Genomic DNA, 71,092 nt, shown 5'->3' with positions numbered 1-71,092 from the left:
AATGCGTTTACACTACCGTACTGATTAAAACAAATGACATTTTAGCGTAAACGTTGTGGAGCAAAGTTGCCTGTAGCGCTGATTAATGTATTCCTCCTGAGTGTCTCGCTTCTTTTGTTTAGTTGATCACTTCTTTCTTTTAGATCACAGCAGGCCTCAGTGCAGACTATTGCTTCCTATTTCTGTTGTTGACATACAGCAGGCTTTCTTTTTATTTACTGTTTCAATGTCACCCCCCTTTTGTCTCGATAGAGGGAATCCCTGACAGTGTACCTTTTGGCCAAAATGCACCCTTTCCACGTTTTCCAGAGGGGCAGCACAGTATTGATGAAAAAGCAACACTCACATGAGTGCACTGCCGCCCCCATGAATCAAAGTGTGGAGCAGCGAAAGGTTAAAAGCTCCTGGGGCCTGCAGACACATTTTTCAGGGGGGCGGGTAATAGGATCAGGGCTTCCATAACTCCCCAGAACAGCCAATCCTCCCTCGTTTCTGCCTGTTTAGCCTTCAAAGAGAAAGTTTGTGTGTCTGTGACGGCTGGTCAGGGGGTTAAGAGGAAAGTGCATTTTTTCGGTCACAAACTCAATTTCCTTGGTGAGCTGAAGAGGCCATGCTTTAAAACCCAGAGCATAAAGCCTGTTTAATTTGTCCCACATACAGTATCCTCCTGAACCTCTCACTCTGGGATGCACAGACATGAGCTGAGGAACCAGCAGCAACAGAATGTCTATCCAGTCGTATTTTCTCACAAGTCCTGACCCTTTGTAACTATAATAATAACACACACTGTACTATGTCATGTGCCCTTGTCATCCTGTCTTTATGTTATCTTAATGTGGAAAATTTGTCAGTAAAGGAAATGAGGCCAAACGAATTAACCCTGATTCCCATTATTAGCAACTACAAAATGCTTATTAACATGACAGCATGTAACAGTTCCCAGTGTTTTATGTTACATAAACTGACCAAGGGAGAAGAGGAAAACAAGAATAGAATAAAAACACAAACAATTCAGAGGCTCACAAACTTTAACAGACTTACAGCTTGTTCAAATTAACATTTAAAGTGTAAAATCTATTCATTTCAATTGAATCACCACATTTCTTTGCTCAGACGTGTTAAGTAATCTCTACAGTCAAGTTGGACATTGATATGCTATTCACCATAAAGCTGACCCTGTTGATTTTTGAGAGAACAGAGAGTTGAAAAGTTCAAAATAATGAATGCTATCACATTAGCTTTGCTGCTTAACTTTCCACCAATGTCATTGTTTTATTGCCTTTGGTCACAATCACACCAAGATGAGATGCTACAGGATGGGCCTTGGTGATGCACATCGGTCAAAACTGAATGAAGCAACTGTGGAGCAGGGATGCATGCACAAAAGCACACAAAAATATGGATTCAAGCGGACTTACTTGCCATTGCGAAACAATATAAATACTGCAGAGGTGAGAAGAATAACATTACAGGAAGTTATTCTAGTGGGTCTTCATCAAGCTTCTTTATTCATTTACCTTTGGTCTAGTTACCAGCAACAAAAGAGGAAAGAAGAAGTGAAAAAGCCACCCTCTTGCTTGATTTAATTGGCTGTCTGGGCCAAGTGTTTCATTGACAAATGGTGACACTTTGTGTCGTTCAATGAAAAGTTGAGCATTTTTTTGTGAATGTATAATAACCTAAAAAATGGTGTATGGTGCAAAGAGGAAGGCACACCATGGAAACACAGGAAAAGATAATATTAGCTTGTAATGTGTTTCGATCGTGACGTGATTTAGGATAAAGCATTCTGTTGGTAGAATACGCACCCTGAAGGTGTCAGAACCTTACAAAAACATTAATGTTTTCTAATTAGTTAAGAGACAATAGTTTTTATCTTGCAAATGATTCAGCTAGCTGGCTAACTGGCATGCATCTTGGGCCACGGCTGCTTGTTAGTGCTAGCATTAACATAACAACCCCCTTTTTGGTTGAAGAAGTCATGTTGTGACTGTGCCCTCTTGGCAGGCACTTTGGTTGTAAAAATGATAAGTAATAATGGTGTAGTGAGAAGGCAATGGAGCGACAAGTTAACCAGACTGCCCCTGATGAAGGAAGCCTCTGCATGTTTATCACTCTGACAAATAGCTCTGTATTTCTGACAAGAGAAAGTGTTTAAGTAAACACAGACCACAGCAGATCCCAGGAGATCTGAGCAGTGTAGAAATGTATTACTCAAATGTTCAAGCAACTCTTTAGTGTTTCCCATCGCCAACACTATCAGCTGTAGCAACTGTTTGCTTTCTTTTACAGAGTGAGATTAATAGATCGAAACCAGTCATTGTGTTAAATATGGAACTGGAATCAGGGTGTGTGAAGCCTGGCTTGGCATAAATAATGGAAGCAGGGGGAAACAATTAATTAACACAATATATGTTGTTGGTTTAACCTCTATGATCAGAATTGTAAAAATGCCATATGGTCATTTGGACAGTAGGAGCCATTCGGACTGTAGGAGTTTTAGTTTAATTTACCTATGTGACCCCAATTATGTTGATACACATTGATATTAATCTTACTATAGATTATATATAACTTAAAATGAGGTAAATGGTATAATTTGAGTTACATTTTCACAAGGCCTCTGCTTACATCTTAGCATGTATTTCATCCATCATAGAAAATATGCCCACTAAACGAAGCTTTGACATTGTGGTAATCTGGGCTAAAAGTAACACTACCAACCATGGCCTTTGTATCGCGTACAAGCCTTTACAATGTGATCAATTATCACCGTACCTCCGAAGCTACATGCCTGAGTGCCTGAACTGCTCGTCTCCTGACTGGGGTGAATACATTTTAGCCGTCATCACTTGAGCGTGGCCACTGTCCCTGATAATTAAAAGAGCTCCATTGTCATGCTGCAGAACTGCTGTTCCGATGCATGCCGAGCTGAGATCAGATGACGATGACAGACCTAGTGTGGAGGGGAGTCGGGGAGTAAGTGACGAGGGGGCAGGGTCCCTGAGGGTGACCTCGGCCGGGCTTCGCTCACCAGCTGCTGCCTGAAACGGGACACCCGAGACCCTCTGCTGCCATCCACCTGGATCACTTACCTGACAGACATGCTGCATACACACACCGATACAGATGCAAATGCCAACGGTATCCCTTTCTTACCCTTACTGTACAGCGTAGTCATGCACACATTGCTCTCTGTCAGGGAATTCAAATTGCTGTGGAAACTTAATGCAGCCTCATGTGGGTGCCAACGTTATGGAGTTTTAGACTTGGGGGCTTAAGCTGTCTTTTTGTTTAGGGTTTCACAATCTTTTAGTGTAGTTTCTCCCACTACTCGATGCACTTTTTCTCACAGTTAACTCTGACTGTTGGCCTGGAGAAGGCTTGCTACATAACACCTGGCGTTGGCAGGCATTTCTTTAGGCCTGCCAATGGTGAGCCTCACCAGTAAATTCATAAGGCATGGAGGTTCATGCTAGCCATCTGCCTGGCAATGCTGATGAGCTGAAGTTTAAATAGGCAGAACCTTTTCTAATCTTAGCTTGTAGCCAAATAGAGAAGGTTGCAACTTGAAAAAGAGAAAACGATACGATTAATACACAAAGTTTGCAGCTAGATAGAACTATAGTGGTCATTAACTGGCTTATGTGATGTATGATTCAGGGAACTCAAGAAATCATTAAAACTATGACTCTTGTTTTCCTCTGTGTGGTTTCTTTGGTAATCCAAGAGACGCACCAGCACCTTTTAAGGCAGCAGCAGCAAAGGTACTGGTAGAGGGCAGACCTTCAAGGCCATTTCCATTAGTGAAAAATAAGGCAGATTTCTTTACCAGGATTGAGATCTACTGTAAAATGAAATGGGTACTTCTTTGGGCCATGACACACCCGTCCACCAAATTTCATGTTAATTAGGCTTTCATTTTTCTTAGTTGTTCTAACAAACAGTCAAAGAAACAAACCAAACTTTGGCTGTTGTAACAATGGAGTTGGCTGCGGCAACTACTTGCCCTCTTTGAGAACTCATACAACATCAAAGTCCCCATTACCTTGAGTACGTAGGAATGCAGAACCAAACTAAACGTACTACTTCTGTGACCAGAATCCTTCCTTTCAATCTCTTTTTGCAATTTCGTATGATTTAGATCCAAATGTGTCACTGTCAGTCTGTAACTCAATGTTTATTCGCAGTCGGGATACATTTGCAAAAGCCATTTTCTATCCCCTTAGGGTTTTCTTTGTTAAATAAAGGTTAAATACCATGTAGCAGCAAGACCACAAAACACGTTGAGAAAAGAACACCATGTTAAGGAAAGTCCACAAAGTTTATGACTGTTTTTGAAAGGCCAGGCTACATTGTGGGCAGCGATACATCACACTGAAACTTCCCTTACAGCAGTCAGAGTGTGGTGAAACACTCGACAGCACGTGTAAATGATCCTCCGTACAAGCTCGCTGATTACCGTTGTGTCCCCAGAAAGAAATCCATCACCTGATTACACCTGAAACTCTATGGCAACACACACCTTTGGAAAGAAAATAACAAACTGCCATACCTGTCATATTTATGAGTGCTAGGGCCTCCGTTTGTAGCAGCCAGAGCCCATGCATACTTCACACAATGACCCTCAAGGCACTCTCATTTGTCAGAGCAAGACTAACCTTAACTTAAGTGAGGGAGTGGAGAAACCCCCCAAGTTAGTTGATGTGATGCTAGATAAACATACACAGGGTTATATGTCATATGGTGCTTAGATTTAACAACCCAACTCCCAAAACAGGTTAGAAATCAACCGACTAAATCGAATTCAGTTGACCAAAGGGACATATTCTTCTCTTGCTACCAACATCTTGGATTTCCTATCTCCATTTTTTCATCAATCCCATGTGCCATGACCCAGTCCCACTAAAATATACAGTCTGAAAGGTAAAAATGAATCTGTCTGTAACACCTCATAAAGACTCTCCTCCAGGCGAGTTCATCACAAAGGCTCCCTCCAGTAACACTTAGCCTCCACAGCCCTGGGTGATAAATAATTACTTGTCGGAGGCTTGACTTTTTCTGCTGTGGTGTTTGCATGCTGTCCCTCCGCTCACTGTGGCACTCTGACAGCATCAATTATTAACAAGCTGCTTTTTGCCTCAGTGTGTCTCTATCGGTGTTTGGACTTTTGTGTTGTTTCTGTACAAACAATCCCACTGGGAAAAAAAAAAAATAGTTTAAGTTTGAATGCGGGTTGACAGATAATGAAACGCATATTCCTGTGTGTTCATTGTTGGAAGTGTTTGAGTTTATGTGTCTGAGTTTCAGCGGGGGGTTTCTGAATGAGAGCAGAAAGTGTGAAGAGGTTAGTGAGTTTTTCTGCAATAATGCAATAATGCAGCCTGTGTGTGTGTGTGTGTGTGTGTGTGTGTGTGTGTGTGTGTGTGTGTGTGTGTGTGTGTGTGTGTGTGTGTGTGTGTGTGTGTGTGTGTGTGTGTGTGTGTGTGTGTGTGTGGGAAGGGGGGGACCTCTGAGCATGATGGGCCACTGTCTGTAATGAGTGGGAGGTAAACAGGGGTGGGTTCTCATTTATTCATAAGGCAAACAGAGACTGTGCAGTGAATGGGAATAAGTGTGTGATGATTTATTCAGAGCTATTTGTATTTGTTTCCAGCCACACAGGCTAATTTACCTCTAAAACAACTAGCACTCTTTACCCAACGCTGTGCCCATCATGTCTCTGGTTATGTCGCTCGTTTGTACTATCGGAAAATAACTTTTTTAATGCTAATGTACACTGTGTGGAATACTCATTAGACAAGTTAAATACAAGACAATACAAACTATGCAATATAATTCACGAAACAGTACAAGTTCCTATTTGGCTAATAATTAAATCATTTACGAAGTATTGCTATCAGCGTGAAATCTTCCTACACTGCACTGGGAAATAGAACAGTGCAGCCAGCTAAGCTAAGCCAAGCTTTAAATTAAGCTAAGCTAAGCTAAGCATTTTCCTCTAGGCTCTGGCTTCAAATTAAAAAGTTATAATATGTAGAATTTTAGCATTTAAACATTCAAATGCTTATAGAAAAACGCCTATGTTGTATATATTTTTTCCTTTTTAAAATTGTGGTTGCATCCTGTCCAAAAAGTCGGGATGGGACTTCTTTGAATAATTTTTCTACCGGTAAAAAAATTCATCTTTGCTGAATGCATTGACAAACTTCCTTTTCTTTGGTACTTCAGGATACCACAAAACTCAGTATTTTGTTATCGTTTAAAACAAGATGCAGAAAATTCCATATTTTACATTTAACACAAACATATGTCAGTAGTAAGATAACAAATCAGCTAATACTGCCACAGTATTCCGTTTTATTTCGAAGTAATCCATGATATAAATGGATCGAACCAGAAAAAGGGCTGTGTACATGTGCAAACACATACACACAACCAAATAACCCCTATACCAGTATCTGTGCCTGATTGTGAGACTAAAAGGTTCCAGTGCTGAGTGGCAGCGTTGACAGAGCCTTCCACTAACAGGGCAAACTTCTCCTCCCTTGGGAACGCTTGGGTTTAACTCCTCAGACGATCTGGCCGTCTTGTTTAGAGTTCTGTCACCCTGCTTTTCATCCGGGAGAAGGAAAATTTGAGCTTAACATGAACACACCTTTACTCATGTGTCGGGATCAATTATCACCCTTTGAAAAGCAGCAGCTCGTTTGAATGAAGGAAAGTTCTCTTAAGGAGAGATGCGTGAAAACGTCCAAGTCAAAACACACATGTCTGGAAGGAGTCCTGCTCCCAGACAATCTTAATTGCTAATTTTGTGTGTCATCTGCTAAACTCAGGACACAGAAGTGACAGTTCAAAGAGCCAGCTCTCGCTTTATTACTAGCATGCAATCCACTGGTGAAATGCCTTTTCATCACGAACAAACAATTGGTCATTTTCATGGGAATGTCTTTAAACATAAACCAACAATTTCTCTGCAGCGTAGCTAAACATTTGTTGCTGTGTCTACATTGGTTGCAGCCCACAATCTCTGATCTGTCACAATGAAGAAAATGATCCAAAATGAAATATAGAAACTAAACCTTGGCTGCAGAAGAAGTCTTTCTTTCCCTATTGCCACCAGTTTAAGGCATCAAAGTGTTGAGGGGTGCTATACTGGATGATTAATGTAAATGAGTTTATTGGCCTGGAGGCTGAGTATGACAGAGGTTTCTTGTTGACATCTGGCTAGAGCTCACCAGATAACACTTCTGCTTTGACGTTTTAAGATCTTTCCCAGTCAATGAAAGATAAAAGAAACTTAACAAATCAAGTTTGTTTTACCCCCCCCCCGCCACCCTTTTTTTTTGATTAAAGCTGTGTGTGGAGCGTGCCTGCCGGAGATATTTGCTCAGACTTGGCCAAGGATTAAGGGCTTCTTCTGTTGGATCCAGAGAAAACAGAGGTCTGATCCCCTCCATGTCCCTCCGCGGGGCACGAATGGGTGGCGACCGAGTTCGTGTGTGCTGTCAACTCCATATGTACTGCATGTGACACAGTTTACAGCCCTGTCTGCCATTCAAGGGCGTCACTGTGTGTTGAAAATTGGTGGGGACATAGGAGGTCAGTAGATTTATGAGCGGTCTATTACATTTTTAAGCAATGGCCCCAATCCTCCTCCATAGATACCAACATTATTTACAAAAAGACAAAGTATTAAAAAGATATTAAAGAAATTAATAAAGAAATATTTTATGAGATTCAATTATTTCTAGTTGTTCAGATTGCAAATTTACCAAAACTTAGAAAAAAACATTAACCATTTCATTTTTTAAAGTTATTAATATGTGCAACATTTTTGGTCATTTTTGTAAATAAGTAAGCTAAGGGGGATATTGTTTTAATTGACGATAATGCACATTAATGAATTCTATATTTACATTGTATTTTTTTAAATACAAATGATACATTTATATACATTTAATACAAAAGCAATAGGGACAAAATCCGACATTTCAAAGAGTTATCGGGAGATGTTCCCAGAATCCCCAGCATAAATGACACCTATGCATGTATCTATATAAGTAATGCAAGATGCCACGATACTGTGGGTGCGCACGAATGTTGCCTCCTTCTTCAAAGCAACCCTTCTGATCCCCTCACTTTATCCTTTTGCATGGCCTGTATGATGCTCCTGGCACTTCACATGCAAGCACACACACACACACACACACACACACACACACACACCCTAGCGCTTGTTTTTATAAAGCACTGGCGGCTTGTTATTGAACAGCCCACCCATCTTTTGCCACGCTCCTGTAATGTCTGTGTGTGCAAAAACAGGCTCAGAGTTGCGTGTAAGGAGAAAGGGGGTCTGGATGAGTGGAGGTTTTGGTGGCTTAGTTGGAATTTAAACAGAGGGGTGGGAGGTGCGAGCTAATTGTGCACAGGTGACTCCACACAGGTGCTCCTGCGTTCTATACATGTGTGTTTGTGATGTAGATTGATGCCATATTGATGGAATGAGTAAAAGAAGGGGGAATATAAGAAGAAAGAAAAAAGCTGGATCAAAGGGATTTGCGAGGCTACCAGAAATGCCTGTCTTTCTGCAGCAGCTTGCCCCACCCTCTTAAAAAAAAAACACCACATGCGGTCAGCTGTTTTTCAATAGACAGACTTTGGGTTCTCTCCGGGTCCCTGCCACTGATATTGAACTGAATGCTGTGTGACAGTGGTGGTCTGTGTGCCGTTTCGCAGCAGATGTTGCCGTTTCATTTTCTCTTTCATACTTAGCTACCCTTCAGAGACTTGAGCAGGATGATGAAAACTGTCTCTGTTTATTACTGTGAGGAACCGTCGCCATAGAGGCCCTGCTGACCCACTCAGAAAAGGAATAACAAGCAAATTGGATGAGTCAACAAATGGACATCAGCCTTCCTTTGACTAGGCTCCCAAGACTGTTAAAGTCACAACATCAGCATGAATACGCTTCAGAGATTTGATGACTTTCAACAGGTACCCTCCCCTCATTGTGGTTCATCTACTAAGGGCCTGTCAGTGCAGTTTTTGAAAACAGTCAGAAGACTGCGGGAGGGAAGAAGCCGAGAGATTCTTTCGGAAAATAAAAACATATTGGTGCCGAGTAGGAGAGAAGGAAAGATGGGATATGGGAGAAAAGGGAAATTGTGTTAATATAGACATATACTGTATATGGAAAATAACACAAAGAGACACTGACAGTTTGTGGCTTCAGACATAAGCTGTGATTGATATCCTGTACGTACACTATTACATTAGGAAAACAGTTATTCTGTACGTTGATAGGCGTGTTTGCTATCTAAAGCTAACGGTTTATACCACAACCACCTCTTCAGATGTCATCACCCAATTGGATGGGTTAGAAGGGGCCTACTGTACCTACCAGAAGATTCAGGTGACATCATCATGCTTTCACATGGTTGACCACAGATACAATTTAATGGTGACACACACCTCTAGTGGCAATAGTAATTATGAAACAGAGCAAAGGAGGAAGTCAGATTCTGAAGTATGAAAACCGACAATCGGTTTTGGTGTCTCAAATACGTAAATATGACACCCTCACATCGGACAAGGGAAACTTCCAAAGAAACCCCCAATGTTGGAAAAATGGAGGGGTCCCTCTCCCAGGACAGACAGACGTGCAATAGATTTAGTGTTTAAATTAAAGACAACATACAGTATCTAGTCCAAATGCTTGACAATGCATGTGTTTATAAAAAAGAAGATGATGAATCTAGGTGGATGTCAGGTAGTAAGGTGAGCATCAGGCAGGACCACAGCAACAGGCCCAACTACAACTTGTGATCAAGGACTCAGGATCCACTAATCAGGGTCCACGACTCTGGATCCCAGCGTAGACAGACACCAGAAAGACATTTCAGGGAAGCTGGTTTATTTGGAACATGAGAGTATACCGGTACAGAGCGAGTGAAGAAAGAAGTAAGTTGTCCCCCGACAGTCTAAGCCTATAGCAGCAAAACAAGGGGCTGAATCTAATCAGCTCTAACTATAAGCTTTGTCAACAAGGATGGTGTTAAGCTAAAGTTACCTTACCTTATGAAGTCAATTTCAAACAAAACTATGATCTTTACCTTCATCCAACCATGTAGTTATGTTGCCTTAACTTCTAACAGGTAACCTGATGATTGCACAAAGTACCTTTGCCTTTTCTATCAACATTCTGAAAAATTCCCATTTTGTTTGAATTAAAACTTTATTCAAAGCATCAATGTACGAAAAAATGTGTCCAGGAAATGTTTTCATTTGTCACGATGTGTCCAGTCGATCGTAGAAAGAGTGATTCTGTGTTTTGGATCAGAACATACAAGCTCAATAACCCAGCACAAGTATTTATGTATTGCATTCATTCTCCTCTTATTTAAATGCACATATTAGACATATTGAGACTACCACTTGACATTGTACCCCACCCCCCCAAAAAAGCTGCCAGGATACCTGAAATAAGGCTTCCAGAAAGCAATAATCTTTTTAAAATTCAAATAAAAAAGAAAATAAGGATAAATAAGAAAGGCCAGTGGACATTTTTTACATATAACATTTTTTATTCAAGAGTGCCTTAAAAATCTTAACAACTTTAAGAAAACAACAGTCAGCACAGCACAATTAGATTGGTAATATCACCCCCCCCCCCAAGATCTATATTAGGTTATTTTCTGATGCTCACACCAAAACACACAGTCATGTTGTGTCTTCAGAGGCACATCTGCTTTCAGAAAGTGGCTCACAATACAAGTAGACAGAAATTAGGAACACAACTCGGTCATTGTTCTCATGCTGCCTGCTTTTTAAACGACTTCCACACACACTTCGCCTGAAGGCAAGGAAGGCCAGTGACATCAAGTGTATTCAATTCACAAGGAGGCATGTTGAGGAAATTTGAGTCCCAGTGTTGGAAGGAGCTCTTTTCCCTCCACCAGATTCACTGCTGCTTGAATAACAGCGAGTGCTATCTTTGCCTGTAACTTCATTAAGTGAAGGTGGGGAGAGGATGCTTGAAATAACACGCTCGCAGCTCTGGCACTGGAAGTTAAGTGGAGACAAGCATTCCCACACTGTATGGTAAATAAATATTCAACAGGATGACCTGAAATTTAAATGAGGATAACATGTTTTTAGTATAAAACAAGGAAAACTCTTAAAAGGCATGGGTAGCATAATAATAATGGCGCAAATAATCACTGAGGAGTTATTTATAACATGTACATACTGCTTGTGTACTTCTTGAATAAATACATTTCAAAAATACATATATTTTTATCTTTTCATATTCTTATTTTGCTAGAAAAATGTTACATTTTTGAAAAGCAGCTATGTATGTTTAAAATATGGCATTAAAACACGGCATTTATCAAAAGCCCCTGGACACTCTGTGATTTCACACATCTTCTTAAAGAAGCACTGCATACAATATTTCCGAGTCACAGCCAAGGACTTCACACTGGCAAAACAACGTCAGATAGTGCAGGGAGATATGACGCAAATCCTTCAACAACTCAATATGTTCATACAAGACAAATATCTCCATGATTGTGGATTAGAGGCAGCTTTGTAGATGAAAAATGTAACAGTGAAATATTGCATATCTGGGGAGCCACGGAGGGAAATTGGGCTTATTTCTCTCCTGTAACAGCCACATATTGCTTAGAGTTAAAGCTGAGGACGGAGTATAGGAACACTTTTAGGGTAAAAATATTCCGAGAATAAAGTCATAATATTTGTAGATTTTTTTTAATAATACTTTGAGGATAAGATAAGATGGCAATTTTTTTTAATGAGTGTTAAGAATAATCCAATTCCAACTGGTTATTATATTCTCAAATATATTATATGTATTTATTACATACACGTATATATTATAAGAGCTATGTTGTAAAATAAAAAAGGTTATGTTTTGAGAATATAACATCCTGAAGGTGATAATTAGATGTGGATATTTTAGCTTTGCTCTCCATAAATACTGTAAAAATATATGTGCTTGCAAAAACATCATTTGTATAACAGAGGGTTGAGTTATTCCCTAAAAAACAAACATTTATAATGATATACTTTGTGAATTGTTAGCCATGTTTATGACTTCTTCTTGAAATATTACAAATGCATTCTCTTATACAACCCACATTGAGTGCTCCTGAATACTCCAACCTTCAGAGAAAAAACACATTCAGTCATCCCAGCCAAAAAAGCGCCCTGTCATCTGGTAGAACTTCATGTTGAAGGGCCTGTAGAAGTCCCGTAGCCTCTGCACCACCTCAGGGTCAATGTTGGGGTGGGTCCGCCCTTTGGTTTTGCCTAGGCAGTGGGGTTTGCTGCTGCCCTCGGCCTTTTTGAGGCACGGGAAACCCTTGGTCTGGTTGAAGTAAAAGTGTTTGTCAGTGATGATCCTCTTGAGCCCCAGGAAGTCCTGCACGCGGCCCAGCTCTCCGGCCGGGTCGCTGATCAGGCGCTCGCCGCTCACAAACAGGATCTGCTCCATGGGGAAGTACTGCAGCCAGTTGTCCAGGTGCTTGGCGTAGATGCCGATCTGGATGGCGCTCCACGAGGTATCGATGAGCCCCGTAGTCATGTTTTTGAAGGTGAGGCTCTCGAAAGAGGGAATGTCCGGCTTCTTGGACAGAGTCTGTGTGTAGTCCGAGATAGCCCGGGTTACAGGGTCCCTCACCACCACGATCAGCTTGGTGTCCCGGGACATGGCGGATATCCTGGCCGGCGCCTCTCTGGTCACAAAGTAGCTGGGGGTTTTCTCCATGGTGATCTGGCCCTCTAAAGTCTTGGGCATCAGCTCCCTGGGAAAAGGAAAATGGAAACAGGAAGTGAGATATTTATTTGACTTGACTGAATCACACTGAGCGACTGTCACAGTTGTACCACCGCTCTTTACTACTATAAACATTGCAAATGGAAGAACTCGGGCAGAGTCATCAAAAACCTAGAATCCAATCAATCCAGAATAACAGTGGAAACAGTCCAGCTGCAGGAGTTTATTTATTTGATCTCGATCAGGTGTCTTTTTCTCCGTGCTCAATTAGCTGCCAAGAGGTGTGACCGCAGGTTGATTTGCAGTTTTTGGTGCAGCACCGTGTACAGGACGTAAAATACATTCTCCTGGTGATAGTGTGCAGATGCTACCTCCAGTGTTCCTTAATGTAGCCTGAGGGGTTATGAAATCAAGAAGGGGATTCCCCCCGGTGCATTTGAAAGGGGGTATTGTTGATGCTCATATGGCGCGAAAAGAAAAATGTCGATCCCTATGCCTGTACTAGGTTAGTGCTGCTTATTAAATATTGATATTTGAGCTGAAAGGCCCCTCCAGCATAACTGATCACCTTCTTGTCTTTCACTGTTCGCAACAAATGGTGGAAAACATCAGAAACACGTGTTTTAATATTAAAGTTCCCCCTCGGTGGATTGTAAGAAATGTCCCAATGGTTTATTTGAAATGTAATTCAGGGATTTGCTCTGTTGTTGGTGTTATACCCAGGACAAAGGGTAAACACATTCAAATAAAAATATAAGTATACTAAAGCTCAATGAAAATAAGTCCCACATCAAATATTTACACCAATAAAATTCAACCAACATAACCCGAGATTCATTTTTTTTGGGCAGAATTTCCTAATGTGAGCTTGAGTCCTTTTCACCCCAAACTCCCCAAAAAGATGAGAAGGAAGCTAATCTATTTGTCTACGCCATCCTTCTTCTCTTTCTCCCTTTTCTCCACTTTCCTTCTGCCCAGCTGCCTTCAGGACAGCAACCTTAAGCAAAGCGGGTAAAAGCAGTCCATGAATGATTAACACGCCCTCCCTCTGCCATTTAGAGCCTCTGCAGAATACAGCTTTAAAATTCACGAAAGTACAGAATGCAGTTGTTAATTATTTATCTGCTCGGCTGGTGCTCCTATAAGCGAGGACTGGTGCTGGCAGAGTGACCCGGGCAACTCCCAGGGTGCACGCAGTTTGCCACCCGTGACAGCACCACTGAGACCTTAAAGGAAGAAGGTCATCCGACATAACTGAAGAGTCCTCAACACTTAAGTCGGTTGTTTACAGGAACATACCGTTGCAAGTACCATGTGTGATCAAAGTGCAGCGTCTTTGTACTGCAGTGTCTTTTTCTGTTGTGATGAGCTACTGTTTTTCCATCTTGCAGAAAGAGGCTGGTAACAATCATGCTCCGTTTAACATACACAACAAAATGAGACAGAGGGCACAGAGATCTTTGCTAAGGACAAGCTCTACACAAACAAAGCGCATTTTCAAAAGATGTCAGCTGTCATGAAGGATATGGTTGGTGTTGTCAAAGACTTTTCTCCAACAAGTTCTTTAAAAATAAGGGACAAAATGCATAGTTCAAAATGCCCTGATCTTACATTGCAACGTTTGGTAAGGATCAGTAAAAAGTGATAAATATCAGGGAATGACTTCTGTTATTGGTAAAAGAAGTCATACTCTGTCCCGTATATATAATACAATTAACCTTATGCTTCCTTAGGATATAATATTAACAATGACATTAAACAGACTCACACCTTTTCCTCTAAGACGCCAAGATAAATCCTACATCTGCTAAAGCTCTTTGTCACTTGAGCGTAAATGTGATTTTAGGCAATTGCCTGAAACTACAGTATAGTGTTGTTCAGCTGCCGAGGACATTATCTTTACCTCTTCAGCCAACACAAGGAACGGATGTATGATACAAAAACTAAAATCAGTATATTTTTTGGACACATATGGAACAAAATTAAATTGGTGATTCCAAGTTACTGCTGACCATGAAGCTAAAACTATTTGTGAGGAATATTCCCGAAACTGCTGACGAGTCTAGTTTACTGAGGTGACAGCACAAGTGTGTGTTTGACAGTTTTCCTTGCGGTTGTTCCAGGCTTTAAAACAGCTGCTCAGCGTATGAGGTGAAACAGATCTAAAAGCCATAAGTCAATACCTTCAAGCCAATGTCAAAACTCATCCGTGTTGAGTGGATCTTCTCTGTTAGGGACAGATCACGGGGTCAGCACAAGAGGGACATGCAGGAAGCGGTCGATAGGAAGAAGAGCGGCAGCAGGGGTGCACTGATGTCTCGAACATTGACCATCACCTGACCTCCAGAGTCCTCACAGTATCTACAAGCTCAGTTGTCTTAAGAGCAACGTGGACAAGGCTTCTTTCCTCTCACATCAGCTCTGCCTCGTTGCACAAACAAACAGAGTGAGGCTGTTATAATGGTGCTATAAGACAAACCCCACCTGGGACTACAATGGTTGGTAAGCTGACTTTAACAAATTAGGACGCTTGTAGAGCTTCATCCTGACAATATTGACAACATGCTGACTGGGAGATGCTACACTTCTGAAAAATCCCTTATAGTACCGGAAACTCTACGTGCAAAAGAGAATATTATTGTTTTATAAAAAAGAAATGAACCCGTACTAAAGAAAGCATCCATATTTGATAGCGTGCATCTAGCTTGTTCTGTGGTCGGCACTCACAGCGTTGGTGTGTCAGAGCGAGGGCACTCTGAAGGGATTTTCAGGGTCAGTGAGGTATGTGGTATGGTGTGCAACATGAAGACAGCCATGTTTGTTGGGCCAAGGATGGTCATGCGTCGTAAAGCACTCAATATTTTCTGCTTTGCTTGTTGGTTGGTGATTTGTTTGTCAGAACTGGAAAACTAGTGGCTCGCGTTTTGTTGAAGGGTGTAGTAAGGGCCAAGGATGAACTTATTAGATTTTGGAGCAGATCCAAATCGAAGGCAGATTGTTTTTCACTCGTGGAACCAGCCATAGCAAAGTTCAAGCTCTCTGGGAAACCGTTTACTTGGAATTGTGGTTTTAAGCTCAGTCAAGTGCAGTTTTATGAAACACTATTAAGCCTTTTTTTTTAGGTAAATGAAATATAAACATTCATAATATATGAATATATGATATATTTATCCACCATTTATTGTTTAGATGAGCATACCACCAATTTAGCTTCTATAACTTTGTTTAACTCACGATAAAAAGCCCCAACAATTTCATCCAACCATAAGTTCTGAGAGCCAAAAGTGACATAATTGAATTGTTCATTTTTGGTCCAACCGAAAGACGAAAAACCCCAAAGATATAACATTTACAACAACATTAAACAAAAAACAGAAGCCAATTAGAAGTCATCTTGGTTACAAAGCTTTACCTTGTCCCATTGTATTGACTAGGAGTTTCAGTTTCGTTGTCGGAGCTCTCTTTTGATCTGGTTTTAGGATTTTTGACTTTTAAAGCAAATCCTCAAATTTGATTGGAAACATTTAATGTTTTTGCATTTTTTCCAGACGAATCATATTGCACATGGACATTTATAGGGAAAATGTACAACAATGTTTTTAGGAGTAAAGAATCCTTAACACAATTTGCACTTTTACAGTCAGTGAAGTGTACTGTGGTATTTCTTTCCATTCTGCAGCAGAAGCATGCAGTGCTTTCTAATGAAACTTTATTGGCAGGGAAGGTGATGTAACAGATGACAAACCATCCAAGAGCTGGATATTTACTGCAGTTCCAGACTCTGCTTTGATGTCTTCATCATGTTGCTAGAATACGACTCCCTGAGCACACTGGTGCGTGAAACACGGGCAGCGGGATCCACTCATGAAACGAGACACGAGAAAAGAAACACTGCGCACGGACCCTGGCCTTCCTTTAAATCAAATTCACTGGTTTGGCACGCATTTAAAAAGTAAAGAGAAGCAAGAAAAAAGTCTTTAGAATGACTAAGACTTTCAGTACATAACAAACAGCTTGGGTACAGGACAGAACACACTTCATGTTAATGACGTCATTTCTCTCATATGGAACTAACTAGCTGGGGAACGATTGCAGGACTCGATCAGGCAGCTCTTTTCCCTACTTAAAACATATAATCCAATGTACACAGTAACATCCCTCCGTTCCCCCTTTGTAGGCTTTATAAAAGTAACCGCTTTTAAGTAACGGGCCTGACGCATCAATGCTTTCGTTTCCCTACTGAATGCCTTTTACTCACAATCTAACTCAACTCTGTCCTCGTATACAGGCTGTGACTCATGTCTGCTTGTTATATAAATGCCACAAAATGTCTTATTTACTGTACACATAACATGACAACATGACATATGAATTAGAAAGAAGAATACAACTAACAAATGATCAGCTCTGAATGGGCCATTTCTCTGTGTTATCCTTTTAGAAAGGCGGATTGGAGCTTTGCCAATGTCTGTCAATTGACAGGAGTTGTAAAGACATAGAAGCAAATGGGCCTGAGAGCTGTCCAGTTCTCCCTCCCACCCCCCCACATCCAGCCCACACGCCTTTGATTCATTTTTCCTTGTCCAGCAGGGAGCCCTGGCAGGCATAACTACACTCCCACAGTGTTCCCCTGCCACTGCCACCAGATAATAATCTTGTAATTGGCTCAATATTTCTGCTGTTTGCAGGCGAAGCAAAGGCCAGCGCCGCTCCCGGTGGCTTGGACTCACACGATATTTTCCAGGTCAGTGGATGCTAGCGGAGGTCAGAGAGGAGGAAGAAGGGAGGGGTGATTTAGAGTAATGGCTGCTGTGCGGTGAGGTGAAAGCCCACTCCTCTGAGCTCCGAGCTTTACTGCTCTGCCAGACAGCGCCGCCAAACATTACAGCAAAAAGGAAACATATGCATGGGATGTAACAGCCTCTGCAAACTACTCTGGGATTCCTATGGAAACACTACTAAATGCCAAAATGACATGTTCCCTTGGCATTAATTACATTGTTTAAATATGGGCTGTGCAATGGCTTCATCCTCAGCTGAGGCTGGATGCAGAGGGATCAACCTATTTATAATTCAGGGATTACAGGTGTGAGCTTCCCAGCAGCAGACAGCGCCGGTCAGGATAATCGCCCGGTTTATGACCTGGACAGTCTCAGTCCTCCAGGATCAGCCAAACTGACCTTTTTTCCCCCTCCACTGAATCCTCATGCATTGTGTCACCTTTGACCGCACACCTGCACTTTATGGGTCTAAATCCTACCCCATCCCGGACAGTTAAGAACTCCTCCAACATGGCTACACAGGATTACTGCTGTCTGTATCACACAGCTTCCATTGCACAATTGAGTATCTTGACTTTTCTGTTGTCAGGATGGTTAAAAATTAAATTAAATAAGGGGCGAACAGTGTGCAGGATTTTCTCTTGGTGGCCGTTGGTATATGAGAGCTATATTTCCTTCATACCAATAGATTCCGAGCTAATTTATTTACTTACTTACTATGCGCAACGTGGTCATCATGAGGTTAAATCTGTCATTAAAAAAATCTAAATAATCCCAAAAAGTTCAATTCGTAAGGCAAATAATCACAAAATCCTGAACCAAACTGATTTGAGGTTAAGGATTTCTTCCCATAATTTACTGCCAAATCATAAGTAGCTCTAAAGTGAAGCAACCAACAAAGTTGAATAGGTCATATAGGGACATTTGCTCCAAAAAAACCTTGAGTTATGCTTCGTTAAGAACTAGTTATTTTCATAAATGAAGCAAAGAAAAGTTTTTAAGCAATTTGCACTTTGAGTTAAGTAGAAATTATCCAAGGTGGGCTCTTTAAGTAAAGAGGGAAATCAGGGTGGTACATGGGAACTGTAGGGGGTAGGAAGCAATTTTGAGAGGTACAATTACGAGATAAGATAGTTCTGTCTTCTCGGAAAACAACATGGGAAGACAGGGTCTGCCGTTTTCCTCTGGGAAATGACATGGTTTTGATAAAGAGTAAGTAGGAAAGGAAAGTAACCCTGCGCAACACAAGGGACACATAAGATAACACTGTCACTGCGGATGAAAAACTTAGAAAATGTCAGTTTTAAAATAACAGGAAATTCATTGTCAGATTGCTGATTGCTGATTGGGTGCGTTTCAAATTAGAAAAGGATGTGAATATGTTTCAGAAGCTTGTGGTGCTTGTGTCTGGCAGGAAATTAGAGTGAAAATGGAAAACTTGTTTAAAGTTAAACCTCAGTTTCATTAAAAGAACAACTTTGTTAAACCACTTCCAAGTGATATTGGAAGACAAGTAGGAAACTTTAAGGAGGATCAAATGTGCAGTCCTCTCTAAGCTCAAATGTGGGAAAACAATAAAGTAAAGTTAATCTACAACATGAAAGTAGATTAGAAAAAGGTTGGAACACTGGAAATGTGTCTTTAGATTAAGTCATTTTAGCTTTTATCTGATGAATTAAAACATTCAAAACACACTTGAAAAAACAATTTATCTCTGTGGAAATGTCTGGCTACACTTGTTAATTTCTTTCTTTTTTCCATATACACTCAAAGATTAGAGATCTTATAAATAATGTCTGGAAAGAAAAAAGACATGTGCAATTTGATACTCGATTATAAATGGTGTACAAGAATATTGTAGTAAACATTATTTTTTCTCTTGTATAAATAAATCTCCTTGCTGGACACTCGCCTGAGTGTTACGTTATTCCTCCCTTTTTTTCCTTTCCATACAACTACCATTATGCGCTTTGGTAAAACATTTATAGAGTTAGCTTTGCAGTATGTTCTTATAAATTTATCAGCAGTGTTTTTAACAGAATACTTCTTTCTTCCTTGGTGCTGAGTGGAAGTCCCCGGTTTATTGCGTAAGGGTGGAAAAAGAAGCTTTATCTTTATGGCAACGTGCTTGTGAATTATTCACCCCCTCTAACTATGGTGGAAGAGTGACTGAGGGGGGCTTCAGGAAGCATTCGAGCCAACTGAGGCCTTTCAGACATTAAGGAAAGGAGGCTCACTTTCAGATCCAGACTGCGTATCAGCAGAGAGGACAAGGGGGCGAGGTGTGGAGTGGAAAGGGCGAGATGGGTGAGAGTGATGAGGAGCAGAGAGGCAGAGGGTACTAAAATAGAATAAGACGAAGACAGAAAACAGACAGACAGAAATATCCCATATACGACTGGCATTCTATATGAGATTTTATTATTTTAAAAACGTTTTAAAGCATCATTCTGACAAGATGTTTACCCTCTGTTTGCCCTGACCATTGTATTTTTACATGGACAAAAGTAACGAACAATTTAAAATGTGCTTTCATAATGCAAGATAAAGCGTTGATTAATCACCACTGTAATTGCAACGTATCCTCTGGGGACTATGAACATCTGTAGCAAATGTCACTTCAATGCATCGAATAGTCGTTGAGAGATTCCCCTTCAAAAAACATCAATGTCACTCATGCAAGAGTTAGATGAAATAAGGTGATGACCAAAATCATATGGTTTATCCTCTGGGGACAATGCAAATCTGTAGAAAATGTAATTGAAAGCCATCCAATGGAATTTTGAGATATTTCAGTCTTTAGCAGAGGACAGAGCGACCAGAGCAACTGACATTGTCGTCTTTAAAGCCAAATTGTTACTGTGGCTTAAAAACTACGGTTGCCCTACGTACAAATGCCTGCCAGATCTAATAATAATTTTAAACCATTTATTCTATGGTCTATATAGGTCTGCTATAACCTGAGGATGTTTATTTCCTCTCAATTATCTGTAACATTGTTAGTGATACAGTGATTTGAGTGAAGTATAAAAATACAGATGTGGCTTAAGGAAATATTTCTATTTTTTGCAGCACCCCAGGTGGTTAGAGCAATTCAATTTTAATCTATTCCCAATGCTTCCTTGGTGTATTCACACCTGGATTTCCACGTGGATTGGTGCAATTACATGGCAATCCAATGGCAGGTGTAAAATACATTGAGCCTGTGTCCGAATTCACGGTGACGCTAAACTGATTATTGCCCGGAGAGTTAGAAACCCACATGAACTGAAAGCGAGCCAACAGAGATGAGGCTATATTTTGAATTTGGTGATTCATGACTATGAAACCAATTTTTTTACAACCACTCATTTTAACCCAAACAGTAGCTCCATATCCGATCTCATCACATGGGGTGTATGTATCTCTGAGTTCACAGACACAGCGCCTGCATTACTTTTTCATATTTCTCTGACCCACTTCAGAGTTACATGGAATTTCAGACGGAGCAAGTGGAGATGACACTTCAGTGGGATCGGCCTTGGCAACAGCTCAGTGCCATTGTTTATTTCTGCCAAGTCAGTTTTTAGGTTCTCAACAGCTTTTGGTGATAAGACACCTTAACTTAATACCAAAGGTAATTTTCAAGGCATTGTGTTTCCTGATTGTTCGCTAATATGCTAAAGGTAGTTTAATTAGGACATTTCAAGTGGTCTTTTTCTATAGCCCTACTAATCTTTACTCTATAGTTAATAGCAATTGAAATAATCTGGAAGAAAAAAGAACCACTTGCCTCAAACGGAAATGATTTCAATGGGTCTTTAAACTCTACATTCAAGTCTGATTTGAATACAATAAAATTAAAAATGTAAAAACCCAGTGTCAAATGCATGAGAGCAAAATTAAATGTTAATTTGTTCAGAGCCAAATGGAAGGATTTGAGAGGACTGCTCTGCGATAATTACCCATGACAAAAGGGCTAGGGCTTTTGTCTTTGGGACCATTACCATGGTGATTTCCAAGCTGCTGAAACATTCAACATAAACATTTCATTCTGCTGGATATGCCATATAGACTGTTGTTAAAAAGATATCTGTTATGAGCCACTTTTCTGCTGGCACAGATCCCGCCAGTGTGCCTCTGCTGCTTTTGTCGCTGAGAGAAAAAGCAACTCAAATATTAGAGCTCAGAAAAAAGGCGGAAAAGCTTGCGATTTAAAAATATTACGGCTAAAGTCCGATAGCTAAAGCCTAATTCAGATCCTTTCACCAAAATAAAATGATGGCCTGGCAAAAAGACGATCCCTCCCCCCCTCCTCTCATTGTAGACTGCCAGACACTGGCATGAGTATTCTTGAACATTTCCTTAGCGCAGTGTGGTGATATTGATTTCACCAACAAACACTTTGACATTTTCTCTTTTTATTGGGGTGAAAACTTCCAACTGCTTAGCCTTTTATGTACTTCTGTGTGCTGCACTTTCATCTTTCCCTTAAAGATTTGTTAGGATCTTCAATCACTGAACAACCCCATGAGAACATGGTGGTGTTTTTTCGATCACTGTGTTGTTTCAGCTTTGCTCTATCCCTTGGCTCTTCCTGTATGATCTAATATGTATTCAGATAGGCGGCTTATTAAACCCAGTCTTGTTAAATCAGAGATAAAGGTTTAATTTTCCGCACAAGGAAACATGAGTAAACTGAAGAGCATGCCTTGTCGTACAACACGCATTTGGTCTTTTTTTGGGAACACTGTAAAAGGTAGAAGTGTTTTTTTAAATATGGCCACACCTAGAAAATGCTATTTAAGACAGTATTAATCATGCTGAGACATGATTGTTATCATCTTAAATTAAAACCTGTATAATTCTGCTGCTCCACTAACCTATGCTGCTATTAATACCGAGAGACAGTGGGGGCAATGATAAATCACAGCTTATTTTAAATTCGGAGCCAGTTTAAATCCTCAAAGGTTTTCTGCTGCATCTGTTTTCCATTATACTGTAAGAGCCATAGCAGTAGGACTTGCTATGGCTTGCGTTTCACCAGAACGGTCAACTAGCATCCAGTGGGGAGCTCCTGTAAAAATAAAATAAGTGTCATGGGGACCAAAATGGGATCAGGACTAAAGACTTTCCCCCTGTTGTGTACCTTTAAAATTAAGGTAGGCAGCAAATATTAGCTTTTTTAAAATAAAAACATGTAAAAACAATCTGCAAAAAATAGATATTTGGTTGTAATTCATAGTGAGAAAAAAGAGCTAAAAAGATTATACTTTGTGTGTTTGCATATCTCCAAAAGACTGAAAGCTTGTGTAAATGATGTCATCCTCAAAACTGAAATCTTCATTATACTTTAATATTTCCATCTCATATCGGCAGCACAGGTAAGCATATGAATGTATTTATTTAAAACAGTGGACTCAAAATCATGCTGTACTGTACTACACGCACAATTAAAGTGAGAACTTGACAGGTTGAGAGTCTTGTTGGCGAACATCTGAAAGCTCTGAATGTAAACCGCCTGGGATTTTCTAAAATAGAACAACTTCTGAAAGGGAGTCATTGTCCTGTACAAATATGAGCATATAGCGAAGCCAAAATTAGTCAGGTAGTATCTCAGCCAACAGACGGGCTTGGCAGATTTCCTCGCTGTGAACTCAGAACATCATTGTATTTTACTCTGAGACTACCTCGCAGCGGTGTCCGTTTCAGCTGCCATCATGTTGAATTGCATTACAGTTTGTACTTTGTCTCAGGACCTATAAGCGGCAGAGGGCAAGAGGCAGTAAAACATCATTTCCATGTGTAATCTGATAGCTGTGACATAATGAAAGCCAAATATTTGACAGTTAACCAGTTTTAGGAGCACAAGAAGTCAGGAGTGTAAGCTTACCTAGCTGAACAAATAGTTAACAAGATAGCAAAAACACTGCTGCACGTATTCAATACATACAAAACCAGAGAGCTCAAGTTTCTGCTTAGGCTGAGTAAAAAGGGACAGCAGAGAAAGGCACATAGACAGTGTGAGATATTGGGAGAGGGGGCTGGGGATAAGAGTGAAGCGTCAGGCGGACAGCAGTATCGGGGAGTGTAAAAGTGATTACACTGTCTCCATGCTCTCTTCCTCTCTGTCTACCGCCTTTTTCACATTTTATTTTCCCCCTCCTCCTTGCTCCCTCCATCCTTTTACTCCCAGGCTCAGAAGACAAAGCGCCTGGCACCATCGCATCGCTTTCCTCATCTGGGTGCCAAGACACGGCAGAGCACACCAGTGAGCTCGCACGTTTGCCGCGTCGCCTTGCCACCGCGGAAGAAGTAGAGAGGGGCAGAGATTAGCATGTATGAATGCTCCCTCTTATCGCTTCTTTTGACGTAAACTCATTACAAACGTGTTGGCTCAATTTTTTTTTTTTTTCCCTAGATTGTAGGGCCAGGGAGATGGAGGCAGATGAAGATTATGTTCCTGTACTCACACGTAGGAGCTTTAAATATTTGATAGGATTTTTTTTTTGCTTCCTGGAGAATTAATAATGAGCTTGGTAATAACAAGTTACCAAAATGATTTATGCTCACTGTGGATGAGAATGAATGCAGTTCAGGGAAAGGCGGGATGGAAGGATCAGGGGTTAAAGACATGGTCGAATGCGTGATTTCCATTTTTGCGTCCCTTGCATTATCCATTAAATAAATAGCCTGGGGAAAATGGAACTTGCTGCAGGTTGTTTCTGTCGAGGCAGCAGTGCCGTTCATAACGAACAGGTGATGTCGAGGTGTGTGACAACAGCATGCTATCAGCACCAGTTGCACGGGTGATTGTAAGCAGTGCCGGTGAGGTGGAGTGGACAGAGAACAGGTTGTCGCTGAAAGAAAAAGTGAAAAATGACCCACAATGTCACAGGGGCTAAACCGGCACCGAATGGCTAAAGCAGAGCCAGCAGTTGCCTGGGGCTGGGCTGTGACCCAGAATTCAACAGACCCCCAGTGAGAAGCCAGGAGGCCCCATATCGGCGGAGCTAAACTGGCCCTCACAGCAGGAAAACACCTCCTCTTCCTCCCCAGACTGCAAGGAGGTAACCCCATCTGGGTAGCCGGATTGAGGGAGCGAGATAATATGAAGTGTAACGGAGAAATGCGGCGTCTGAGGAGCCGTTGACAACGTGCTAATGTTTTAGCCTGTCAGCTCTCTGCGAGCAAAGATGGATGGTTTTAGAAATAGAATGTAATTACAGGGCAGAGCCTCATTGTCGAGGCTAGGACAATGCGTGTAGTGTAGTGGAGGTTTCTTTTTTCTCCCTGTTAAAAAAGGCGCTAAGCTAAAGCTTGAGAGTGAGTTTGAGACCGGAGACAGAAAATGACATTTTTATCCAAATGTTCTAAGACAGCTGTGTCTTAGAACATTTGTCAATATATTGCTTTTTTGAATGGAAGTTTGCTTTTATTTTGACATAATAGACAGGAATCACATTGAGACGGGCTCTGTGACAGGACAAAGATTAACGACCTGATTTTATCTAAAAAGTGTTGGTTATATGGCTGGTCTGAAACCACATTTAACCACTCGTTTTACAAAATGTTGGTTCAACGCGTGAATATTCTGGTCCTGTACACAGATTACAATTCTTGGAACATCAGTTTGAATGTGATTTTGCATACATTAGCCAGAATTAATACCATGAGAAGGATTTCAACTATATTGCTGAGCCCTCATAGTGGCTGTCAGAGAAGAAGGTAGAGCAAGATAATGCCAGATACTTTCCCCCCGCCATGATATCCGATTGAATTGGTTCTTTTGCAGAAGCGACGCTGCAGTTTAATACTTTACCTCCAAATGTAAAGCCTTGGAGCTGAGCGAGAAGACTGACTGAAATGCTCTAACACTTTAACAGCTATAGATTAACAGTTATCTCCATGAGGGATGCTGCACTTCATTCTTTTACGAGCAGGTCTGCACTGTATTTATGTACGGCATTACAGAGGCATGGCCCATGCAGCCGTTTGCTTGTATCGGTCCAATAACGAATGTTCTAATTCTCGCCAAAGCCCATCTGATTACTAAGCCAGCGCCATAACTCCATCTCTAGCGAGTATTTGATGGCATGTAGGCAGTTCCCTGGCATGTTGCCACGAAGATGGTAAATGAGGTGTTCAGGGGGGGAGGGGACACAGGCTTGATGATTCATGTTATCAATCAGTGGGTTATTTTTCAATATTTCACATTGATGTAATTGTCCTAAAAACACATTAACATTGAGGGAGTACTCCGCGGAGAGATAATGGCTGGATATTTGCGCTGTTATGGAGTCAAACTCTGCCAGGCTTGAATGACAGATGTGCCGCACATACAGATAGAGGCTGCGGTGTGAATAAATACAGCCAAATCACAATTAAAAAAACAGATAAATAGTGTAGAGACAGTGACGAGGAGGGGCTGGGTGTGCACAATCATTCAAGGGAACACGTTTAGGGAGAAAAGAAGCAAACCAAAACGAAATGCGTATTAGTGCCATTCATGTTCATGACAGTTGAGGCCATTATGAACCAATTTCAATCACATTTGCATTTACATTACGGGACTGTAATGCAACTGTAAACCTATAGATGAATGGTGGTGAGGCAAAATTAAAATGTGTTGCAAACAACGAGCATGAGTTCTTCCTCCAGTGAAAACCTGAATGTAAAACATTTTCTACCAGAGAAATGTACAGTGGGTGCATTTGTCCAGCATAGTCCTTGAGATGTGGAGCGCAAACAGAAGTTTCTGAAGTCTTCTTGAGTGTTTGTACTTGCACCTAGAGATTTGAAAGAGCTCTTCTAAAAAAAGGGCCATTTTGCTATAATGTGCATCCAAGAGTTCATCGGGCAGAGCTAGAAACGCGTACTGTCCCTGGATTGCCAGAAGTAAAAGCTTTGTGGGTGAGGGGGTGGGGGGGGAAATCCCTCCTGCTGGATTTACGCCTCGCCACAGCAAGCTCTGTTTAAAAGCCAGTTGGATACAAGAAAGAGAGAAGGAACATAAGAGCAAAAAACAGGGCGGTGAAGGAGAATATTCCCTGCCGCCGCTGCTGGCCTGAGTGGAAAATATTATGATGTAATAAATGGTATGTCAGAAACAGTCCGGCCCACGACAGCCACCGAGTCTGTGCATGGATGTGTGTGTGTGTGTGTGCGTGTGTGTGTGTGTGTGCATTCCGGTGCATATGTGTGTGTGCTAAGGCCTCTCCATTAGCAAGCAAACAAAGCACAGAATCATCAATGAGCCACTACAGCCGAGGCGATAGTGGGGTGAACCCTTGACAATATGAGCCTAATTACACACAGTTGTCTCCTAAGGGCCATAAATCAATGCTTGAGGTGACTCCTCAACAACAAAATCAATACTGTTGCGTCTCAATGGCCATAATGAGAATCTAGTTGAAGGAAGGGGTTTAAATCAGCCACACATTGGCTCATTGCAGCGAACTAAAGCTCAGTTAGGTGTGAAACATATGTTATATTACCGAATGATGATTAACACACAAGAAGAGTGAGTTTCTTACTCAAAGAAAAATGGTGCAACAACATTTTATTGATTAATAGAGTGATAATTAAAATATTTTGCTAGCTACCGTCCATTGCGGTAGGCAGGTTATTAATGACTGTGGTGCAAAGGGTCAGTGTGAAGTAAAGCATGACTCTTAATGTGTAGGAACCACATGTAAACCGGTCGGGGGCCCTGAACTCTCATTTGTGTTAATCAAACTTCTCTAAATTGTTTGTGTAATGAAATTAGGGCTGTCAGGGAGGCCTGGGGGACATCAATTAAGCAGATAAGCAAATGAAAATAAATCACTTTTTATCAAATGTGCGGCTGCCCGCCTGTGTGTCCGGTAAACACAGGGAAAACAGGAAGTGATTTTGTTCAGAGATAGGAGGCTCCATAAATCCCAGTGACAAGCAATCGGGACCAGAGCTCTGTTCGTAGAGCTGTGGGAAATAGTGGGAGGACGGCAAAAACATGACTTCCTGTTCACAAACACTGACAGGGGTATGATTTATTTAAATGTTAAGTAACTGTGCCGGATTTAGATCTAGTTTTGCTCTTTGTCTTCTGTCATAAATAAATAGTTATAGACTAATTTGAGTCATTCCACTATTAGTTTTGTTTGTCTAATAATGTTTCCCCTTATAAAGCTACAATATTGCAGTTCTCAGTTTCATTTGGCTGTACCTATGTAAATTACGCAAAAGGTTTTAACACTGGGCCAAAGGCTCAATCACCATTGTGTTACTTTATCAAAGGTGACTTAACAGACATTTATTTTGAAGAAAATACTCAAGAATATTACTTTAAGTTTGAGATTTCCCCAAAGTTTTTATTTCTATTGATTCTATTTAACTTTTGTCTCATTTGTGTGGTAGGAAGTTGTTGAATAGTCCCTACATGGCAAAATACACTTACATACATTAACATGTAATGAGCATCAGCTAAAAAAAAAAGGGCGTACAGCACTACATAAATGTGCTGGAAACTGGAAAAAGCATGGTGGTCAAAAATGAAGACAACGTGTAGGGGACTGTGGGCTAGGGCCGCATGGGAGAGCCACAATGAGGCAGTGAAGTTAATGGATGTGATCACAGCTTCCTGGTGAATAATGCAGCCCTGCTAATTGGCTTGATTAATAATTGATGGGGGCGTGTTGGAGGAGGCGGCGGTGGGAGCTGCAGTGGATAAAGAACATGCAACCGTCTTGTTAGAGAGGACTTTGAATGCTATATGTTGTACATCTGACCGTGCTGGTGCCTGGCTTCCTGCCCCTATTGATGATATGACTGTCGGGGAGGATGTGTGAGAGGAAGACGTCAGAATAAACAATCGCCCTGACAACATAATGATATAATGAGCAGCAGCTCCACCACATGTTTGGCGGTTAAAATGACTTTGGGCTCACGTCGAGTCCCACAGGCTCCGCAATGTTGTTACACCCTTAGACCAAACTGACCATGGTTGACCCACAACTAGCCAGCTGTGTAAATAAAATTGACTGCACTAACTCAAAAAGGAAACATTGATATAAAGGGGTCAGTTTTTTTTATACATTTTGGCATTTCATTCTGAGCTTTGTGATCCGGCTCAGAATCAGTGACAGGAACTGATGTTCAGGGGGGTGCAGGACACAAGCTCATGAGAAGAAATAGCTACGGCTCAAGAATGGGACATTCCAGGGTAAGAAAAATAGATTTCACTGTAAACCTGATTTACTCTCTGTTCTCGAGGTGTCCAGTTGCCAGAGGATGCATAAAACCTGCCCATAAAGAAACTTGTCTTCCTGTGTGTTTGGAGTTAACACCTTCAAACCACTGTTGTGCTATTGCAGGAAACAATAGGATCAATATCCCAGGGTGGGTTCAAAGGATTTCTGAAAATCACAAAATCATTTGTTGGAGAGTTCAATAGGTGCTGGAAACAAAGTAACAGAAAACAATGACCTGGGTTGTTCATTTAAGCCAATAAAGACTCCACCCGTGTCTGTGTGGTGAAAAGCGGTGCAGAAGGGCACAATGTGAAGATGCAAATTTGGAAATGTGGCTTTCAGCCCCAGTTTAGCATCAATTATGTACAAGTTTAAACCTTAAAAGCTTTGCATATTTGCTGTCTTACCAGGAGTAAGTTTATAACCATTCCATGTCCTGAAATACAAAAATAAAGCTACACAGTATACAGTTCTCTTAGCTTAGCATTAGGCTGGAATCAGTGGGAAACAGCTGGCCTGTCTCATGTATTATTGACATGTTTTATCTTGCTTCTTCAATATACAAAATCTAATGGAGAAGAAAGAAATAACACATAATCCCCTCCCAAAAGTTGTCATTTTACCCTTTTTATCTTTATGGAGACTACCTTTGCGAGAATGTGTCTTCTTAACAGCAGTGAAAAGCTTTTCCAAGATTTTGAATCCATAATTTCCCTTCCATGATTCAACTCTCACTTCCTCCTTACTGGTTCATAACTGAGGAAATCTGTTCCCCTGCTCCTCTCATTAACATGCAAATCCTCATCTTTGGGAGAAAGGATACTAGTGAAAGAAGGAACCCTTTTTGTGCAACTCCAGAGAATTCGAGGATGTTCCTTCCTGCTTCTATTAGCAGGACATGTTCCTCTGACAGCCATCTCCCTCCTGTCTAATGTACAGTCAGACCTAGTTACAGTAGCAATTACTAGTGTTCAGGTTAAGATTAATTGAATTACTGGGTGGCTTCCCTGCACTCCTCTGTGGGCAAATCAATCACGGCCTGCGTGCTACACAGACCCTTTATCACCCTCTTCCATCTTTATGTAAAAAGGCGCAGACCGTGCTGTTGCACTCCATCTATCAATAAGCGGGTCTGGGGTGGCAATTTCATTTTCCAACAGATTCCTCTCTTTAATCAAGCAGCCTGGCATTTGGAGGTAGTTAGCAAAAGCTGTTTGCCATCTTTTCTCTAAATGAATGAAATGTTAGAGAAAATTAAAAATAAAGCAGCTGGGATTGTAACGACCCTTGTTTGACTTATGAGAAATAGACCTGCACTCTTTATGAGTTCATAGAAGAATTGTGATACATTTGAATTGATCATTGGTGAAGAAAAACCCTGCCATACAATCCAGTGAATGGGTCTTTTGTGCCGTGAAACCTTTCAAATATAAAATACAATAGACTGTATGTAAAGCGTTTGTTTGAACAGCTGGGTTTGGACTTGAGGAAGCAGGTAGCTTTTTAAAACCGCACATGCAATGGATCTGCTGTGCTTCTGTGTGAATAAAATAGCTCTCGAGGCAGATTAAATGCCACTCCGTCATTCCCTCTCCATTCAACACTTCCATTATTAGGTTTTTTTAAAATTGTGCAGGATTTCTGGTCATGGTTTATACTACTGCCAAACCCTAATCTTCAGCATGTTTTATTTCCCTCATCACTACCATGCAACTCTTTGTTCGTCCTCTAGCAGGGATATACAGAATAAACTGGATGTAGAAGTGTTGAAAGCTCGAATATAACATCTGAAGGAAATATTGTGTTGGCCTCTTTGTCGGCCGTGCTAAAAAAATGCCAATCCCTTATTTCAGATGGACTCCAAGACACACACACACACACACACACACACACACACACACACACACACACACACACACACACACACACACACACACACACACACACACACACACACACACACACACACACACACACACACACACACACACACACACACACACACACACACACACACACACACACACACACACACACACACACACACACACACACACACACACACACACACACACACACACACACACACACACACACACACACACACACACACACACACACACACACACACACACACACACACACACACACACACACCTCGAGCTTAGCTACAGTTTAATTCTATGTTTTGCAGCATGGAGACAGAGGTTGGGCAGTCAGAAAGAGGTTGAGCCTGAGGTGCCGTCTGCTGTAGCCTCTGCCCATGTCTGCAAGGCGAACCCTGCCAAGGCGACTGGCTCAGGCTCTGTCCCGATGGAACAAGAGAAAAAGGATGTTTGTTGCCATCCTATCACCACACAGGCAGCTGCAGATAACACACATGGCAAGTGTGTCAGAGTCCATGCCTTTAAGCACAGAGGCAGAGAGGGAAAAATCCAGTGTTTGGCCACGAAGCTGAAAAAAATTGACTCTTGAAAAACCTTTACTGCTGAGTGACCATGAGTTCAGAGCTGGAAAGATAAACCTCCAACTTCGTGAGTAGTAAACACTTGAATGTTTTTTAATTTTACAGGGAATTGAAATACAGGACGACACGTGTGCCAGAAGAAAAAAAGGCAAAAGTATTTTAGAGAAAATATAACAGTTGGAAACGGAAAATGGAGGACCCAAGAGGAGAAGGCTTCCTTCTTTTTATTGGTTCCCAGGCTTTCCATAGCCCTGTCTGTCTCTGACTGTTTCTCTGGTGGAAAATATGGAGGTCTCCCTGTCCTGTGATAAAGCTGTTGCCTGTGAAATGGGAAAGAGAGATCCATCACGCTGAGGCGTTGGTTTGCCCTGCCAATCCGCACCACTGAGGGCTGTAACGCGTACATGCTCCATCCATGCATCATTTACCAAACCCTTCTGTGCCCAAATAACATGGGTTTGGATGCACGTTTCTGAAATCTTAAAGCGCTTTGGCAAATCCTCTGAAAATCTTGATATGCATGAATTCTGGAGGTTGTTTGTGGTTTGTTGAGATCGCTTCCACGAAGAGAGAATTGAGACACAGTCTAGTCTAAAGCCCCTTGACTCTCCGGTGCCAAATGATAGGGTTACAGTCTCTCTTTGTTTGTGAAAGGATAATACTTAACTTCCATCAACCTTGGACTGTCAAGAAGAAAACATAACGGAACAGAAATAGAGTATAGGAAGAAAATTGCCAACATGATTCTTCCTTTTTTCATTATGGTCGTGTTGCTTGTAAAGAGCCTGAAGGCAGAACTGCTGTGATGTTAGAAAACATTACCTGGCAGGTTTCCATGGAGTTCAGGGAAAATAAACATCACTGACATTCATGGGCATTGCTTGAAAACCACTAAACTAGCAAAGGGCGTTGGGTATATCACCAGAGTGAAGTGCTGCAGGCCTAAAGCTAATGTCTTGAAAAAGGTCAAATGTCTTGAGAGAAAGGATAAGACGATAGAGGCGATTACGATGCATCGTAGCTTCACAAAGCAATGTATTTTTGTTCAGCCCTAGGACTATAAAAAGTGACCTCAAATACTCCATCTGAAATATGAATCCCAGAATAAATGCTTCATAATGTAAGGGCTAATACCTCATAAAAAGGACAAACAGCTGCTGAGCCGAACAGGCCTGAGAAACGACGGGGTCAAACAGATTGCTGACTAGTGTACACAAAAACCCAAAAGTGAACAAACAACAGAATCCTAGAAACAATGTAACCCGATCTTAATGTTACAGTACCATCTGCTGGCATTGTGAACTCTGAGGGTGGCACATTCTGTGGCAGCCCTCTTGGTGACCCTCCTGACCATGATCAATCACACTCTCTTTCTGCACATGTTCATCAAAGCTTCCGGGGTTCCTGATCTCCGAGGCCCGAAATATGTGCATGAAAGTAACCAGTTAGCTACGAAGTCAACAAACAGCTCTTATTTTAAGTGTGCCAGGTGAATCCATCAGGTGTGAGCGTCTGGTGCAGATCCAGGTGGTGTCTGCAGAGCACCCTGCACCTGCTGCCTGTCCTCACTCACCCATCGGGGGGCAGATTCCCAGGATGCCAGAGGGCAGCTGCTGACAGGCACTACTTTGGATAGTCCCCTTGCTTCTATCTGGCTCCCCTGCATGGGGCCTCCTAGGGTCAGCTGCTAAGGGCATGCAAAGATGTCGGTGGGGGTGGCGGAGGTCAAGGAGTTGGCAAGGAGGGGGGACTACAGTCATGGGTGGGTTGCATGCCTTCAGCAGGAGGTGAGTGTCCCGCTTTTACAATTATACTCCCGATAATCACTTTCACGATCCATAGGCCGCTTGGAACTCATGCTCTGGAGGTCTCTGGTGATCACGTTTCCTCCGCTGGTCGTGCCCTCGGCAACTCAAACCATGACCCCTCCACCCTCCTCTGCCGGTGCTCTACTCCACCTGCCGTCCGCAGACCTGCCTCTCCATGCTAGCAGATGTACTAGAATCTTGATCCACTAGCAAACAACGCTATAAATGTTTTTTTTAAATCACTAAGTAAATCATTTTATTATCATGATAATTAAAAATACATTTTAGTTCACTTTTTATATTGGAATTCCCCCCTTTTCTTTTGAAATATAAATTAAAATAACACATATGTTTAAGAATATACTAAATGTTGAGGCTCCCGTGCCAAAGAGTTTATTTTGGAAAGGACTTTATTTAAACTTGAAGGTAGACCTGCAGGTTTTATATACAGGGTAGTATATAAAACCTCTCCCTTCCATAATAAGTCCCATTCCCACATCCTGTTTCATGACGAAGCATGTCTAACTAATTTAGTATGTTACCTCAAAAAAATACCATGCAAAGCTCTTTCTCTAAGAATCCAAATGGCTCTTTGGAAAGCCTCACATAAAAGTCCAAAGAGATGCATTTAAAGGTTTTTGCCACAAATACACATAACTTAAAAAATGAAAACAATAACTTAATTTTGGATGATTTATAAACCCAGAGAGGCATTGTGGAATTGGTAGAAAATGTGGTGCAAAGGGAGCAGGTTGTGAAAACTATTTTGAAACTTTGTTTAAAGCCAAGGAACATGTCCTAACTTTATTCCAGGCCGGGTTACGTCCGAGGGCATCAGCGAGCGTCAAAAGTACACTGGAGGTGCTTACGGCTTGCATTCTCACATACATATGCACACGTAGTACTCACACAGTTAAAGATGGCCTCTTGTTCCAGCTGGTGTGTGGTTTGGTCATGACAACCTGGTGCAGCCAAACAACAATAAACAATGTACACATGCATGACAATTGCCAATGTGTTTGTGAATTGGTTATATTATAGGAGAAATCAGTACCTATGAATTGTTTCCCAAAACCCACATTTCTAAGCGCTTTAGTACCGCGGATATAAGGCATCCACCAATCACCGTAGTGCGGAACAGGTTAGGTTGCGCCTAAATTTACGAGGACTGTAAAATGACTAGACGAAGGCTCAAAGACGGAAACTTTATAACTAATTATAACCTTTACAAAAGCAAGCACATAACATATCCAGTCCTTTAATTCTTACTTTTCACACTTAAAACCACAGACATTTAATATTTACAGGCAAGAATTGTGCATTTCTGTATTGTCAAAAGGCTTTTAGTGTGGATACTGCTTTAAAAAAGGGACTGCAACAACAAGTATATTGTCCTATAAAAACACATAACTGAAGAAGTCTTTAGCCATTTCTTCACTATTGACATCAAGCCGCTCCCTGTTGGAATTGTGTCATGCTTTCCACCAGTCCTAAACCTCTCTCTCAGAATGACAAGGCTAGAGTTTAAACTCTGTCACCCAAATAATTGCCACACTCTAAACACAGCCAAAATATGAGGAACAGCAAGTTGCCCTTTTTTCAAAGAGAATTCAACAGTTTTTCAATGTCAGCACAAACTTGTCTTTATTTTCTTAACTGCTGATTTCATTAAAGTTTTGTTTAATGAAGTTAAGCAAGCTTTACTGGGTAGCCTGAAGTGGTAAAAATGCTAATCAGCAATGAAGAAAATAGCCTTGTATTATTACCCATTCTTATCCTGTACATTTACATCTTGATTTTACATTTTTAATATTGCAGTAACAAAAATAAATAATATAGATTTACTGTTTGGAGCGTCCTGCCACACGCACACATCAGACCGACATAGTCTTTTTCGAAAATAAATCCTCACTGTGTTACCACTTTTATGATCAGGAGCCATTTTTTATTACCATTACAGAGCTTTCTTCCAAACAACGCCAGTTTTTATAAAGAGAGAAACCCTTTATTTAATGTTATTTCTCTGCTTTTATAGTTAAGCATGTTTTCAAGTATCAAATACATCTAAGGAAAGCATTTAAAGAGGCACTGAAATAGATACACGAAGTGATAAAATGTGCAAAATATTTGCTGATAGAAGCTGCCATAAACCCATTTATTTACTGGATTTCTTTCTGTTATTGTGTGTCTTTAAGGCCTTTGTAGACTGTAGGGCACACAAAGATCCTGGTTGTGTGTGTGTGTGAATATTCCTTGTGTTTGTTTTGCATCTAGACGAAGTTGCGTGTGGCGGAGTTGGTGGCACTTTGCCCTTGTGTTTAACGGGTCACGCATGTTTTTAAGAAGGATAATTAACCCATTAAGGGATCTGGTGAAGCCTAATCCAACCAGTCTGCAGACATCAAACACGAACTGCGGCCGGGTCTAGACAGGTGAAAGCCGGGTGTTCAGTAACCCAAGTAGGCCAAAAACATAATACTGAGTACTTTGTAGCCCGGACCTCTGCTGTAGTTCACAGTGTTTGTGCTCGACCTCCTTGTTCACTTCGAGTGTCCATTTCCACAACAAAAGCCTAACAGGTTGTACGTGATTATATGGATACACTGCTGAGAAATGTGCAGTGAAATGTAACACTGATAGACGGGGTTTTGGTTTCCTGTTTGACAAAAGGTTTAAATTTACTCAACGTCTCTGTACAAAAAGGGCACGAAAAGAAACACATTCAATTCAGGGAGCTAAAATTATGTTTTAAGTTTAAAACTAAACAGCAAAATTATAAAAAGTTTTATAAAGTTGTTTGAATTGAATAAATGCACGAGGGAGAGAGACTTTTACCCAACTCTTTGGAGTCTTCGCCCACATTAAAGTGAAGTTAAAAGCTACCAATGTTTCATGAGCTTCATGATCAGAGATTTTATCCTCAGTAAATCAAAGCTTTTTTGCATCATAGCTTTGGGTGTGTGCCGTGGAGTTTTGAGGGCAGTTGATGGAAATTCCCATAACAAGCCAGACATGTTTAATACTGAGAAAGCTGGAAAAGTAGGCTGGAGATGTGGCCACGTCACATAAAGAGCTTAGAGGTGTTACAGTACACATTCCCATAGGGACATGGAGACGAGTGATTCATGCGGAGGGACACATATCGGCCTCGACAATAAACAAAGTGTCTCCTGAGACGGGAGCTTCTACGTTTTAAGTATTCACTGCAGCTAATGAAAGGAATCACATAAATCAAGCAAATTGGACTTGGTGATTAGTCACAGGAAATCTATTGTTTTGCACAAACAGATTGTTATTTTATTTATTTTGAAGGACAACAATATACTGGCAGGTACTAAATCCATTGAGGTGCTTTTTAGCAGTCAGAGTTTGTCCTTTAGTTTTGACAATTTTAAATAAATTAAAATAGTCTGTTTTCAACATTCATGCAGCCATGAAATCGTCGGCATTGGCACCGTAAATATTGCTTTGTGGCACCAAGATTGTGGCCATTTATTGACAAGGGGTCGATGCAATCAGACTGATTTCCAGAGTGCACAGATGAACACCTATACATGACCTCAAACTTCAAGCCAACATCTTCAAATGTATGCGACTCAATCAAAAGCTTCCAGAAAAACACAAAAGCCATCAACAGGAAGACTCTCAGATGTTGTCGAGGAGAGATGACAAGATGAACTCCCGCAGAGTGGGCCATGCTGTTGCAACAGTTATTTATTCCTCTTTTTAATTCAAGGGTCCTTCTGTTTTAAATGGACGGCATTAAGGGGAACCGGCACTAAGGTCTATCCTTGGAGGAACGGTCCAAATTCCAGAGAATCTTGGCAACTCCTCGGGATAGATGGGACCCTCATGGATATAAAACCCCACAATGGATGAATAGGTAAACAGAAGGGTGTGAAAGAGTGATGGCGAAAAGAGAATGTTCACTCTCAGAGAGGCACAAAGAGGGAGGTGTGTGAGTGGGAGATGGGAGAGAGCCAGAGAGTTCGGGGGAGGAGAGGGGGTGAGCAAGAAGGGTCTGGAGGGAGTTGTCAGTGAGGGAGAGTAAAAGTTTTGTCTCCAGGCTTTTAGAGGGTGCTGTGTGTAGTGTTAACTCAATCAAAAGGTGAATTATACCTCCTGAGACACTCAGGTAACCTTTCATTATGGCCCTAATCCTTCTTAATAACAGAGCGGCAATGTCGGCAATGCCCCATTAGACAGAGAACCACTGAGAGCGAGAGCCATTATTCCCCACAGGCCTGTGGAAATGTGAACACACAACACTCACTCACACACACACACACGCATTGACAGATGAAATCAATCACAAATTCGACTTGAGGGAGGGAAATGCAGCATATTTCTCCACACGGGGATAGAGACCTTGACAGAGAGTAAATGTGTGTTTAAGTGGGATGAGAGTTTCTCTAAAGTTGCACTTTTGTTGGTTGAGACTAGAAACGATGCTGAAAAAGCACATACAGACTGCTTCCTTGTAATAAAGGATGAACAAATCTGCTTTTGACTTTAAAAGATGTTAAAAAGGGTCACATGATATTAAGTGTTTAATGTTGCAAATTACCAATTCGGCACAATTTACTCTACATTTAACTGCAGTTAATTATTCCTCTTTAAACTTTAGTCGAGTTTTGCACTTGTGGCCGGCACATTTAAGCACTATGTTAATTTTTTAACTTTTTAGATCAGAAGCTTGATTTAGGATTCTTGTAATTTGCAAGGAAAAAAGTGTTCATTTGCAATGAACAAAAGGTACGTAAACAATAATACAAAAATAAATAGCAAAAAGTATGATCTACGCCTAGGTTTGATGGAACAAAGCCAATAAATCTTATAAAAACACCCAAAAGACTTTGAATATTCATCACTTTTCTTTATAAAGAACCTTATTCAAACTAAATTAAGTTTGATTTAACAAATGTTTTTTAAAAAATCGTGAAACCAGTTCAAGGTTTCCTAAGCACGTGCAGTTGTGTAAAGTTCTAGAGGGCATTCTTTCGGCTGAGAAAATGTAAATGGCAACTTGTTTAGATTTTTATAACTTTAATCCTCTTCTTACTTCCCAGCCTAATCAAGCAACAAACCATGATTCCACTATGGCCCTGACCAAAGCCACTTAGAGGCAGTCAACCCTAAAATGTGCAACAGAATGAGCAGCCTGATAACATCTAAAGAAAGCAGGCCTAATGTACAGTAATAAATCAACAGGCTTTATCCAGCAGCAGCTAGGCCACTTCAACAAAAGTTGAGATGAAGATTTCTGGGTTGTGTAGACTATTCTTTATCAGTGATGGAATAGAAGGCATAATAAAAAATTGGATAAACACAATTTATCATCATGGCAATTAAATGACTAAGAACAATATACAGAAGTTGAGCCTATTATAAGTGGGACATATTTAATATAGGCATTTTCATATATATATAGTATTTTACCTCAGTTTGATAGACTGTTGTATGCTTAATAAACATGTGGGTCTAAAAAGTGATTAAATGTAGATCTTCACTAGGTTTTGATAAATGTAATCAATTAATTAATTAATTATTCACCTGTACCACTCCAGTCCGTTGTCATAGTTTCGGTCAAAGAAATGCGGCTCAGCTCCCACGGCTCTGATGTCTGGATGAACCCGGAGAAACTCCAGCAGAGCCCGGGTTCCTCCTTTCTTCACCCCGATGATGAGAGCCTGGGGCAGCTTCTTGCTCCCCTCCCCGAGTGGACTGAGTCTACCTGCGAACCTCGGCGACACTTTCCGGGAGGCAACTAAATCCGGTTGTGGCAAGATGAAAGACTCCTCCTCGGGTAATTCGGATACCTGCACCGTGCGCTCATCCGCGAGAACCCGTGAAGATCGCCTTGCCACCCCGTAGCCCGTCAGCTCCGACCCAGAGGTCCACTGGTGCGCGAGTCTCTTAGTCCTCAGCGACCTAAAGTCCTCGAAGAGCCCCACAGCCCGGCCGGAGGACGCCTTAACCGGTGAAGTGGTGCTGCAGCGGCCGATGAAGCAGTGCAGGAGGAAGAGGGAGGTGAAGAGGGTGCACAGCATGACCGCCGCTTTCTTGAAGATGCCTCGGCAAGGAGGGTCCAGTTTACTGATGCGGCTAAAAGCCATACCGGTCCCTGGGAGGTCGGTGCAGGAGGCGCAGCCATGCTAGGCACACAATATTGAGTCTCCTTGCCATGAAGAAACCGAGGAGTGAGTCTTCTTCATCCACGGTATGCTGTGGATAACACCTCCAAAAAGACAACAAATGATACCTGCAGCACAGGTGAGAAAGATAACGCCAAAACTGACAAGAACTGCCAAAATGACCTCCCGCAGGTACTTCTGCAACGATGTACGCACTCAGGTAAAACTCTCACTTCTTTCCTTGCTCTGTGTAGGATGCCACCACCAACCCTGATGTACCACCCGCACGTGTATTGAGTTGTAAACTTGCCTCGCATGTCAGGTTGCTTGATTGGCACCTCCCCGGCCAATGAGATGAAGAGAGAAGCAGACACGAGCCAATGATGTACCAGGTGGGAGGAGACACTGATACACCCAACATCTCAGGCAAATTAAAGGGAATTTCCATGTACAAAAATAAAGTTGTGAAGTTGATATAAATGCTACAAAGACACTTTGGAAATACAATAATATACAAGTAATATAACACAAGCACATTTGTAAACATGCATAATGCAGCTGTACAGGATTCAATAGCAAGTTTATCCTCTATTTAAAAGAAATTCTACTTGAAATCAACATTTCCTTTTTTAAATTCGTTTTAATTAGTTACTTGAGCAAAAAGATTGAACATGTACAGTATAATCAACACAATAAATACTAATCCATCAAACCAAATAGGTTATTGATTGCTGAAACTTTAAAAAGTCATACTAAAAAAAAACATCCAAACTCACAAACACCATATCTGTGTACAATCAGGTAGAAGCAACTGTCGAGCTTGCCATGGTAATTTTATAAATATGTTTGTGTAGTGCATCCTCCAAACTTTTTTCCATTGTGGCAGCTTGTTTTAAGATGCCAAAAAAAAGCTACCCTCAGATCTTCAAAACACTCGTGGGACCATTTCTCCACATGCAGCTGAAGTTAGGCCACCAAAGAAGATGCCCTCAACCACAGACTCTTTTTATGACACGCAGAAGAACAAAAAAAGTGAAATAATGATAACGGGGCACATTATTTCTTTACAAGTGAACAAAAACAGAACCAAATGTTTCACATCTGCTCTTGCCTTCTGAGTATTAGCATGAGAATGTGCAGGCAGTGCTTCAATGCTGCACAGCTCACTGCTTGAGAAAGAGGATGGAGACCTCAACACTGGGTTGTATTGCCAGCACCAGATGTCCCCCATGTTGTCGAAACAATACATGGGGGTGTCCCGCATTTAACAAATCACACCCCGTGTCTTTTTTCTGTCTCCCTGACACTGGGGAGATGTTCTACCCCCTCAAACCGACTGTGATGGCACCCCGCATTCCCTCACAGAGGTCAAATGGCTTCACTCTCCTTCTTATCGAAGACAAATACTGGGGAAATAACTATGTTGAAGAAGTCATGTCTCTTTCTTTTTATTAAAAATGAAATGCTAAAAGTTACTACAATACCTGCTAGCACATTTTATTCATTTATGTATTTAAACAGTTATGAAAAGGACAATCTGACAGCATATTAACTATAGAGTGGTCCCCACCCTCTTGGTCCGGATCCCCAACAGAGGTCCCAAGATAAATCTCAGGGGTCAGACATGATTAACGTGACAGGGCAAAAGACATTTATTCCACCCAAAAAAGCTATTTTACTTCTCCGATTGATAGTATTTCCCTGTTTTGGAAGACATACTCAGATCAAATGCTTAAGTAAACGATAAATGTAGCTACAAGTAAAGGTCCAACATTCAAAGTCCAATTAATGGAAAGTATCAAAGTTCTCGTTTTGCAAAATTAACCACATGGAGTGTTATAATATTCATATTATAATCATATTATATTATTGACTGTTTTTATGTAACTTTAATTTAGTGTCTTTCAAGATTAAGCTACTTTTAACTGGATAATATTCTTACTTGTATACTGTTGGGTAGTTTAATCTGTAACAAATGTTTTATACTTAGTATTAATGATCATTTAGTTTTAATTTATAAATCTTTAGTTGTGAAATACATCATGTAAAGTTTAAATCCCCCAATCAAAATTACTTTTATTTAAGAAAAAGTATACTTTCCTATTAAATGGTAGGGAAGGGAAGTACAGAGAGCACAAAATGGAAGTAAAGCACGAATACGTTAAAAGTGTACTTGAGTAAAGGTATTTGTTTACTTTCCATTAACTTGTACTTCATTTGTATGCTTCACGACCTCAAAATGATCCATTTGAAAGAATGTGAGGAGAGAAAACCTTAGACTTATTACCCTTGTGCCAAGTGTCCGTTGATTATTCTAATGGTACTGTTGTCATCAGGGGTGTCTGAGTAGGTACTCCAAATCGGGGGACATGCTTTGTGCAACCTACCCATTTTTCAGCCGGGTTTAATGTTTGTGCAGCGACACATACTTCCTCGGAAAAAAAACAGCATTTAGTGTGTAATTACAAACCCAGACATTTGTGCCTTCAGAAAAATGTGCAAGCAGTCTAGAAGGCATGTAAAAACGTAATTCGGCTTTCATCTTCGCCATTTATCCAAATTGCAGCACTATGGTTACCCTGACGCAGCCTTTTTGGAATCTTGAATGCTGGGTTGGGTGTTTAAATTTTTAAGGGAGAACAAACACAAACTGTTTATTATCCTTTTGAATATAATCTAGCATTTACTTTGCATATTGAACACATTCTCAGAGCAGGCCATGGGAAAGCCAATGTGGGCCAAGTCGAAACCAAATGAGAAACGGCTGAATATTCTGCATCTGATTGTTGTTTCATGGAAATGTATAAACCATACCTAGACTTGTGCATTCGCTCTCTCAAATGCACCATCAACAGTGAAAAATAAAGTCATGCAGGAACAGTTTCCATTGCCCCGCTGGCCAAGTAGTTAGACTATGTCTCAGCCATGCACATACTCCTGAGACAGGTTTATGAACTGAGGTTTGGGAGCTGTCAGTTTGAAGGAGACATCTTTACTGCCATTATAATTGGCTTTACGTTTCTCAACCTGAAATCTGTTGCGATAAAATATTTTTTTCAGGACAATATTCAGTTTTAGTTTTGGCCAACTGGTCTTTTTTAATGGCCTATAAATTGTCTTAAATTTATGCTTGATATTGAAATATCGTCCCCAAAAATGGTACACTGCTCCACAGGGCAAACAAGGCTAGAAACAGATGCTGCTAGTAAAAAAAAACAAGATTTACACATGGAAATTGTATGGATGCGATTTACGACATGTTCCGTGCCTAAACTAAGATCAGTGGCGCAAATTTCCACACAAGCCGGTCAGCTCCTTGGCTGCGGAGCCTCATCTCCTAAAACCATTTCATTTTGAGTGAAATTGAAATGGCACTGCCCAATCAAGAGCTTAATTAGGTATGTTAGTAAGAGCTTAAGAAAACACAACACATACAGTACAATTCCTACCACCCAGCTGGCTGCAAGACTTTTTTAAATGAGATTTATATGCAACATTTATACAGAAAAGATCCTTTCTTGGTAATCAATATGTTAATTGGACAAAAAACGTGGAATTTCAAGTACTGTACATGTGTGAATAGTGTTTGAGCAATGACTCAATGTTTCACTGAAACGGGGTTGTTTTGTTTTCAAGAAGAAATGTACTCGTTCTATATACACAGCTGTTGACTATTCATCGGGTCTTCTGCTTCATTCCCAGGCCGTGTGCTGAACAGGAAGGGTTTCTATTGAGCACGGAAACCCAAATAAATGGTGCTCTTAATCAGATTAATGCTCGTCTGAAGTGGGGCTGTTTCTCCAAATAGACTCAAAATGTCAACATACAACCAATTTGAATTAAGCACACAGGCAATTACACTCCATTCATCAATGCGTTATCTCCAGATTTGTGTTTGTTGATGTTTGCCACAAGCAAAGGAGGAAGAGATGGTACGCAATTATGGATTTCTGTCCTTTAAATGAAAATCTAAATTGTATGGTGTTATGATTAAGTTTATATATAGTTTATACATATTTTAAAGGGGAAAGCTATTACCTTATAATTATTTAAATGATGTTACAAAAACTGATGCCATTGGTTATGCTCCAAAAACAGAACTGTAATTAATTTATGCATACACAGAGTTGAATAAAATCAAGATTAAACAACCTTGCTGTCTGATCCCCAAGCTTGTGTTGTATCTCAAATGAGTCCGGCAGCTTGTGTGTGGTGTGTAAACATTTTATGTCACATTCCTTCCTCCAAGAGGCAGCAGGATGCAGCTGATTATGAGAGCGGCAGGCGGGGTGCATGGGGAGGGAGGGAGGGAGGGAGGCGCTGTTCCAGTTGGAAGGTCGTGTGGCTAAATGTCCATCTCTGCAGGACGGTTATCAGTTTTAAAGACAAGCTGGTGTGGATACAAAAAGGTTAATGGCACATATGGCTGGCTATGGTTTATTGTAAACAGGAGAACAATTGTCCAAATTAATCTCCAAATGCACTTGGCAATAGGAAAATAATGTCATGGTGACTTTGAGTCCAGCTAAAGTATGGAGTTAAACATGTAATTTTACCAGGAAGCTGAAATTCTGAGCTGTTTCAATAAGAGACAAATATTCAAAACACCTGAAAAGTAGTTTTCAATTCACAATACCATCGTGTGTCACAGTGTTTGGGTGGCACTGGCCTTGTACCAAGCAAACAACCCCAACAACTGTCAACAGATTTTAGTTCAAACTTTGCAATATCCTGATTGGTGCACTGAAGTATCCAGTGTCTCTTCTTCCCGACTAAAACAAAAATATAAAATCTCCCTTGTAAAAGCAAAAGGAAGCTTTTGCTCAGGAAGGAGCCCATCACTCAGAGTATTTAGACATTTCGAGAGGCCTTTAACACTGTTTACTCCACATTATCATCTTGAGCCCTCAGCCCCCTATACCCAGGCTGTAGGAAAAGGAGATAGCGTCATCACACAAAGTCCAGGAAAAAAGCACACCGTGTTGACCTTTTGACCCGGCTTCATGCCCGGGACAAGGCCAAGCCGTGGAGATGGTGATGGGCGATATCAGGTTGATGTTGGCGTCCAAACGACCAGCACAGATGATGCGTCACATGTGAGCCCATGAACGTCACATTAGAGCCCATTGGATGCGGCGTGCTGTGTTCATTAAAAAGCAATATGTGGAAGTCTGCCATTTCCTGCAGATAAGTATCTGCTCGTACATCCAAAGAAGACAGCTAGGCGATGGGTTGTTTTAGCCACCGGGAAGGGTAATCAGAAAGCACAGATCCACCAACTGTGAGTTTGAATTAAACACGTTGCTAACTGAGTCTGTAATTGTGTGGGATTGAGGGTTAGGGCCTGCAATCTGGCCAGGATATCTTCACGCTGTTCTCTGCTGTAATGAGATGATGGAGCCCAAGCAGAATCGATTAAAGCAATCATTCGCTGAATCAGGTGTTTTTCTGCCTGGATGCAATAACCGTTTGACGTTTCTGTGGCTCTTTTGTAGCCTCTGCCTGATGCAGTGCAGTACATGCATAGCAGCAACAGTCTTTATTTTGGCAAATGACCATGTTTCATGTCAAATATCTGACAACATGCAGTATCATTGACCATATGGAAATTATTGTAGCTGTAGCACTGAGTATGTGCTATTGTGGTTATAAAGCATATTGCAAAACCACAACTGGGGCTTGATGATATCATAGCTATCAGACCCAGTTAAAGCAAGCTTTTTGTTGCAAAGTTATTTCACATCACACGCCGGCAATATCATGATGTCCCTCTCACCTGTTTTCTTTGAAAACAATATCAATCCCAGGCATGACACCTCAAAAACCTCCGTCTGTAAATGAGCTCTGTGTGGTCTTAACAGAGGTTGCAATTCAGCCCCAGCTTCCACACATTGATGGACATGTGAGAGACGGAACGTCGTCCAAGACAAACAAGACCTTCAGTTTGTGTGATTAGGCTGCATATTTAGAATAATTGTCGGTGAAAGCAAAGCACAGGATGACAGGGGCAGCTGCTGTCAGAGTTGGGAACGGGACGATGTGCAGCTTGATGTATGAGGAGAGGCTGCTTTTGGAGATCCTAGCCCACCCTTCTCCCCATTAATGAACTCCCTACAGAGTGTATGAGCAGAGATGCAGCCATAGACAAGACTGCGGTGCTGGATTTGGCGGATATTGCCTTACCTCTGGAGAGGGCTCCATTGCTAATGACAAATGGACGGTTGAAGTGTCAGAAAAGAAATTGATCTCCATACATTTTACCCCACAGACATTCCATCTTTTATGTGACCATCTAGGAGGTGTGCCTCGATATTACCTCTAACCTTTCATTGCTGTCAGATTTAAGATATTTTTTTTGTGCTCAGATGCACCCAGGCTAGAAACCACACACTCTGAAAATACCTGAGATTGATCCTTCCCGTCAAAGAGGTCATGAGAACTGGAAAGACTGGCAACAAGAGCGTGTCTGTGAGTGTGTTTGAGGTGATTCTTAAAGGGATCTTGTTTCTTCTGATGTCATCAACAGACGCCCTGAAAGGCACGAGGACGACTAATATCCTGAGCAATTTGTTAGCACTGCTGATAACTGCTAGCAACAGGCAACAATTTTAATTCCTGGGTCTAAAATCAATTAAAAAGCCTTATCTTAATGAATAAAACAAAAGCTCAAAGACATTTATTTGATCATTATGACAGTAAATTTGAATATATAAGTTAAAGGAGGCAAGCATGTATAAATATTTCATTAAACATTTAAATTACATTACAGAACAGGGCTGATGAGGAGGAAATGATGTTCCAAGGTGATTTTTCTTTGTCAATTGGACAATAAATTTGGCATCTCTCACTGCCGATAAGTGTGCTTTTTTTGTATCCTTCATGCGTAGGTGAAGCGCTAACCTTTCACCCCTTCATACAAACATTTACATCAGACAGGCTCTTGCCTGGTCACATGGAAAATATGTAATGAAGACTATTTGTTAATGTCAGATCCGGCCCCAGTGGTGCTTCTAAAATAATTTGAGCCATCGGCCATTTACGGACCTCTTTTTCAGACACTTCAGAAGTCTAATTAAATTTCTGCCTTGGATGGCTCATTAATAAGAAATACAGCTCGGTGGCTACCTCGGTTGTGACACATAATCAAAAAGCAGTGACAACTTGGTGTTTGCATGCAGCTGCCACTGTGCTTCTTCCTCAAAATGATTGTTCCAGCTTGGAAAATATAGCAATTTTCTGAGTGATATTATTGAATTACACCTTGAAAAAGCTCATAACATATCAGACCTTTAGTTATGTTGTATATGAAAACTCTAGAGACGTAATTCTCGTTTCACCTAAAAACAGGCATTGAGGTAAAGGTTAGCTTCACTATTTTAATTTGGGTTTAATTAGGTAGCTCAGACTTCAATTGCATGTTAGGACAAGAGACTGAGGAAGACAGTTTACGCTGCTTTGTCATTTACATTGCAGCAGAGAAGTACCTTTCAAAATTCACAAGAAATTATACATTTGCATACTAAGACATTCAACTACAGACAAAAATATCTTCAAAGGAGAAAATACTTTCGTTAAGGAGACATCAAAACAGATCATTCAACCTTAAAGAGTGTTTTACATTTAAAAGCATTAGGTAATATGAATTTTTCTTTTTCATTTCAACTTTAATTTAAGAGATTTGACAGTTTTTAAAATCTTTGTTTAAGACGGTAGCTCAACTAGATTTAATATCGCATTTCCATAAAGCTTGGAGACTCACAAAAGTAAAAGTGTTATTTATAAATTAATAGTAAAAATCATAACAATAGAGGCAAGATATCTTGAGTTTCAGTCCCAGGTATAAGTAAACCGCCTAAAAACTGATAAACCCAGGTTGGAAATTGAAGAGTTTCCCAATATAATCCAACAATGATTGCCATTTAGGGGAAAGGCCAATGCACATTTACCACCGCACTTCATGCAGCAACAAGTTTCTTGTAACACATAAACACTAAAAAGGACAGCTACCATAAAACAAGTAGAGGATGTGAAGTTTCCAATTGCTTTTAATTCCACTAATGTTTGAGCGTGCCTTTGGTAAATGTTTAAACTTCAATGTAATAATCGATCAAAGCTTTAAATTCTGTCTGTTTTTGAATCTCTTTTTATGTTGTTAAGTCTAGCACAGCCTTCAACCGAGTCTTAAATGTCTATCTTTACAACAAAGTCACTTAAAGTTAATCACTGCAGAGTAAGGCAATCAAAGCCATAAACGTTGCTCAACTGTTAGAATTGTAACTACCCGGGGCCTTGCTGAAGTCAGGTGGACCTTTCGCTGGGTGTAACTGCTAAAGCTATTAAGGGATGAGAGTCCCTGTGCTGCAGAACATTAACTGAGATCCATCAGCACCAGCGAGGCTGCAGGCAAATAGTGTACACACAGACAGACACTTATACACAGCCACATCTGCTGGGAAACTGACACACACAGACATATTTTTACACACACAGAGACATCCACACACACTGATCGCAGAGCCCAGACAGATGTGACTGCTCTGACATCGAAACAGATCCACATCTGGGCTAATAGTTAGGTATGTGGATGTTTCCCTGGAGCGTTCCCCTTTATACCCCAGACGTACTGCTCGCTCAACCCACATAAGCTAAAAACGCAGCGCCAATATGTTGTGTATGTACGTGTGTAGGTGTCTTCCAAATCATACCCTGGTCAAAGTGTTACATTCCTGACACACACCCTACCACATAGATTTAAATCAGACCAAAAGAGAAGAGACCCTTCTCACTTTTGATGAGCTGCCAAAGAAGGGAGAATGAGAATAAAACATGGTGTTGTAACGCAATTTTTACCACTCATAGGCTGACAGAGAGTGATCAAATAAAAAGTCTGGCCAAGGTTGCGTCAACTCCCCTAGATATGTAATGAGGACAGGGAATGCAGATGCATGAGAAGTACCATTGCTTTGAAAATACGTTTTATTAATGCCATGGGGGTTATGTTTTTGGCTTTGTGTGGGCGATTTCCCAGTTTCACTTTCATTCCCGTAAATTAATCTTTGAGTCTTGTAAGTTCTCATCACAATAAATTGTATTTTAGCTGGCGCTTTGATCTTAAGCAACTTACATGCAATCTTTACCATACATCATTGCCACATTGACGTGTTGACTGGGGGCGGATGGGATCTGACTGCTTATTTTCAGAAGCAAACAATATAATGGTACTGAAACCAAATATAAATTGGTCATCAAATCAATCAAAGTTTATATTCAAGTTAAAGCTTCTGTCTAGATTCAGTTTTATAACTCAATAAAGCTTTATCCTTACAACATTAACAAACAGTTTAAGACAAAGCTGTCATTCTGTGTAAGAGAAAATAATTAAACTCACTCACTTAGTTTAATATCATCACTGTGTGAGTCTTACTTGTTAATGTTTTTTCATTGAGATCTGCCATAACAACCGTGACACTGACCAGAGGAGGTGGTAGGGCTAACACCTCGTCTGAGTCTGTCTCTGGGGTAGACTGCTCCGCTGGTTAAATCTGGCAGATTGTCATACCATCTTGGATGACAGTGATTGCAGGAGGTTAATCTACAGTGGTAACAGAGCTGGAACCACAGCAGAGTCAGTTTCCAGGTTGAGCGCAGAGGCAATTGCTACTTCCTCCAAGCTAACATTGGCAGCAGGTTCAACACCTGGAGTCAGGGGAGAAGGTGAAGGCGAAGAGCCAGGTTCTCAAACTGGTTCTCTGTCTTCATCTTGACCAGGTTCCTTGCTCAAATCTTCAGCCTGGGATGTTTCGGGATGTTAAGAGATGTTCAAATTTCCGAATGAAATAAAAACTGCCCTGTCTAGCTTCCTAGCTTCTAAGTACTTGAACACTAAAATCCGAAGAACGATTTGTCCACTTGGGAAATGGGAGCATCCAAAGAACATGTTAATGCACCATTGACCTAGGCAGAGGCAACATGGATATCAAGGATGTTTTAAGTCGATATATTTTTTTTCAGGTTAACCGTACAATACCAGTTTGTTTCCCCTGCTCTTTTTAATTGATACCCTACAACTTTGTCAAAGTCTATTTAACAAAGAGACTGAAAAACTATCATTTAATGGGAAAGAAATCCAGGGTTGCTGAGCCTCCTGCTTTTGCAAATGCACTGAACATCGCCTCTGCCCCCCTCCACCACAATGTCAGCACAACCTCATTTCGATGTACAGATAGGAGAGATAGGGCCAACACTTCTGCCGCCACAATTTGACACAACTAATTTAGAACTGGTCTTTTATGGAAGCCTGGAATATATTACCTTGCCAGAACATAATAATAATGGAGAAGCATCAATCAAACAGGCCCTGTGCATACATTGTGTAATAAAGCTTATCTCTGGGTGACACAGTCCGTCTGACTCAGCCTGCCAGCCAGAACGAAGCTATATGTGAGCTCTGCCATCAGGCGCCGGTTAACACTGCATAAATATGCAGTTTAGGAGTCAATGACATTTTAATAAGGTAAAGCTGACAGCTTACGGCTCGCACACAAACACCTAGTTGTTTTCCAGAGTCCCAGAATCAAAAAATAGACGAGTTAGGAGTCCATGTCCACACACAGTCACGCTGTGAGAAAGAATGTTGTTTCTTTGAATATGCATACCCCCCTCAGCTGTCACCACACACACACACCCCTCCAAATTTTCAGACATTGGGGTGTTCACCCACCCCCCTTCTTCAAATGTTTCTATAATTTTTTCCAGGCGTTAACTGGATTCAGCTGCTTGTGAACTGCTTTGGCTCTCATCTCCACTTTCCATATTATTTAGAAGGGGCCTTTTTGTTGATGTATGGAGCCAAGCTTGTTTTGCTGACTGTTCTCACCGGCACCTCTCAAAGTCCTCATTGTGTCCTTCATGATGTCATGCCTCCCAAACACCTGGGAAATCCTGCAGTTTGTGTCAAAGTCTGTTTAGATGAGGCTTTTCGTAGGCCTCTTGCATGCCCCTTGCATTTGGGACAGCTTGGTGTTTGTTAGCCGATGATTAATGGCGGCAACGGGTGTGCATACAGATTTTCGAGTGGGACAAGGCTTAATAACACTAAAGGTTGAGCTAAAATAATGTCTACATTTGCATAAACTATGTGAAATTAAAACTGACATTACCCCCAAACTACCCCAAAAATATGTCATGGACAATATAATTGACTATTTTCTGAAATATCCAACAAACTTCCTAGACTATTTCTTTATTTGTATATCTCATAGGGAACCATGTAGTGTGATCCAAAGTCAAAGACTTTGTTATTTTATGCCCTGGCATCCGCTCCCCGTTGTCAATCAAAAGTAATGTCTGCTGTCATTGCGTCACAGTTGCAGACAGTCCCCCGTTTCACGACAGAGGTCAACAGACAGGACAATGACGGCTCCAGATGGGCTGGAAAAACATCAGCTTTAAAAACACACACACACATTTTTCCGCTCTTTAAGCATTGCCGATTAGTGCTCTTCACTCTTTTTGGCATTTTGTATCAACTGGGATCTCACTGCAGTTGGCAGTGTCCCTCTTTTAGTCCCCTAGTCTTTGGAAAGAAAGCCATTCAGCGTCAGTAATGCAAAAACTGCAACACACATGCTGCAGCCTTTATTCTTTATTTGGATCCTCATCAGACGCTGTTGTATAGGGGCGCTAATAACATATTTGCTAGCCTCTGTTTACCCGCTGGAACCTAATGCATCACATTTAGCGTAGCCTATCACCCCTCGACACCCGGCCTACAGAGGAATGTTGAGATGGATACGAGCAGAATGAGGGTTAATGGGGATGATCTTCTGAATGTGGACTGTTGCTCATTGTCACTGTGGTTTGGGTATTTGTGGCATTAGAAAGATCAGTGTGGGGACATGGCTCATTGGACTCCAAACGCTTGTAGTCCTGCTTCCTCCCTCTGTAATGTCTGAGTGAGCCTGGAGTAATGTCAGCGTGATGGATCTCTCCTGTTTTTTGATGCAATCAGTGAAGCACGTTTTTTTTAAGCAAGTAAGGCAGTACAGCCAACTTTGTCACCTACAAAATAACATTCCCACTCAACTTAAGTGCATTCTTAATTACATTTCAAGTGGTAAACGATAAAGAATGCAAATCGAAACAAAACAAAACTTGTTTAAGTTTGGTAAAACATCATGGTTTGTCTTTAAATTAATATATTTTTGTTCTTTTTACCAGAACTCATAACAGGAAGACCTACCCCCTTGGTGGAAGTTCATCCGATATTCCAAGGATTTAAAATGTATTCGTGTTATCTCAAAATCCGGCAGAAAATGTGTTTCCCTCAAGACATTATTGACAATGCGGTTTCGTTTTATAGGAGACCAGGCTAGTGTAAGCACAGAATAACAGTGCTAATATATTTCTATCTAGTTGTTTTTAACTCACCTTCAAAAGGCTACGAATCGGCAGAAAACAGTTTAGGCAGTCATCACTTAAACATTGTTATTGAGGGACTTTGAGCTCGTCTAGACAAATAATTGGTTATTCATTGTTCTGTTTATGGACATGATTTCTGTCCACCACATTTTCAATGCAGGGTTGCTTGTATCTCATTAGGGAGACTGCCAGTCCGGTGATAAGCTGCAGTCAGACAGGATGAATCCCCGTCTCGTCTGCGGCCCTTATAGACGCCACGCCCGCTCCGGGCCTGGGACGCATACACAATCACATAAGAGCAAATATAAACCTTTGCACATGAGCATACATGTACAGTACACGCACAACATCCTCAGCTGTCACAGTCTTCACAGCTGATTTACTGTCTTGCCTTGGAAAATGTGCTCTCCCATATACTTACCGAGCAGGAAGGATAAGGCTTTTTTTTTTAAGAATGGTCGTTTATCACCTCAGGTTGTAAAAAATAACTTGTAGCCATGTTGGAGATGCACTATAACATCTAATTGCTTCATGTTATATTCTCCTGAAAGTGTGCATCATTTGTACTGTTTACTCTGCTGCTGTTGAACACAATGTGGAACACATTATTTTGACATATGAAGCCATGCTGACTCCATTTTGCAGTTTGAAATTGTGCCACTTAGGAGATGCTTTTAGCTTTGATTATAACTTGTTTTGACAAGTAATTCATTCAAGTAGCAACAAAGACAGCAACACACATCATTCTGCCTCACATGCTGCAGTTGTGGAAATGCTTTGAAATGTTAAATGGCCTACAAGGTCCCAAGCTAAACATTTTTTTTCCTTTTACTGTATTTATTGCTTTAAGTGTCTCTACAACTATTGGATAAAGAAATGGAGACAGGATGAATTTTTAAAATGTTGGTTATCCTCTGCCTCTTCATCTAGAACCATTGCCAGGTCCAAAATACATTTCCTCTGTATTTTTTCCGTTTATGAGCAAACAATTTGTGTTCAAGGATGATAAATGGTCAGCAAGCCTCAACAGACTCAGCTAGGATGGTGAAAATAATAAACATTTGATGTGCTGAATTGTTATCATGTAAGCAAGCAGATGATAGCATTCAAGTATAGCCTCATAGAACTGCTAGCACGGATAACGGATCGTTTTCAGACTCCCGGCCTAAATCAGTTGTCTGGCTTCTTTCCAGATTCATTTTCATTTCACTTTTACAAATCAAATCCAAACTACATTTGGAGTATGTTTGAATATCGAGTCCATGCTACCACTTGGGTATGGATGACTACATGTAGGAGAACAGCAGTCCGTGGATAAACGTGAAAATGCACCACAAAAGCACCGCAACTTGAAACTGGATTGTTTGCAGGATGAAATAATACAACTTCATTTTTCATGCTTCCACGTTGCACAAGACCACATGCAAACTGTAGTAAATGTTTACAACTCTCAGTTTGGGGAATAATTATGCGGTTCGCCTTTCATTTTCTACTCCAAATAAATTCGACTAACCTGTGGGTGTGTTTGGAACTTCTTCGATCTTCTAACTGCTAATGTTTATTGACCCATCAGACTTGTTTTGAACAATGTCGCTATGTACTCAGATCTTAGCAATTATCTTGTTGAATAAAATGTTATTATAACCAATCGAAATAATGGTCCAAATTATGAAAATAAGATCCAGGTTGTTGTAAACTTCAATAATATAATTAACATGCTCAGCATTCTCATATGGAGAATATTTTGTTTTAAACTTTATGTTATAGAGTCACACCAAATACTCTTATTTTGTGGAGCACAAACCTTCAACATTTAAAATGTTTAATGGCCACATATAATAGAATTGGAGCCCCTTGTTTCACCACACTGTAAAACAAACATGTTGGAGTGGGAAAAACTGCGTTTTAGTGCACATTTGAGTGTTATGATCGAGACATACTATTTACACTATGCATATATTTTCTTTGTAGCTCATGTTTACATTGTGCCCTCAGGATATAACAGTTTACATTACACTTAAATCAATCTTTATTACTTGCATGAGTGTGCAGCAGTGCAGACAGATGGAACATCTCCAACTGCTGCAATATGGCAACTTCTCGAGATGTCAGCTCTCCCTAAACAAACCTGAAGGCTCTCCACTGGGGCTGCCTTGTGTCATGCACAGCTCTAACTCATCAATGTCAAACCCTGAGCGCCTCTCCTCACTCTCTCTCATCTCCTTTCCTCTCATCTCCTTTCCACTTCTCTCCTTTCCTCTCCTCTCCTCGCCACTCGAAAACCTAATTACATGTCACACATTAGGACATAACTTCGATCCAAACACATATTCTGTGCCAAACCAGTGTATTGAGCCTGCTAATCCCCCGTCATGCTAAATGAGTACCTGCTTTGCTAACCTTTGATCTGTTGGGGTTAGGACACGCACTGGTCCAATTACATCCAAGCTTTTATGAGAGAGCAACAACGTGCTCTTTCAAAACCGCCAGGATTTAAGTTTTTTTTTTATTACAAAGTGAGGCCTGTTGCTCAGACAGAACCCTAATGTATTAAGGATTACACATGAGGGGAGAAAATTGAGTTGGCCAGTTTTTTTTTTTTTTTGTATTAATGTACAGCCACATTCTGGCTTGTTACATGGTTTAATACTAACCCCTGGCCCTTGAGGACCCTAAACACTCACCACAGCCACTGCTAGGATTTCAGCCACACGGTTTGAGGTTAATAGCTTCTTGGCAAAGCAGAAAAGTTTTGACTGTAAAATTAAGTTGTTAGATACAGCCTGCATATGGAAATATGCATTGTGCTGAAAAAAAACTGAGATCATGATTCGGTCTGGTCAAAACTCATTTAAAGGTTTGAGGTTCAGATGTTTTTGGTGAGTGTATCGAAATCAGCAGAAGCAAACACATAGAACTATGATGTCAAAAGCCTTATCTACCACGTTTATGTCCTAGTATTTGCTTAGATTGCTTCAACAGACTGAGCCACACACTTCTGTATCTCTGTGTTCATGCAGAATGAAGCAGCAAACAGTTGGTGGCTGGTTAGGAGCCTCATGGGAACACTGAGCTGTAATGGACAGAAAACTGATGAAACCTCCTTTTCTCGACAGCTCAGTTTTTAGCCGTACTGTGTGAAAGGATGTGTGTGTGTGTGTGTGTGTGTGTGTGTGTGTGTGTGTGTGTGTGTGTGTGTGTGTGTGTGTGTGTGTGTGTGTGTGTGTGTGTGTGTGTGTGTGTGTGTGTGTGTGTGTGTGTCTGTGTGTGGATAACTGCTCACTAGGGTCTTATATCCGACCTGATTCTAATAAGAAACCTCTCCATCCTCACCGTTCCAAGCCATCCCTGCTTAACTGGTCACATTGGCAGAGATTTTTTTTAAAAAAGAAGCTGAGAAGATCCAAAGGACCAATTTCATTTTAAAACTCAATCCGCCAGTGCTTGGGATTTGCATAGCTAATTAGAGGCTGTCTCACCCTTCTTTTTTTTCTTTCCCTCCTGTCCCCCCCTCTTTTTCTCCTCCTCCTCTGAGCTTGGCTTTATACTGACAGCAAAGGGAGCCTGAGCCCCATGCAAAGACCTCTGAACTGAGCTTATCTGGCTAAATGAAACACCATGTTTTCTAATGTAAACTATTGTGTAGCACATCAGTGAGCCTCAGTGTCAGATCAGGCTCCCTAGTGTTTTTTTTTCCTGCTATAAGTGTGGGACTTTAGGACTTATGGTTGGCCTACTTTTACAGCAAAGGGAGGTTGCTGTCCTTTATTGCTTTATTTAGCTTGTATACTGCTATGTTAAATATCGTACAGATTAGTGGTGTACAGTAGATTAGGGCATTTTACTTTCCATCTAGCTACAACGCGAGATTAAGGGACATCAGAGTGGAGCGACTTTCAGTTGTATTCAATACAGCCGAGAGCTTTTCTCACCCACATAGAGAGGCATGCTCTTTTTCCAAACTTGAAGTGACCACTTTTCTTTTGCCCTCTGTAGCGGCCCCTCAACTTGAATAAACAGGCTTGGAGTGTTTCCTTACGGGTGTACTTTATTCAGACGAGTGTGCATTGCACAAACACCGTGAAAACTTAAAAGGAAAATGACAAAGGCAATTTAGCTAGATACAAATAATGCCTTGACAAATGCACTTAAGCAAGCTAGCATCAAATAGATAACGACATTATCATGAAATGAATCACATTACTATTTACATTACATCATTTACACAAACGTAAGAAATGAATACATATGAAATAGACAGTACATTACAATGAAACACATACCTCGCTCCGCATATCGAGGGGTGCTAAAGAGTGGTGATCCAGGGAAGACTGCCGCCATTAACTTAACGTTGGAGAGCTAGCTAGCAACTTCATACGTTATTTTTTAAACTGCTACTGCCAAGCAAATAGAGCACTCATTCAAACGGGTTTGACCAGGAATGCTGCAACGTAATATAACACTTCAAGGAACGCTTTAGAGAACACGTTAATTTAAAGTTATAATACTATTTTGAGATCTCTGACTCTAGACATGCATTGTCTTGTAACGTGCCTTCTTGTGTTATACCTTCAGCGAGCGTGCACGTTCTGGAAGGATTGGTTCACCGTGCAGATAGCATGATGTCAAAATAAAAGTCACATGAGATAAAAAGTAACTCAGAATAAAGGATAAAATATAATAACAGGATAAGCATAATAGACACTGCTAGTGGCCATCTACACTCCCACCACTCATGTTATGAAAAGTGAAGACAAGGATCAACCTGGCTGAACGGCTCATACTTGAGTCCTATATCTGTATCAGTGTTCTAGATATGTGCAGGTGAGTACTAATTAGTAACTAAGAGAGGGTAGCCTGTCATAAGAGGGATAAGGTGTAGACCACTGGACTGATCACTCACTCTCGAGGAGGAGAACTAGTTTCTGAATGGGCCTTTCTATAATCAAAGGTTTGGTAGGCCGATCTTGTGGTTGGTAGCATCTCGGTATTGAGACTTCCTTCAGCCTTTGTAGGTCGCTCTTCCATCTCTCCCACCGTGGACTTAAGTCTTCGGGAAGTGGGTCATCCCATTCAATGCCTCGACGGCACAGCTCCTGGAGGATGCACTTTCCGGTTAGGATAAACGGAGCCACGAATCCAACTGGATCGTACAAAGAAGCAATGACGGATAGGATGCCGCGACGTGTGGAGGGCCTGGTCTGTGGGTTCACATTGAAGCTGAAAGTGTCATGTTCAAGGGACCACTGGATACCGAGAGCACGTTCTGCTGGAGCTGCAGTTAGGTCCAGATTGAGTGGTTCAGATGTGACTGCTCTCTCAGTTGGGTCCACAGAGTCCAGGACTGACCTTTCATTTGAGTTGAACTTGTGTAGACGTAGGCCTCCTCTCTTGCACAACTCTCGTGCTTCAGCGATCAACTTCTTTGCTTCCTCTACGGAGGGGACGCTGATGAGCCCATCATCGACGTAGAAGTTCTTTTCAACAAAGGCTGATGCTGATGGGTACTCTTCCTTGTGTTGGCGTGCCAAGTACTTCAAACCGAAGTTGGCACATCCAGGTGACGAAGCGGCGCCAAATAGGTGGACAGCCATTTGATACTCTTGAGGCTCTGCTTCGAGGTCTCCATCCTCCCACCAGAGAAACCGTAAGTAGTTCCGTAGTTCAGGAGAAACGTAAAACTGGTGGAACATTTTCTCGATGTCGCATATGATGGCTACAGCCTCTTTCCTGAAACGACAGAGCACTCCAAGGAGAGAGTTGATCAGGTCAGGACCTGTTAACAGTGTATCATTTAGTGAGACACCACGGAACTTTGCTGAACAGTCGAAGACGACCCTTAGCTTCTCTGGCTTCTTGGGGTGGAACACCCCATGGTGTGGTATGTACCACGTAGTCTGCTGTCCTGTTGCAGGAGAGGCTGGCTCTGCGTCGCCTTTCTTTATCATATCTGCCATGAAGGCCTTGTACTGTTCTTTATACCGCTGGTTAATTTTCAGTCTTTTCTTTAGGTGCTGCAGTCGAACTGTAGCCAGCTTCTTATTATCTGGTAGCAGAGGAGGCTCTGTGCTCTTGAAAGGGAGGGGCATTTCATAGTGTCCATCTTTCCTTTGAGTTATGTTGTCACTCAGGAACTGAATGAAGTGAATGTCATCTTGTGACACATACTTGTCTTTGTCTGCATACTTCCTTTCATTGAAGTCTGATTCCAAGGCCTTCAGCACGTCAGTGGTTGATGGCGCTGGTATTTCCTTCACCGTCACTCGATGGACGAACCTCTGGTTTCCCTGCCGATCCAGATGTGGATTGGATGAGCCTACGATGCTCCAGCCGAGTTCCGTTCTCTGGGCGAATGGATCATTTTCGCCTCCTGTGATGACTTCCAGGGGGGCTAACGCGAACGGGCAATCATTTCCAATTAACAGTCCCACCTCACAGTCCTTCAGCAGCGGAAGTTTGTTTGCTAGATGCTTTAGATGAGGCCAAAGCAGCGCTGTTTTGGAAGTCGGAATGTAGGACTTATCGACCGGGATGAAGCCACGAGTGTAAGCTTGGCGTAGCTGAATCTGTTTTTCAGACTGTAGTCCTCGAACTTGTAGACCGTAGACACTTCTACTTGCTATGGGTGTGTCAACAGCTGTCATGGTGCTCAGTTTGAGCTGTACTGGTTTAGTCTCCACATTCAGCTCTTCGAGTAGGTCTTCCAAGACGAATGTCGAATCACTCTGCGTATCCAGAAGAGCGTACGTTATAACTTCTTTCTGTGGTTCATTTGCAGATGACATGAAAACAGGGACGATGCTTGATGTAGCAAAGACACGCTGCGTCACTGCATGGGACGTCACCTTGATCTCCTCCTGGCCTTTGTCTGTAGAAGTGGACTGTTTCTCTTTTGCTTCCACATATCGTTTCTCTCTCTCTTCATGTAGGCAGGTGGGGTGACGTCTGCTGCATGTGCCACAAGTGTGTCGTGTTTTGCAATCTTTACTGTTATGTCCTTTTCTCAAACATCCGTAGCACAAATTGTTTTCCCGTATGAAGGCCTTCTTATCTTCCAGAGATTTAGCTGCAAAGGTAGGACACTTTACGACGCCGTGCGTCTCTTCTTTACAGATAGGACAAGGTGGCCTTGACTTGGTGCTGAACACTTTCTCGACCTTCTCCCAGGGATTGTTCCCTTTAGTGTTTGTGTGAAGTGCTCTAGCTCTCTTGGGCTGCCTGTCATCTGTGTCCTTGATCAGAAGTGGAGAGGCGACAGGGTTACAGGCTATCCGGGCCTCCTTTTGGATGAACCTTGTGAAACAGGAAAAGCTCGGGTAGTCCCCAGATTCGTCCAACCTTTCTGTGACGACTCTGCTCCATCTTCGTGTGATCCAGTCTGGTAATTTCTTCAGCAGCTTGTGGTTCTCTTCACAATCGTCCAAGATGGCCAATCCTTTCACATGAGGCATCGCTTCAACGCATGCCTGCAGGAAATCAGAAAACTCTCGAAGTGCAGCAGGATCACTGTTACCAACCTTGGGCCATTTCATGAGCTTGTCTCTAAAGGCCTTTTGCACAATGAAGTGGTTTCCGTACCTTTCTTCCAGGACTTTTAAGGCACCCTGATATGCTTCTTCTGAGTTTCTATAGAAGAATCCCTCTACAGCTTTAAGTGCTTCTCCACTCAGATAGTTTTTTAAATAGAACATTTTTTCATGAGCTGGGAGAGGCTTGCGGTCTATGAGGGCCATGAAGGACATCTTCCAGTCTACATACTTTAGGGCTTCACCGGAGAACTTTGGTGGCTCAGGAGCAGGCAGGCGATTCATACTGAGTGAGTTAATGAGTGTTTGGGTAAGGTCTTTCTCAGGAGGCGCTAGCGCATTGGCGTGTGCTTGTGGAGGCTGGTATGCGTTGGCCTTTGGATTAAGCTGGCCTTTGTATTCAACTGTGAGATCAACAGTCTCTTTTAGCCAGTTTCTGGAGTCATGTTCAAGGCTCTCGTATGCGTTTACTCTCGCCTCTGCTATTCTTACTTCTGACTGTGCTTGAATTTGCTGTAGTCTTTTCTTTTCCTGACGCATGTTTGCCTCTATCTTTGTAAGAGCTACTTGTTTTTCTTCTTCCAACCTTTTAAGAACTAGCTGCTTCTCTTCTTCTAACTTGCTAAGAACTTCTTCTTGAGCTTGTATTACATACACTGCTTTAACCTTTTCCTGTTGAGCTGCAAGTTCTGCTTCTGCATCTACATGTTGGCTTGAGGCCTGTGAGTGGATTGAATTTTCTGCTAGAGAGTGTACAGTATCTGTCTCTGTGTGTCCGAAGATAGATCCATACTCATCCTTCTTAAGTGCCATCCTCATTCGTACTTTCTCAAGTTCTGGATTGAAGACCTCTTCAACAGTTTCTAGCCGCTTCTCTATTATTTCGCTGATCTCTGCAGTGAGTGCTATACAAGCATCTATTTTTGGTACAATGTCTGGAGTGGCATTGTGGTTGCGTTGAATGGGCTCATAACATTCACTTACTGCATTGTGTCGCATTTGGATTTCTTCTCTGATTTTATTTAGTTCATCTTGAGAACAGAATGATTTTAGCGTTGTCCTAACCTTTCCTGCCACCTCTTTCCAGGAGCCATAAGCTCTCATGAATTCTCTCTTATGTTTAATGGCTTCCTGTTTGTGCATCTCTAATCCCTTTTCTGTAAATGCTCTTTCACGTGAACTAGATCTGACTGGCTGTGGGTTATCGGTCATGGGTGGGTCATGTGTGTTAGTTACTTCTTCCCTATCAAGTGACATTTTGTTAAAGTTGTGTAGCTGTTTGGTTATATTGAAGTAGTGAACTATAGTTTAATGACTGAAATATAGCTCAATACTTCTCTGCAAATACTTAATATCAAACATGCACTGGACGAGTAGCATCAACAAAATGTAGGCTAACACACAAACAGCTTAGCAATGACTGCTAACATACAGATTTACCCATGAATGAATTTACATTTAACAGGTTCAGTTTGTTCAATTTTTTTTTTTGTTAAATTAATTTACCCTTCTGTATCTTTAAATTCACCTTTCATATATGCCTATGATTAAATCAGAGCATCAACCATGTAGGCTACAGTATATTGTTTATAAAGGTGATTTCAGTCCATTAGACCTACATAAAAATCACTGTTCACAATCGAAAAGTCCCTGTGATTTTATGCAGCAATCAACATAAACGAAATGGACCGGTCTTGCCTGGATTCCGTTTGAAGTGAGGGCGTTGGAACAGTAGATAGCAGTCTTAGAATGGCGGATGGCAGGTCCTTCTCACGTCGAGTTGAGTTTCACTCCACGTCGAGCAGTCGAGTTTTCACTGTAGCGGCCCCTCAACTTGAATAAACAGGCTTGGAGTGTTTCCTTACGGGTGTACTTTATTCAGACGAGTGTGCATTGCACAAACACCGTGAAAACTTAAAAGGAAAATGACAAAGGCAATTTAGCTAGATACAAATAATGCCTTGACAAATGCACTTAAGCAAGCTAGCATCAAATAGATAACGACATTATCATGAAATGAATCACATTACTATTTACATTACATCATTTACACAAACGTAAGAAATGAATACATATGAAATAGACAGTACATTACAATGAAACACATACCTCGCTCCGCATATCGAGGGGTGCTAAAGAGTGGTGATCCAGGGAAGACTGCCGCCATTAACTTAACGTTGGAGAGCTAGCTAGCAACTTCATACGTTATTTTTTAAACTGCTACTGCCAAGCAAATAGAGCACTCATTCAAACGGGTTTGACCAGGAATGCTGCAACGTAATATAACACTTCAAGGAACGCTTTAGAGAACACGTTAATTTAAAGTTATAATACTATTTTGAGATCTCTGACTCTAGACATGCATTGTCTTGTAACGTGCCTTCTTGTGTTATACCTTCAGCGAGCGTGCACGTTCTGGAAGGATTGGTTCACCGTGCAGATAGCATGATGTCAAAATAAAAGTCACATGAGATAAAAAGTAACTCAGAATAAAGGATAAAATATAATAACAGGATAAGCATAATAGACACTGCTAGTGGCCATCTACACCCTCTCTTGCTAGTTTTTCTTCGTCTCTGTATCAGTCATCCTGTCTCCTCTCCTTTTATATCTCCGAGCCTGTAGAGAGGGTATTAAAACCCAAGGAGTCACTGGAGGCAGGTTAAATCAGCATACACGATGAAATGCATTGTTCTTTTTCAACGGGGAAGTGAAGAGGGAGAAAACCACACTAATATGCAACCCAATGTAATACTGAGAAGAAGAAAAAAATCACTCCGCGTAAGGCGTTTCTTTCTGCAAAGCTTTACACCTAATTACCCTAAGTGCTCTATGGAACGCATGTGCGGCAGGGGTCTCATAACCATAATAGAAATAATAACACTCTGATGCATATGTAAATGATCGCAGAGAAGAATGATATTTTAGTGGTTATGGATAATGAGGGTTCAGGAGTTCAGCAGCAGCATTATAAAACTGTCTGTGTGCTTACCATTACAGACGAACAATCAACTTCATATTGATTCTCAATATTGTATCCTTGTCTAATGACATTTTAATGATTCGAGGATTACATGAAGATAAATATTTACCTCCAACAGAAATCAGCTTCGAATTCCTAAGAATAGTGGAGCCTCTGTGAGTGTCTCCATCACGGTAATCGGCCATAATGAATGTAAGCAATAGCTGCTTTAAGGTACTTCACTTGAAGTCCTTCAGTGCAGGACTGTTGTCTCCATGTCCGCCCCACTTGTCCGTGTCCTATTCAATTTCAGTGTCTCCATTGCCCTCTCTGGATCTCTTGTGTTGCTCTGAGACTTTGCACTGTGTGTTTTCTTAATCATGTGCAAATTAGCCCCTCGTCTCCGATAAAATCCTCAAATGCTTTCTGCTTCCTTGGCCCCATCCAGCGAGTGTCGATTGAAAACTCACCATCATCAGTTATTTTCACTACGCAAGAGGAAAATATGCCCTGTTTGTGCTTGTGGATTTGTTAAAGGTCCACAAAGCCTTCTTCTGTTAAGGCTATTAATTCCAAGCTCAACATCAGATCTTCCGCTACATGTGTTTCTATCCTGCAGCTGAGTTTGTACAGTGACTTGTGTATTGGCCTGCCCTTTTCTCTCTGTCTCACATCAGAGCTGCCGCTTGTTTCGTGTTGAGGCACATCGGACAAAATAAATCACAGGCGGTTTTAATCAGAGTGAAGCGGTGCAGGCCAGGTCTAAGAAATGATGGGCCAAACTTAGTTCAACTTTGTCCTATCCTCTCCTTTCGCCTCCATCTGTCTCCATTCTTTTCGCCTGCTCACTCTCTTTTAACAAGCCCTTTATCTTCCTCTCTTTGCCCCCACTATCACTTTGCCTCCTCCTCCCTTGCTATCTTACTTTTTCTCCCTCCCTATCCCTCTCTGTCCTTGACTGCTGGGCTCCTCCTGTAAACAAGCTAGTGGAATCGCATTTTGGCATTCCTGAAACAACTCTGGATTTGATTTTACAACCCAATTAAAGTCGAGTAGTAAATCCCCGGGTGCCAAGGAACACTTCTTTATTCTTTCTTGTTCTCTATATATTTTCTCAGTTTGCACCTCTGACAAAATTTAAGACTCTCATGGGCCCCAAACAAATATGTGAACAGGTTAATAGAAATAAGGTGGAGAGAACAGGAGACTGTTTACAGAGCAGAGACGCCGCAGTGGGTGTCCTATCTTAGAGAGGAATGCCAACACGCACACATACATGGACACACACACTCAGCCATACAATCATTCATTCACACTGTAGCTACTGTCTCCCTTCCTTTATATACATCTCTCACTCACACACACAAATCACAGCAGACTAGATAAACGGGAAACCTGTCACTAAAACGGAGGCGTTTGATTCATCAGAAAAAAATCAATAGTGGAATATTCTCCACTCTACCAGTGTCCCATTAATCTGCCAGTAGATTAAAATGTCACACAGAGTAGCGGACAGCATCCGAGGCAGAGCTGTTTTTCATGCAGCTCTGTGGCCCAGACAGTAATTGCATACGCTAATCAATCAAAGGGATGTGCACGATTTGTCATTTTTCATTACAGAGACAACAGGTTACGACAGCTGTCGACTTTACTGGAGAAATGTGTGTTAATGACTTCTCAATAACTGGCTGCGGTTGCTGCAACGTGCTGGGATTTCAACGAGAGATGACATGGAGGGAAAAGATGAACCCAGGAATTGCAATATTAGGCTTCACTAAAAGATTTTCAAATGGATTTTACATAGAGTGTAGTAGCTAGAAATCAGACTCCCTTTCCGCTGATTGACTCATTGTAATGTTTAAACATCTCCTGGCAAAGTGCGATTCTTGCTAAACACATTTGTAAATTGTTAGCACTGATTGGAAAGCTCAGCAGACGGGGAGGCATCAGGGGAATTCTCCGTGTGGTTTTAGATGAACAGAATAAACGTGTTTCTTCTCATTACATCAGTAGCTCCCTTTCTGGAGAAAGAAAACACAGAGTCAAAGCCGTGTTAATACGCTCAGAGTAAAACACCCATACGCAAACAGCCTTTTTGGCGCACATGCTGCTGTGATAAATGCAGCAGGCACTGTACAGAGACTGGATGACAAAGTTAATTTGGCCCTGGCCGACACGTCAGAGCGATGAAGTTCCATATTACTGCCGCCGCCGCTGCACAAAGGCACCATTATGCTGTGGTGAGACGTCGTTCATCCACAGAGTTGCTTTACATGAAGGCTCCCAGCTCCTTTATTAACTCCGCGGAGCTCCTGCTGTAAAGACGGAGGAGTTACACAAAGAGGTCCAACCAGACTCCAACTCAACTCGGTTTGCCAAACAACTGCCACGTGCTTTGACAAATAAAGGACGCGGCCTTGAGAAGTGCAGAAGGAATTCACGCCGTATCTATGTTATTGCTTTGTTTTGGGGCGGAACGGCACAGGGAGAAATTAAAAATGGCAATTAGCGAAATAGAATGAGCACATATGGTCTGCCATGCATCATGGTTTTGCAGCTGAAAATTACCTCATATACTAAATGAGGTGTCTTACGCGTGCGTGTGAAGAAATGAATCACCTGCCAAGGTCAGTTTTACATAGTTGTTATGTCATGCTTCCAAGCTAGCTGTTAGCCTTTACCGTTAGCACAGGGGCTGACAGTCCTACTCAGGCCACACTTTGGATAAGACAGAGAGGGAGTGGAGAGGATAATACGATCAGGGTCAAAAGGCAAGAGGCACCAGAGACTCTCATGATTACACAGGTATCTCAACAATGTGCTGCTTTGTCTCCGCTGAAGGAAAACTATATGAAAGTGGAGTCAAAATAAGGTCACATTTTTTTTTTTTTGCATGAATAAAATGATGGATGTCCATCAAAGGGGACTTATACCCAAAATCCACACTGTTGAATACTCATAACAACGCAGTGAAAGGATATTTTGTATGCTTTGCAAATCTAGTGCTGTCAAACACCCATTAAGACACTCAATTTCTCACGTTTTGATGTGTTTTCTCAGCTGTGCTCCGGAATATTTCCACAAAGTAAACTTGAGGTGCAGAGGAATCCCACCTGTGAGCGTGGCTGTTCACTTTGAAAAGTTTCACACTCTTTGATTAACTCCATTGCAGCTGTGTGAGCACCAACAATGTTCTTTGTGCCAGAGATAGTCAGAACATTTTTATATTTATTTTGTGCAGAAGATTTCTAAAGGTTGCATCATTGTTGTGTATTTTGATAAGAGCTGTGCTGTTATAAATATTGTATCTAACTGCCTTTTCATCCTCACATTTCCCTGTTCTATTGCCTTTGTTGAATAACTCATCAATTTACTTACCGCACATGTGACAATTCGAAAATTGAATAAAATATACGTAAAAGGCCGACCATTGGCTTGTTTAGCTGTGCTGAAAGACAGTTACAGAGTGGCCAGCATTGCTATTGACTTATTTCTTGTGTATAATACCTTAATTTATTAGTGATACCCTTTCAGGCCAGAGGCATCAGTGCATTATACCAACTTATAAAGCTTTAAACAAACCATTATAAAATAAGGCAACAAACAGACAAGATGGAATAAAAGACACAATACGCAAATGTACCATTACCCTACAATGTATACTATTGTCCAATTTCGCTTCAGTTTCCTCATTTCCTTCTAGAGCAGAACATCTTAAAGCTGTCTTTTCCATCTCCATCAGAGCATTAACAGACAGACATTTTCTCCATGTTATTTGAAGCAATGATTAGCAAAACGAAGTCAAATAAGTTATCAAATTTAAACCAGAGTGGCATCATCAATAAAGAGAAACAATGATGAGTTTATTTTGTGAAAGAGAAAGAGAGAAATTGAGAATGATCAGCAGTAAATCACTCAAAGCACTGGTGTTGGCTCATAATGAGAACATGTGGTGAATATATTCAACCCTGCCCCCTTTCTATGCCATAAATACAGTGGAGACTCATCAAAGGCTTGCCCTTATTATTAGTCTATTATTGCGGGTAGTAACTCAACAGTTTCTGACACTGGTACTAAAATATTTGATTGCTACGTGAAAGTAAATCACTGAGGAGATAAGAGCCTCTTCCCACTCCCGTATCATCTTTTAATAGGTATGTGTTTTTTTCTTAAGCTATTCTTTAGAAAGAATTAAAAGTATTAACCAATAACCTAATCTCCTCAGGGCCATATGCTCATGCTTGCTTATTTCCTCGAAAGGGACCAAAGTTTGTTTTGTGAAACCAAATTAATTGAACCCAAGAGAGATATTTTAGGCCTCAGTGGGTAATGGAAAACTATATGACGAAGGCAATATGGGATGAAGAGCATTTCAGTAGTTAAAGAGCAATAAAGTAGTTTGAAATTGACTGTGCCATTAGGTTTTATAACACTTAGCACCTAAATGTGGGGTACACAACTTTAAAAATTCAAAGCCTTGTATTAAGAGTGTTTAATTCCCCCTCATTCTCTGCTCTAATCCTTGCTTGGTTTGTGCCTGTGGAGGTTTAGTGGAACAAGTTCTTTGTTAGCATAACATGGGATTAACGTGAGTGTGAAGCTGTTAAACCCATGGAATTACAAAGTTTACTCTGCCTTGATTCACAGTGATGAGCAACACTGGACACTGTTTTTGTCTTTTCTAAAAGATCCAAAGATCCATTGTTTGATAAGTTTAAATAAACAGATAGCAGAGGGATTTAAATGTGTTTCTTTTTTATAGAACTTTCTCTATTTTCGTCCAGTTGTTTTCTTGTCAAAATGCTGACATGGCCAAGGTTCTGTTTCAAAGAGAGAGCTGTTTCTGATCTTCAACGATTTATTCTCAGAAGATTTATTCCTGTGATATCAGTTTTTTTAACTGTCATGGTGGAAAACAAACAGGACTTTTTGAAAATACACAAAGCACAGAATACTGTAGTTATTCTCCACTGGGAATGGGCTTGTGTTCAAAGTCTTACAGCAAAGTCACCAGAAGCAACAATGGAAGGAATGTGAATAAATAGAAAACAGAATAACTCTGGCTGTTTCCAAATAAAAAATGTGCTGCAAAATGTCAACTCAAATACTACTTATTACAGTGGAAAATGGGAAAACCACAGTCTAAATATTATGCCAAGGCATCTGCTGGCAATGCTGCCTTGGCATTCCCTCAAGAATACCAGCAAAATGGTGTTATCAAAACAGAGGTCCCATGGGAATATGCCCAGTCATTACTAATCCTCTGCAGACAGTAGTTGAAGAGAAAATGACACATTTCCCTTCCTTTTTATTGCACTGCAACATGCAAACCTGAACATTAAATTCTACAACAAAAGCATTTTCAGCAAGGCTAAGGCTGTGTCGATCGGTTAGTCTGCCATTTTGGCCCTGTTGGAAACATATCAATTAGGATTTGATGTTATCCATGGACTTTTTTCAAAGACATACATTTTCCTTAGAGAATGAATCCTAAGGAATCCTAAAGAACAAGGCCTTGACTTTTCCTCAAGCGCTACCTGCAGACGGACATTATTGTCTTGGAAAACTCTCGGATTGATTGCCATGATACTGATGCAGATGTTCATGGTTCCCAGAGGATAGATCCTAATGACTTTGATTATCCCCTTACTGTTCTTGTAGCCATTAGTTTGACATTTGTGGATTTGAGTTAATTGTCTGAACAACTTTTGAATCTTTGAACTTCTTGAAACATTTCCATACATTTGGTACAGAAATGCATGGTCCCCTGAGGATGGATACAAAAAATAATTGGTGATTTATTTTACCTTTCATCTTGCACCACAAGGTGTACAGTATATTTGGTAAACAGACAATTATGTCTGCGGCTAGGGATCTCTCAATCAATACACTATAGAAGACAGAGTTTGTTGGTATTGTGAAGAAACATGGGATCATTTCAGTTGTTGTCTTCACCCCAATCATCAATGTCAGTTTCTACCTGTTAGGATAACTTAAGGGGTTATCTTTTATGAGGTTTTTTCTTGACTTGTGGTAGATGAAAATCCATTTGTACAGCTAATGGCAGACAACCTAAGTGCTAACGTTGCCATTGAAGAGGTACAAATTAAACATTTCAAATGATGGATTTATCTAGTTTCAATTAATTGTCTGGAAAACATTGGGTAGAAAGTAATAATAACTATACCAGAATAGATAACATAGGTTGAGCTGTTTAGATTATAATTTAACAAACTGCACGTCATTCATTAAAATGCTGAAACAACAATCTAAGATAACTGTTAGCATATTGACATTAGCATTTAGCATGAAGTACTTGCTGTTGACTTTAGGTTTCCTGGGAAAATTTGTCTAGCAGCTGCAGAAAAGCGAGTATTAAAACCATAGGGTGCAACGTGGAACTCCTTTACACTTGCAAGCCCATAGGAAGGTATAATTGTATGCACTCCCTCCCAACCCACACACAGAGGAAATGGGCAACATGCCAACTCCCTGGGGCGTGATGCTCCTTGACCACAAAACCCACACTTAACACCTCACCCAGTGAGCACACCCTCAACACATCCCAACAAAGACAACGAACAACTGATCTGCCCCTTTTCCAGTTTGCTTGTATCTGTCACCCTTCTCTGCCTGTCCCTCCTCATGTCTGCTCTTGAAACAAAATGATGATTAATGTCATGTTAATGTGTGTACTCCTATTAATATACAGCTGTAGACCCGAAAGAACAGACGTGAGGGTAGGTAGTGCGTACATTAGTGTGTGTGGATGCTGAAGGGAAAATTTGGTGTAGCTGTGCGAGGCAGACAGGTGGTGCTGATGGGGCTACGTGATTCACTTTGCTCCTTATTTGCATACATATGACAACCATCTGTGCTAATAGTCCTCGGCGATGTCTCTATTAGGCTCAATGCCACGCTGTTTTGCCTGAGGACCGCCGGCGTCGTACCAACATGTCTGTTGACTTCATGCAACACACCAGCTGATGCCATCTAGTGAAGGGAGATAAGAGGGGATGTTCAGATTACGGTGGGATACAAGTGCAGCAGGAAACCATATGGGCTCCAAACTGGGGTCAAACTGAGTATTTTTAGCATTTGTTTATAACAGCTTGTAGTACCAGATAAGTGGTGTTTTCTGCACAGGAAACGACAACCAGTGCTAGAAAGTCGATCATTCTTTGGCTTACAGCTAGCTTGTGTTGGCTTAAAAGTTGACTTCTGTGATGATTCACACAGAAAATATTCCTTGCTTTTTAAGAATACTAGTACATGGAGCAGCGACACTATATTTCAGCTGTGTCAGCTGAGAAACAGTATCAATTTGCCTCAAAAACATATTTAAAAGAAATCTATAATGAAAGTAAAAAATGACGGTGGATACAACACACAACCCCATGCAATAATGCAATACTCACAGTTGATGTGGAATTGGCCATATTGCTGTTCTCAGGGTGCATGACAGTTCAGCTGAATGTGTCAGAATGCTATTTTGAGATTTTTTATGACTGTGTTGAATTATAATTTTCTTGACACACATCCCGGGAACACTCTGACTGGAGAACGGTGACTAAATATCATTTGTTTATTTAACAACTACATTATTGATGCAATTATGGTTGGTTAGTTTTCATCTGGCACTGTAAAAACTACAGTGTTTGTCTTCTGAAGTTCATTTACCTGAATTTGCCATTTTGTGCTTTATTCTATTTTTTCAGTCTAAAAAATGTACGATTAAAGGTTGCCTGTGGAATTCTGAAACACTACTCATGCCATGGTGCAATTTGTATTTGTGCTTTACAAGATGAAAATTAAAATAATATGAAATGTTGGATTTTAGTGCAATTTTCCATGTGTTAAAGTATAAATGTAGCCTTGCATAAAGAATGCAGTGGGCAGCTCAATGGCAGAGAAATAGAATACACATTTTTTTGAGGTATTCGTCCAAACATGAGACAATCAAATGACAATGTTACAGAAATAAACCATATTTGGGATTTAATATTCAGATCTGTCAATACAATCTGCTTCAATTTCCACAAACTCTGAACAAACTAAACATCAGGCTGTAACAGCATTCTGCTATTGGTGCAGAGGTATGCATTGGGCACCATTTGCATACAAAGAGACAATTTTGCGCCAAATGTATGCAATTACCAAATTGAAATGATACAGGCAAATAATACAGACGCTCTTTGCTTAGAAGCACAGTGAGGAATGCATTTCACTCTGTGTGGGTGCTTTGAAAATCACACAGTTTCTGTTTGTGCAGATAGTAGCCTCAAAAGCAGCGCAGTCCTTTTGTGAATTTGCCCCTCTTATATTTTATGTATGTAATATGTATTGTACCTTTTGTAAATCAAACATTTGCAACACTAGGAAAAGATATGTCCTTAGGGATGTCACAAAGGTGAGGAAATAATTGATGCTGCTCACCTCTGACTAAAGTTCGAAGCAGAAAAACAATGGGCTGAAGGGATCCTCTTACAGTGAAACCTCATCCAGCAGACAGTGGACATATTAGGCACTGAACAAGATTGGTGGGGAAAGGGAAACAGCAGACAGAGAGTGGGGAAAAAGAGACCCCGTAAGGGAAGCCTGCCAACATCAGCACTCTATTTTACTGTAGAACCCAAGTTACTTTTTCTTAGATTTCCCTCCAGCTTGTGTTAGAGAAAACAACTCAGAACCGTACATCTTGGAGAAACATAAAAGTGCTGCAGTTGTTGAGTTGCTTTGGCGCCTGCCGAATGCTAGGCACTACTTTTAAACCATTGTGTCTGTTTGATAAATGTACTAAAAAGAGAAGAGAAAGTAGAAGGGGCAATGAAATCGCAGTCTGACTCAACTCCGCCATCTAACTTTCAAGCAGAGAGAATTGATACCAGAAGATTTGTAAAGCTGTAATATTATATGACTCTGCTTGTACAGTACAATATTGCTACTTGGCAATATTTATTTGATTTGGTTTGCACGCACATA

At 41.1% G+C, this 71,092-nt stretch overlaps 1 protein-coding gene and 1 long non-coding RNA gene across 2 annotated transcripts; both read right to left on the bottom strand.

The window, feature by feature from the left end:
* Positions 1-10,603: 10,603 nt before the first annotated feature.
* si:ch211-216b21.2 (heparan sulfate glucosamine 3-O-sulfotransferase 3A1) lies at positions 10,604-39,471 on the bottom strand. Its single transcript, XM_063892501.1, has 2 exons — positions 38,622-39,471; positions 10,604-12,830 (listed from the first exon to the last, which is right to left on the bottom strand). The coding sequence occupies exons 1-2, from the start codon at positions 39,182-39,184 to the stop codon at positions 12,209-12,211; spliced, it is 1,185 nt and encodes a 394-aa protein (XP_063748571.1). The 5' UTR covers positions 39,185-39,471; the 3' UTR covers positions 10,604-12,208.
* Positions 39,472-61,002: 21,531 nt separating this feature from the next.
* On the bottom strand, positions 61,003-61,692 carry LOC134871395 (uncharacterized). The gene is made up of 2 exons (XR_010166680.1): positions 61,258-61,692; positions 61,003-61,061 (listed from the first exon to the last, which is right to left on the bottom strand). It is a non-coding gene; the product is annotated as an uncharacterized LOC134871395 (long non-coding RNA).
* Positions 61,693-71,092: the final 9,400 nt, after the last annotated feature.

This window comes from Eleginops maclovinus, chromosome 10 (genome assembly GCF_036324505.1).
Source record: "Eleginops maclovinus isolate JMC-PN-2008 ecotype Puerto Natales chromosome 10, JC_Emac_rtc_rv5, whole genome shotgun sequence".
In the NCBI taxonomy this organism is placed as follows: Eukaryota; Metazoa; Chordata; class Actinopteri; order Perciformes; family Eleginopidae; genus Eleginops; species Eleginops maclovinus.
The sequence above is the reverse complement of the archived record's forward strand: the minus strand, read 5'-3'. Positions and strand labels throughout refer to the sequence as shown.

Coding starts and splice junctions, on each gene's coding strand:
- si:ch211-216b21.2 (XM_063892501.1), bottom strand. CDS start 39,184: ATGGCTTTTAGCCGCATCAGTAAACTGGACCCTCCTTGCCGAGGCATC. Junction 12,831..38,621: donor AACGGACTGGAGTGGTACAG/GTGAATAATTAA, acceptor TCCTTTTCCCAG/GGAGCTGATGCCCAAGACTT.